The following is a 72089-nucleotide window of genomic DNA, read 5'->3' on the forward strand; positions in this document are numbered from 1 at the left end:
GATGGCTGTAGCTTGGCCAAACCTGATGTGTGAAGTCTTTTTATGTTATATAACCAAACCAGGTCCAGACTGGCAATCTATGGGTTCTGGCAAATGCCAGAGGGGCTGCCATAGAAAGTCACTATTTAGTGGGCTGGTGAGGAGCTGATTGGGCCTCTCTGTATTGGAATGCCAGGGCCTATTTTGACTCCCAATCCAGACCTGAACCAAACCAGGGTATCTCTCATTATTGCTTTATTATCTGTGTGTCTACACTGGTGATCCCCAACCAGTGGCTCAGAGCAACATGTTGTTTACCAAAAACCTTGGAACTCAAAAGCTGGTGTTTATTTGTAAATTCCTGGCTTGGAGGCAAGTATTGGCTGCCAGTCCACACAAGGCCTACTAATTATTAATCACAGTCCTTTTTTTGGCACCCCAAAGAGCATTATTTATGCATGTGTTGCTCCTCAACTCTTTTTACAGTTGAAAGTGGCTCAAGGGTAAAAACAGGTAGGGTCTGTGTCGAAAGGTTTCAAATAGGTAGTGCTAGAAACATGTTTGCAAGTTAATCAGGGTGTTAGTACATTCATGGGCCCAAGGCCTATCTGTAGCCAGTCAACAGCAAAAGTAACAGCAAGACAATGTATGTAAGTGCATAACTTAGTTCTAACATGTCATGTTTGTCTAAAGCTGGGAGCCACATTGCTCTTGCATTGGCTGGTCTCGTCTTCCCTAAATGTAAAACTGAAGGGGAAAAAAAATTGGATTGCCGTTTTGTTTTATAAAAATATCAGAAACCACCTGAAGATATATTGGCTGTGCAATCGGATGCCCTTAGAACCCTTTCAGAATGTGAAGAATCTAACTCCTGCTGCTAGAACTTCATTTTGGTGCATCTCAAGCACCAAAATTAGATTGGAAAGGTTCAAAGGGCAGGGGTTACTAAGTATAAACAACTACTGCTATGCAGACATGATATTGTATTGATGTTTTAATCACTGTAACTAAATACAATATGTGCAAAGAGCTCAATGACAAGAAAGAGCTATCAGCCATGTTTTACCTATATTGCATTTAGAAAAAAAAATCTTCTGCACTCAATGGATTGTTAAAAGACTGCTGTTGCGTGTTGTTAACCTCCACAGCCCTGTCCACTGTCCAATATGACTGGAGAGTAAAGTACTCCATGTTTCAACTGGGTATTAATCCCCTCTATTCATTGCATAGTACTAATATGCAAAAGGTTCATGGCGTGCATCAAAATTGCAAAATCATTCCACTGGCAGATTATATATGATATCAGATACAAGTTGCAGCCAAGTTGATGTGGTCGTACCAATACATGTAGGGGCACATTTACTTAGGGTCGAATATCGAGGGTTAATTAACCCTCGATATTTGACCGGCGAAGTTAAATCCTTCGACTTCGAATATAGAAGTCTAAGGATTTAGCGCTATTCGTTCGATCAAAGGAATAATCATTCGATCAAACAATTAAATCCTTCGAATCGAACGATCCGAAGGATTTTAATCCATCAATCAAACGATTTTCCTTCAATCAGAAATTGGCTAGAAAGCCTATGGGGACCTTCCCCATAGGCTAACATTGATGCTCGGTAGGTTTTAGGTGGGGAAGTAGGTGGTCGAAGTTTTTTTTAAAGAGACAGTACTTCAACTATCGAATGGTCGAACAGTCTAATGATTGTTAGTTCGAATCGTTCGATTCCAAGTCGTAGTCCATTCGATGGTCGAAGTAGCCAAAAAAATACTTTAAAATTCGAAGTATTTTTTATTCTATTCCTTCACTCGAGCTAAGTAAATGTGCCCTGTGGTGTCAATAATGCTACGCACATGTAGTGCAAATGGCACAAGTAGGGGCTCCTGTAGGCTCAGCCTGCAAATTGTAGCCATGCAAATCCTGCCTGTCCAAGGCAGGCAGTCATTTGAGGGATTTTTAGGGCTCACTTGTGCCTCGAGCTTTTGCCGATAGACAAGTTTAAAGGAGTACATACAGGAACAAAAACTAGGGAGCGTATTTTATGTGGGCACCATTTTGTGCACCTCATGATTGTAAATGAGCCCTAGACTCCCAGAACTGGGAACTAAGAATAGTGTTGACATGACCTTCTAATCTTACGCTTGGGACCTTGCAATTTATTTGTGTGGCAGCCGGCCCAGGCCAGGTTCATTGCCCTAATCCCAGAGAGCAGGACTGAATGACATGAATCTTGCACTAAGGAGAACACACCTACCCTTGACATATCAATGATGATTAACAAACCAAATCAACATCTAAATAAAAAAAACATATTAGGAAAGACCTTAATTTACAGTTTAGAAGAGTGAAAAGCGAGGACGACAGAATAGAACATATAAATATATTGAGAGAATAAACACAATTCTGGAAGCAAGTGGAAGATGGCAAGAACCAGGGGGCACAACATGATGCTGAAGAGGGGAAAACTGAGGGAACATAAGGAAGCACTTCGGTATAGGAAGGGTGATAAATACATGGAATATTCTTCCTGCAGCTGCGCAGGGGCTTAATGCAGTTAAAGAGATACTGTCATGGGAAAAAAAAAATTCAAAATGCATCAGCTAATAGTGCAGCTCCATCAGACTTCTGCACTGAAATCAGTTTCTCAAAAAGAGAAAACAGATTTTTTTATATTTAATTTTGAAATCTGACATGGGGCTAGACATATTGTCAGTTTCCCAGCTGCCCCCAGTCATGTGACTTGCAATCTAATTAACTTCAGTCACTCTTTACTGCTATACTGCAAGTTGGAGGGATATCACCTCCTCCCTCCTCCCCAGCAGCCCATCAGCAGAACAATGGGAAGGTAACAAGATAACAGTTCCCTCGTAAGAACAGCGCTTAATAGTAAAATCCAGGTCCCACTGAGACACATTCAGTTGCATTGAGTAGGAGAAACAACAGCCTGCCAGAAAGCAGTTACATCCTAAAGTGCTGGCTCTTTCTGAAAGCACATGACCAGGCAAAATGACCTGAGATGGCGCCTACACACCAATATTACAACTAAAAAAAAAATACAGTTGCTGATTCAGGAAATGTCCTTAACAATTACATTCAAATGAAGTTTTGAGCCGTACAGATGTTCTGTTGGGGATGTATTATTTCTTATATTTTTCTTTATATTTATTTACTATACAGTCTGCCCAGTCCTGTAAGTGACTTGAGTGATAGCAACAAGTAATAATGGTCCATCTACTTTGCCCATTAAATGCTCTTTATTCATCCCTTACTTGTTTAAATTCCTTAAAGGGATTTTGTCATGATTTTTATGATGTCGTTTTTATTTCTAAATTACACTGTTTACACTGCAAATAATTCACTCTACCATATAAAACTGAATTTGCTGCTGATCTGTTGGATAATATCTAAATAGTTCCATAATGTAGTCCAAGCTGCCCATTTGTCCAGGGTTTTAGACATATAGGGCATTCAAAATAACCTCCTAGTTTGTGGGGTCTGAACACAACCCAAAGTGTCTTTTATTTATTTCCCCCTGATTTAAAAATATCTGTCTGAATCGATTTGGTGAAAGAATGGGTTACGCGGGCCCTTGGCAGAATTCTCTGCATATCTTCTGTCTTTCTGCTTATTATGTCTACATTCTTCCAAATAACTGGAATTTCAGAAGATAATCAAACATATTTAATGCCTCCAAAAATGTCTACATATTTGACAGAGCTACAATCAAACATTCATGCAAAGAAAAATATAAAAGAAACTGAAATCATCTTTTAGAATGTAAGTTCTGATGGGCAAGGCCCTTTTGACTCCTATAGGTTATTTGTATAACAAGAGCCATGAATATCAGTTAATGTCGGTGCTTATTGATGTCATTTCTGTCACATAACTCACTGAAACGTGTGTATTATAATAAATAAAGTTGAAATAGGAGGATATTAGAAGTCACCTCGCAGTTCTATGACCTGTATAAAAACACTCATCCTTTGGCCTCGTGCTTTTATATGTTATAGTTTCATGAAACTCCTCTGTAACTTATAATATCCTTATATTTTACAAGAGCCGGTGCTTTATTCACTATATAATCTTTATGTTTGTATTTTAAACACTCCTCTGTGTAATATGTTGGAACACACTTCTTCTCTATGTGTTAATAAAAACATTGTTTTTGCAACCTTACAGGACTTTTTTTTTTTTTAAACCAACTGAACTTGAATTTGCTCCACTTGCTGTAGCCGGATCATCACAATATGGGGATGTTTGGGACTTCCCTTATCCAGAAAGCTCTGTATTAAGTTAACTATTGGGGTTATTTAATGTTTAAAGGGGAAATTAAAATGTAACAATTTAATTAATCGCACTTAAATATGTAGTTTTCTAAGAACATTACTAAGTTAGTCTTCAGCATTTCTCTCTTAGCATCTGTTTGTATGCAAGGAGTCAGGATTTTGACAGATCTAATATATCTCCTCCTAGAACTAACACAAATAACTGATACCAGTCCAACAAAACAACTGACTTCTGCACAAATCCTGCATGTAGAGAGGCTCTCTTTCCATGAAAGAGTGAGCTCTAGTACATCTTCTAGTCAAAAGGAGCTAAATCGAACGGTCAATTAAAATCCGACACCTGAAGAAAGAGAGACATATAGTAAAGAGTAATTGTATTATTGCAGAAATGGTGCATTATTTTTTAAAGTAATTTTTAATCGTATGTTCCCCCATTTAAGTGATTTGTAATGATTCTCTAAATTACTGAAACATTCTTTATCAGGAAAACCTCAGGTCCCAAGCATTCCAGATAATAAAATCTATAGCTGGATATGAATTCTTTTAAATGTTTCAAATGTGGCACAGTTATATGTCCACAGTATCTCAAAGAAAAACAGAAGAAAACCAAAGTGATAGAGAGGTCTCCAAAGCAATAACAATGGTGAAGACCACAATATGTGGGATTATTTAGTACAAGCAGCAGAAGTTTAGCTTGGATAAAAAAAAAATATACTCTGAGGGGCAGATTAACTAAAATCCGTTTTCCAAATATCAAGGTTTCCCTACAGGAAAAACATTTGTTTTTTAAACACTTTAACATTTCTTCCAAAGCAAAAATTATACAAAAATCTCCTAAGGTACAGCAAAAAAAAAATGTGGGCAATTTTTCACAAGAATATATTTTACAGAAAGCTGAAAATCTAGCAACAATCTTGCCAAAGATTATAGGTTATAGATAATTGGTCATGCCATGTTAGAGCACTGTAAATTTTAAAAATTAGTAAAAGTGCATGAGAGTTCACAAGTAAAATTGCATGAAAGTTAGAAAAGCTTGAAATGGCATGTTGTCCCGAACATGAAAAACATATTGAAGACTAATGGCGGTTATACTGATACGACTATAAAAAACATTATAAAAGACATAATGATGAATACAAAGGATACCAGGAAAACTAAATATGCAGTCTGGATCTCACCAGACATTTAATAATCGGCATTTAATAATCAATTGAATAGACTTACAAAGGCTTAAAGGTTATCAAATACAAATACTTTGCTGTTTTTGATTCTTATTGTTTAAGCAAATATTGGCTTTGCTGAAGGGACTGGGTCTCCTAGTGCTCACTAGAGAACCTGGCAACAATGGCTAATGGAATTGTCCTTGACTTGGTCTTGCTAAGGATGGGGATGATCCTCTGGTATTCTGACTGGCAACCCCAAGCCTTTGTTGAGTCAAACAGTTTTTACCAACTGCCAAACTAGCTGCCGGATAATATTGATATTATTTGTAACATTGAGTTGATCACCTCTATCAAATTTACCCCATAAGTGCAACACAAGCATTCCATTATCGAAATGAGAACCCCAGAGGTTGTCGACCCTTGTTTACCCAGCTGTTGCTGAACTACAATTTCCAATATCTCTGGTTTATAATTAAAGGCTTAACCAGCAAAAGCTGGGACACAAATATTCATATTGGAAGCCTTTGTGTCTCAGATAACATGGGTTGGCCAAAACATGGATAGTTTAATAAATGGGAAGAAGAGGCAGCAGGTCTCGTTACTTGTTTAGCTAAATAGTATTTGTGTGCCACTTGATGGAAAGCTCTAGAGGCAAGCCAAAACAGAATTTCCTGCCTACGTTTCTTTGATCAAGATTGGAATCAAAACAGGCCCTGTCATTTCAGGTACATAGAGGTACAAGCAGCCCCCCACCAGCCCAATAAATGGCAACTTACAGCAGTACCTCTGGCATTTGCCAGAACCCACAGATTGCCATTGGGGGGCCTGAAGTGTAGTGTCTGGCAGAGTAGCATGGTGGAGAAAGAGCAGAAATTAGTCTGGCAGCTATATTTATTATGGACTGGACTGCAGTAGTATATCAATCAGCAGAGAGTCAAAGGGGCAAATTCACTAAGGGGCAAATTCACTAAGGGGCAAATTTTCGCCAGTGACTGCTTCATCACACTCCACCAGGCGCAAATTCGTCACCACTACTCTAATTCACTAAAATGCAAAGTTGCGTCTTAGCAGTCGAATGATGGTGAAACTTCACTAGCACTCTTGCATTTAGGTTAATTTAAAAGTCATATGGACATCTTTAATAGTAATGTTGGTGCAAATGCTTGAAGTGGCAAATGTCCAATAAGCCATAATAAAGACAGAAGAGATCCTCTAATGCCCTAGACATGAGCCCATCCTTAAACAAATGTGGCATGCCCCTAAAATTAGTTTTAAAAAATTGTTCACACATAAATCTTTATTAGTTTGGACTTTTGAAGGCAATTCTGCTTTGAAAAAAGAAAAGTCGCCAACGTTAACGCATTTCCAGCATACAGGATAAGTTGTCAGTGACATAAGATTGAGGAAGATGTGGCTTAGTTTTAACAGTTGACCTGGTCTGAAGTGGCGAAGTAAACTCTGGCAAAAGGGGTAACTACCGTCCACCAGAGCGAAAAGTCGCCTGGCGATAGATAGTGTGCGAACAGACACTAGCGACAGTCTCATTTGCTAGCGAATTGTCCTCTACACCTGTTAATGAATTGACGATGTCCCTGCGGATAAGATTTCTGGCGAATTGTCACAAGCGATGGCCACTTTGCCCACTAGTGAACACCTTGACAGAGTTTGCGGTGTGCCAAGTGCTTCTTAGGAAAAGCAAGTTCCTAAGTACTGTATATATTTGCTTTTTAATTAGTAGCGGAGTGAAGCATTACAAATAATGATCATAAATTTATTTCCTACTCAATGTTATCTAGGCTGAGTAATTATTATGCTTAAAGTGATATTTCCTGCTGTATTATGTGCTGGCTGGAAAGTTGTGTATGATGATAAGGGAATAAAATGTTTTTCAACGGCTTAAAGGAGAAGGAAACCTAGGTGGCGCAAAAACCCTCCCCCCCTCCCGTGTGTTGCCCACCCTCCCCCCTGGCCTACTCCTCCCGCTGGGCAAATGCCCCTAACTTGTTACTTACCCTTCTGCGCAGGTCCAGTCCAGGGAGTTCACAGACGACATCTTCTTCCACGCGATCTTCTTCCTGCTGTGAACGGCGCATGCGCAGTAGGAGCATTTCGCCGGTACGATCTACTGCGCATGCGCCAAAAGTACTTTGTGACTTTCGGTGCAAGCAGGAAGAAGATCGCGTGGAAGAAGATGTCGTCTGTGAACTCCCTGGACTGGACCTGCGCAGAAGGGTAAGTAACAAGTTAGGGGCATTTGCCCAGCGGGACGGGTAGGCCAGGGGGGAGGAGGGAGGGTGGGCAACACACGGGAGGGGGGGGAGGGTTTTTGCGCCACCTTGGTTTCCTTCCCTTTAAAACTGAAGAACACATTCTAAAGACATAAGCAATGGGGGAAGTGGGGAAGGGATTACTGAGCAAGATCATTTTTTGACTTTGAAGAGAAGTCATGAAAAGTTTCAGAATGTCAGGAAAGGTTTTACATTTTTTTTTTTTTAAAACCTTTACCTTTGATAAATCGGAAGCAGTCTTTGTACCATTATTAAGAGTGCCTGTGTGGAAGGCAAATGTAACTGGACAAAAGCTCCCCTCTTGAAGAACCCTAAAAATTAATATGGCTAAAAATGCCATATTTTATATAGTGAAATTATTGCACCAGCCTAAAGTTTCAGCTTGTCAATAGCAGCAATGATCCAGGACTTTGTCACAGGGGGTCACCATATTGGAAAGTGTCTGTGACACTCACATGCTCAGTGGGCTCTGAGCAGCTGTTGAGAAGCTAAGCTTAGGGGTCGTCACTAATTATCAAGCAGAAAATGAGGTTGGCCTGTAATATAAGCTGATGCTACAGGGCTGATTATTAAATTCTAAAGCTAATTGCACTGGTTTCTGAGCTGCCATGTAGTAATTATCTGTATTAATTACTAATCAGTCTTCAATTGTGACAAAGTGCAGTCCCAACAAAAAGGGGGGGGGCAGCATTGTATTCATTGGGTCATGAAAAACTTTCCAATCTGTTTCGGAGTGCAAAACCTGTGGCAGTGTTTGAATGTTCAGAGCAGGAGACAAAGTGCAAAAAAACTTTTTTTGCATTTTACAGCTGCACCAGGCCTTGCGCTTAATAAATTAGCCTAGTATGTCATGCAACGTCCTTTTGAGACCCTGTGGCCCACAATTCAATACTTGGACAGTACTTTGTTAGGAAAATTAAATTGCCTTTATTAGTACAAGGGCACAGACTTCAATCCAAGCAGCAGCAATGCAATGTTTATGGCTTCCCTTGGCCTTTCCTCAAGCTACTAATACAGCCCGTAAAATTTAATGTAGATGACTATCACACATCGCCACCTAGTGGTCAGAACATTTATGCACGCCCAACATTGTTTAAATAATTCCAATTTGGGTACAAAAGAAACAAACCTAATAACTTAAATGACAAAGAAACAGTGAAGTATCTACTACCCTAAATGGCAAAATGAACGGATACTTTGGCTGTAAATTTGACTTTGATTCTGCACATTTAGCTTACAGGAACCATGGTTCTTTCTCTTGTTTCCATTAGAAACCTCCCACTGATAGCCTTGCCCCCCCCCCCGACATACCTCATACTACAGGGCATGACTGGTGCTCTAAACAAACTATCCCCAAATACGTTACAATGACATAAAATACAAATTCATCTTTTTTGGCTTTTGTAACCACAAGGCAAGTGTCATTTGCTGAGGGTACCAATTGAACTAAACTAACCTTATACCCCTGGCTGGTGCTCCTCTTTATTGAAAAAGGTCTCTGGTTTGGACATACTGTATATGTCTATCAGCACCACCATCTTCAGCTGGGTCTCAGTGGTCCACTGTGGCTGTTCCATAATGGGCAAATGTGCAGTATAGTATTATTAGACATACAATACAGACCAACATATAGTATTATTAGACATACAATACAGACCAACATATAGTATTATTAGACATACAATACAGACCAACACATAGTATTATCAGACATACAATACAGACCAACAGATCGTATTATTAGACATACAATACAGAACAACATATAGTATTAATTGACATACAATACAGACCAACATATAGTATTACTAGACATACAATACAGACCAACACATTATTATTAGACATACAATACAGACCAACACATTATTATTAGACATACAATACAGACCAACATATAGTATTATTAGACATACAATACAGACCAACATATAGCATTATTAGACATACAATACAGACCAACATATAGCATTATTAGACATACAATACAGACCAACATATAGTATTATTAGACATACAATACAGACCAACATATAGCATTATTAGACATACAATACAGACCAACATATAGTATTATTAGACATACAATACAGACCAACATATAGCATTATTAGACATACAATACAGATCAATATATAGTATTATTAGACATACAATACAGACCAACACATAACATTATTAGACATACAATACAGACCAACACATAGTATTATCAGACATACAATACAGACCAACATATAGCATTATTAGACATACAATACAGATCAATATATAGTATTATTAGACATACAATACAGACCAACACATAACATTATTAGACATACAATACAGACCAACACATAGTATTATCAGACATACAATACAGACCAACAGATCGTATTATTAGACATACAATACAGAACAACATATAGTATTAATTGACATACAATACAGACCAACATATAGTATTACTAGACATACAATACAGACCAACATATAGTATTACTAGACATACAATACAGACCAACACATTATTATTAGACATACAATACAGACCAACACATTATTATTAGACATACAATACAGACCAACATATAGTATTATTAGACATACAATACAGATCAATATATAGTATTATTAGACATACAATACAGACCAACACATAACATTATTAGACATACAATACAGACCAACACATAGTATTATCAGACATACAATACAGACCAACAGATCGTATTATTAGACATACAATACAGAACAACATATAGTATTAATTGACATACAATACAGACCAACATATAGTATTACTAGACATACAATACAGACCAACACATTATTATTAGACATACAATACAGACCAACACATTATTATTAGACATACAATACAGACCAACATATAGTATTATTAGACATACAATACAGACCAACATATAGCATTATTAGACATACAATACAGACCAACATATAGCATTATTAGACATACAATACAGACCAACATAAAGTATTATTAGACATAAAATACAGACCAACATATAGCATTATTAGACATACAATACAGATCAACACATAGGGGCACATTTACTAAGGGTTAATTAACCCTCGATATTTGACCCTCGAAGTAAAATCCTTTGAATTCGAAGGATTTACCGCAAATACTTCGATCAAAGGAAAAATCGAACGAAGGATTTTCCTTTGATCAGAAAAAGCTTAGCAAACTTATGGGGAAGGTCCCCATAGGCTAACATTGAAGCTCGGTAGGTTTAAAGTGGCGAAGTACGTAGTCAAAGTTTTTTTTTTTTTTAAGATACAGTGCTTCAACTATCGAATGGTCGAATAGTCGAACGGTTTTTACTTCGAATCTAAGACTTTCTGGTCACTTTCCAGGGCCCCTTTTTAACACTAGTGTATCAGCCGTACCCCCCATAGAATCTCTCTAATTACAAATATGTGTTCGCCCCTTCTGGTAGGGCTCAGGGGTATCTAATATCCATTACAGTTTGGGAACTACTAATCCCCGAAACAATGATGAGAATCACACAGTAACATCTGGGACAATGCGTCTGGCCAAACATTACAGCCACTGTAGAGTACGAAACAGCCAGTCTGTCGCTTTTAGGGTTAGTTCACACGAGATTTTGTCGCCTGGTGACTAATCGCCTTGTCTTCTAGGCGACAATCTCTATAATGAAAAGTCGCCTGCGCTAAAGCACACACAGCGCTGCGTTTTCCGAAGTCGCCCAAAGTTTCCTCTGTGAGGCAACTTCGGGCATCTATGGAAAAGCCCAGCATGTGCTTTAGCACAGCGACTTTTCATTATAGCCTGGGAAGACACGCCGAGGCAGTTAGGGGAGATTGTCGCCTAGAAGACGAGGCGATTAGTCGCCAGGCGTACACAATCTCCCTGAATCTCCTCGTGTGAACTAACCCTTAGGGCAGAGACACAAGCTCAAATTTGGGGAGATTAGATTCCCAGCGACAAATCTCTTCTTCAGGGTGACTAATCTCCCCAAACTGCCTCCCGTTGGCTAGAATATAAATCGCCGGCGGGGTGGCAATCGGTGCACTTCGTTTGAAAATGAATGGCTCGGAGTGCCATCCCACTGGCATTTTAGATTCTATCCGGCGGGAGGCAGTTCAGGGAGATTAGTCGCCCAGAAGAAGAGATTTGTCGCTGGGCAACTAATCTCCCCAAACCTGAGCGTGTGTCTCGGTTATCTATGAAATTATAGACTGCAGTCATTTGTGTAAAAGGAAGCGACTCTCACACTGGGTGACTACCGGAATTCAGAGGCACAGTGACCCCCCCCCCTCACCCCACATGAGCATCCAGAACAGTGAACCCCCTTCACTCCAGTACAAACATCCAGACACACAGTGAACTACGGTCCCCGAAACTAAGGTAGAGGCCGCAAACTGAACCAAACCTACATTAAAGTTGGCAAACCCAGGGATTAAGGTGCAGGTTCTGTGCAGAGGTGGCAGCCCGCCACTAGAATCCATTACTACTTTCGCGTGTTTGAATTTAGCGCTCAATAATAATCCGCAAATGGAGCGGTCACATGGTAGGATCACATGATCGTGACGTCACGGCGGTCCTTTCTGAGGAGGAAGTTGCCGCTACCGTGGCTTCAGCGCGCAATGGAGATCACGTGACTGTATAGGCTACACAGTGCAGTCTGGGCGTTAGATCCTTTACTGCAAGTCTGCCATGCTGGGGAGGTAAGGTTATCTCTGCTGTCAGTATGTAATTCTTTCTATATTCTGAACTATTTATAAGGAGAGATCTCTGTATATATATTGAATATGAGACGAGGCTGCAAGAGTCTTATTGGTGTCTGACTGTGCTAAAGTGCTGCTGCTCATTCTAATCAAGGGGCTAATTTGCGTCAGTGCAGTAATTTAAAAGTTGCAAATCAGCAGTTACACTTTGTCAGTCTAGTGCAGTGAGAATAATGATAATGCATTGAGTTTAGTTGCTCTGGCTTCCTGCAGTGTGTGTGTGTGTGTGTGTGTGTGTGTGTGTGTGTGTGTGTGTGTGTGTGTGTGTGTGTGTGTGTGTGTGTGTGTGTGTGTGTGGTGTGTGTGTGGTGTGTGTGTGTGTGTGTGTTTTTTAATTATTTACCTTCTACTCACTGACCCCATCTAAAATAAAATTCTTTGTATGGCTACAAATCAATAGTTATTGCTACTTTTTATTACTCCTTTTTCTATTCAGCCCCTCTCCTATTCATATTCCAGGCTCTTATTCAAATTGATGCCTGGTTGCTAGGGGAATTTGGACCCTGGCAACCAGACGGCTAAAACTGCAAACTCGAAAGCTGCTGAATACAAAGCTAAATAACTGAAAAACCACACGTAATAAAAAAAATGAAAACTAATTGCAAGTTGTCTCAGAATATCACTCTCTACATCATAATAAAAGTTAATTCAAAGGTAAACAACACCTTTAAACGAGCCCCGGTATATAATGTAGGTTGTATATGATGGCTTGTTTGCAGAGGATATTGAATTACACATCACAGCAGTTAGGAAACATTTACTTTACATTATGTTGACTAGGTGCATAATGTAGCACTCCGATATGTGATTCAATTGTTTATTCGTGCCATTAGTGAACTGTTTTTCTTTGTTTTTTTATAGGACTAGGGGTCTGCAGTGTGTTGAGAAAACGGAATGGAAGCTTTGTTACAAGGGCTTCAACGACAAGACAGAATGGGGTGAGTCTTATTTCACATGTTTGCAACAGCAGGCCCGGACTGTGGGTTCTGGCAAATGCCAGAGGGGCTACTGTAAGATGCCATAGACAGTCGCTATTTAGTGGCTGGTGGAGGCTGTTTGGGCCTCTGTGTACCTGGAATGCCAGGACATATGTTAAAGGAGAATTCAACCCCTTTAATAAAAAAAACCCGTACCCCCACGTAGACCCTCCTCCCCCCAGTCTAACTGCCCCCCCGAGGTAAATGCCCATACTTTATACTTACCCCTCTGCGCAGATTCAGGCATCGGAGTTCGACGCAGCTATCTTCCGGGTCTTCGGTCAGCTGAGTGGGAGACCGGCATGTTGGCGCATTCGCAGTTGGAGCAATTTTCTGGTCTGCAAAAACTGCGCATTAGCCGAAACTCACGAAAATTGCCGAAGCGCTGGAAGAAGTCAAAAAGTCCTGGAAGATGGCTGCGTGGAACTCCAATGCCAGAATCTGCGCTGAGGGGTGAGTATAAAATATGGGGCATTTCCCGGGGGCTGTTAGACTGGGGGGAGGAGGGAGGGGGTCTACATGGGGTGGGGGGTACGGGGTTTTTTGTTAAAATTTGAATTCTCCTTTAAGTCCTAGTCCATATCGCCAAAGCAGTTAATGGATGGTGAGGCCCAATGTGGACTCGTTGTGGTTTAGATCTGAGGTAACGGTTTATTAATAGTTTTTAATAATTCTCAGACTGTGTCAGAGTGACTGATATGATAACACTTTTATGTATCTGTACTTTGCTTTAAACTAAGGAGCAGTGGTCAGTTCAATGTATAATTGGAAGGGGTTTGAAGCATGCCCGAAAACCAATATATTAAACACATTTATTAACATTTGCTGCTTTTCTTATTACTCGGTTTTCGTCTTCATCAGGGCTTTGCAAGATTCCTGTGAGGCTGAGCTGCAAGAACTCATGAAGCAGATAGACATTATGCTGGATCACAAGAGGTCACAGTGGGAAGCAGAGACAGAGACAATGAAGACTCGTCTAGAGCTGAAAGAGCAGGAGCTGAACTGTGCCCTGGACAGAGAGGAGCGCTTGAACCAGGAGGTAAACCAGTCAGAGTAGGCAGTGGGGCTGAGGCTCACTAAACTGTAGTGGCAATTAATGTTTAAATGTGTGTGTGTGTGTGTGTGTGTGTATATGTATGTGTGTGTATGTATATATATATATATATATATATATATATATATATATATATATATATATATATATATATATATATATATATATATATATATATATATATATATATAATATATATATATATATATAATATAATATATATATATATATATATAAATATATATATATATATATATAAATATATATATATATATATATAAATATATATATATATATATATAAATATATATATATATATATAATATATATATATATAATATATATTATATATAATATCAAAACAGGGGGGTTGTGGGAGCACTCTAAAGGCTTTAAAGTATATATATAAGTATAATAAATGCTATTGCATATGTACCCAAAACAGGGGTTATTTTGTTACAAAGTTATGATCATAAAATTGATAAGCCACCATACCACGTCAGTGAAAAAACAGCGTTCAATGGACATTGATTACAGGTAATGCTAAAATGCACATAAAATATAAAACAAGTTAGGGACCGCCATTCGGGGTTTACCTTGACGTGGTATGGTGGCTTATCAATTTTATGATCATAACTTTGTAACAAAATAACCCCTGTTTTGGGTACATATGCAATAGCATTTATTATACTTATATATATACTTTAAAGCCTTTAGAGTGCTCCCACAACCCCCCTGTTTTGATATTGTATATATATATATATATATATATATATATATATATATATATATATATATATATATATAAAATAAATCTGAGTCACCTTTCATGTAAAATATAGGTATTGGCTTCTCTGCATATAAATCATTACTGGCTATATTGTCATGTGCCGAAGCTGGGATTTATTGCATGCTTTACTGACCTTTAGTGAAAAGAGCCCTAATTGTTGTTTTTATTGCAGTCGGATAACTTTTGAATTATAAATGAATGTTCTCTCTCTGGCTACAGTTTAGTTACACATGGACACCCAGAGCAAGCATGCAATTACTTTACCTGACTCACACTTTCATCCATTTTTATTGCCAGAGATGCCAATGATACTCACAGATGCATGGGTTCCATGATCCTTAATCTTCTTGTAGATTTACAACTGTACAGATAGAATTGTTTACTTAGTAAAAGTTATCCGTTGTTTGTCTTTGTATTATGTGCCTTTGTGCAATTTTTTTTGTGGATAATCTGATTCCTGCAGGTTAGGAGATTGAGACAGCAGCTCATACAGCAGGAAGAAGAGACTCAAAATAAGACGACACAGTATGAGGCTCAGCTATCCGGCTTTAAGGAGGAGGTGAGCGATGCTCTCTAATCCTGTCTTATCTAGCATGTCCTTGTGTGTGGTTGCAGTTGTTTTTATAACATGGCTGATCTATTTGTCTTTTATCACAATATGATCAATGTCCTCAATAAGGCAATATTTTTAGGATCTTATCTTCCACTGTTTTGCTCAGTTAAACCGATTGAAAAAAAGTTACGAGAAAGTACAGAAGAAGCACCTGCGATCAGAGATGAAGGCTAAAGCAGAGGAGGAAAGATCCGAGGTCAGCCGTCTGACTCGCCGGTTAGAGGTAATGGAACTGGAGCTTTGTGAATATGCACTCACTGATTACATACAGTAATAGTAAATGATGATTAATAACAATAATTTATAATTTAAGGAATTGGATCCTTATGTGTTCCAGCTTTTGTGGAACCAAAGTACCCAAATTCACTGTTTTCCTGTCCATTTGAGGGTTGCCTCTGATCCTATGTAGAAACTACTGGATTATTTGTTTGTCTGAGCAGATAGACTGCTGTTATTGTTGGCCAATATAAATAATTCTTGTTTTCAAATGTATTTGAAATGTATTGTGATTCTTTTGCATTTAACTGATAATAAATAGAATTCCTGGTGGGTGTTCCCCTAGGAATTCCGTCAGAGATCTTTGGATTGGGAAAAGCAGCGTTTGTTGTATCAGCAACAACTCTCTGGACTTGAGGCACAACGCAAAACGTTGATTGAGCAGACAGAAATGTACCAGGTATATTGTCAGATGCTAACCATGCTTAATCAAGCAATGCTTGCACAAATTAATTGACTTTAATAGGACAAAAGTGCCATATTGGTAAAACCTCTCTTGTTAGACAATCAGACACTCTACAAAATAATCCTTGGTCCTCTTCCACTAAGCAGTCTAGATCTAGAGACTGCCTTGGCTTTTTTAATCTCATAGGCTCAGGCTAGAGTCCTGCATTGGGTCGGGTACCTGCAGTGCTCGAGTTTCGGGCAAAAAGTCCCAGATTCTAAGGCCGTGCGGGCAGTCTGCGGGTTTGATCCCTCCCACCGCCCACCCTTCTGGTTCTTCCAATACATTTTTTTGCGAAGATTCGGCATAGGAGTAACGTCACTTCCAGGCTAATGTGACATCACTGGTTTCGCGTGTCCCCCGGGTTGGAAGTTTAGTTGGCCTATTGCGGGTCGTGTAGCGGGAACATGCGGGTCAAATTACGGGTTGTGAGTTCAGGTTGCTGGTTTGGGTCGGGTACGGGTTTCAAAAAATGGACATGCGCAGGACTCCAACTCAGACCTGCTCTTGGGGAGCAATTGTTTTTACATTTCCTGATCAGGATAGTTCCTCTCTACCCAAGCTAGACTGGTAAAGCTTTGTTAATAGTCACTGGTTCTACAAAGGTGGGCAATGTCCTCTTAAAGGGGAACTATTTTGAAAATGAAAATTTAATATAAGCATCATCATACCAAAATAAGCCATTTTTTGTTCTATGTATATAATTCATGTGATTTAGTTGTATAATCACATTTACTTTACAGTGCTATATAAATACATGCTAATAATAATAATACATTTTCTAAAAGAATAATCAATTCAATCTTGCCCACTCCCACACCTTGTGTATTACTCCCTTCCCTTTAGAGTGTAAGCTCTTTTGCATAGGGCCTTCCTCACCTTTTGTACTATTGCTATTACTATACCGAATTCACACAGAAAGTACTGCACCAGGGGTGCATCAAATAAAGAAACAGACCGCAAATATACCAGAAGCTTTGAAGAACCTAGTTTAGTGGAGAAAAAGAGAAAAAAAAATGAAGGACTTATTTTTGATCAGCAGCCTCTTAAGTGGGACCTAGTCACCATGTTGTTGACCAGGTATAGGATACCGCAATGTAAATTATTGCCACAGCCAAATACCATGACTTTGATTGGAGGATAATTTTATCAATAATAATAATTTTGCTACTTGCATGGTTGCATTGGCTGATTGGTTTCATGTGCCACCTTAGAGTCAATATATACTTCACGATATTATTTGTTGGTATCTTATTGAGGGTCCTGTCATACAGAGAGCAAAACTCTGGTCTAATAGTTAGCTTTAAAAAGCCCAACAGGGTTTTAGTTTTTTGTTGCTTTATTTTAACTAAGATGTAGTTTCTAGTTGTGCTCTTGTTGTCACAGTGTTCTCTCTTATGAATTTTGATCTCTAAAAGCTGAGGGATTCAGTTTTAGACAGTCTAAAGGGAAAAGTACTTTTCCCTCATTTATAGAAGGGTGTGTGGTGTTCTATATGAAAACCATAGAAAATGATTTTTTTGGTAATATACTACACTTCCCATTTGTCCATACAGCAACAGTCACATAATCGCAAGCAGATGCTGGAGCAGACAAACCTAGTCGGCCGTTCTGAACTTCAGAACCTCAGTGGTCAGTTGCATCGCGCCAATGACAGTCTCTGTGCTAAAGAAGAGGAACTGGAGACCCTGAAAATTCAGCTGCGGTGTGCTGTTGAAGGGCAGAAGCGGGCAGAACACGAAACGGAGCTCTCAAAGCAAGCTGTTCAGGTGTGCACATGGGTGGAGAATAGGTTACATGTTAAAGGGGTTGTTCACCTTCCAAACACTTTTTTCACTTCAGTTCTTTTCAGATTGTTTCCCAGAAATAAAGACTTTTTGTAATTACTTTCCATTATTTATTTTTTACCGTTTTTCCAAAATCCAAAAGTTGAATGTCCCTGTCTGGCAGCTCAGTAATTCAGGTGCAGACTCTAAACTGTCACAATTTTGCAACATTTAGCTGATACATTTCTCAGCAGCATCTCTGGAATATTAGCAACTATTGTATCAATTCTAACAGCTACCTGTAATGAAACCCAGAGATTCTGTTTAGCATGGACAAAGATAAGAAATGTATCAACTAAATGTATCAATTTAAAACAGTTTACAGGGTCGTCGAAAGAATCCTTCTGCCCCGCCGAACCAAACCGGAACCCTAATTTGCATATGCAAATTAGTGGTGGGGAGGGAAATACATGTTTCCCCCTTCCCACCCCTAATTTGCGTGTGCAAATTAGGATTTGGTTCAGTATTCGGCCAAACCTTTTGCAAAGGATTCGGTTGTTCGGCCGAATCCAAAATAGTGGATTTGGTGCATCCCTAATTCTGATACAATTTGCAATTGGTTTTCATTTTTTATGTGGGTTTTTTGTTATTTAACTTTTTATTCAGCAGCTCTCCAGTTTGCATTTTCAATAGTCTAGTTGCTATGATCCAAATTACCCTAGAAACCATGCTTTCATTAGAATAAGAGACTGGAATATGAATAAAGGCCCAAATAGAAAGATGAGTAATAAAAAGTAGCAATAACAATAAATGTGTAGCCTTACAGATGTTTTCAGATGTGGTCAGTGACCCCCATTTGGAAACTGGAAAGGGTCAGATGAAGAAGGCAACTAATTCAAAAACTATAATGAAGACCAATTAAAATGTTTATTAGAATTGGCCATTCTGTAGCACAGTGATCCCCAACCAGTAGCTCGTGAGCAACATGTTGCTCTCCAATCCCTTGGATGTTGCTGTTAGTGCCCTCAAACCAGGTGCTTATTTTTGAATTCCAGGCTTGGAAGTTAGTTTTAATTGCATAAAAACTAAGTATAGTGCCAAGCAGAGCCTCCTATAGGCTGCCAGTCCACATAGGGGCTACCAAATAGACAACCACAGCCCTTATTTTACACCCCCAAGGAACTTTTTCATGCTTGCGTTGCTCCCCAACTCTTTTTACATTTGAATGTGGCTCACGGGTAAAAAAGGTTGGGGACCTCTGCTGTAGCATAATAAAAGGTAACTTAAAGGTGAACCACCCCTTTAACAGGAGTTTCAGTGTTAGATGCAGCTCCTGCTTTAAAATGCTCCTATTTATCAAATTTTTTCTAAGCTTCTTCAAAGCTTCTATATTTGAACAAACCTTTGTGAGCTTCTAGAGAGTCTGTGTGCTCAGATGTGTGATTTATCATGCAGGCACTTAAGGAGGAGAAGGCTGAGCTAAGGGCCACTTTGCAAGCTCACACAGAATTTCTACAGGGCTCCAGAGTACAGAAACATGAGCTTCTGCCAGAAGGGTACAGGGGGAGTGAGGTCCTAAGAGAAAACAACAGCATCAGGTGAGATGGCTGCATGTTGCCATGTCTGTTTTTTTATTTCTATAACCTTTTTTAGTTTGGTGATGCTATAGGAAGGGAACAAGCCACATGACCTCTCTAAAGCAGCAAGTTATGAATGTCACTGAAGCTGAAACTGTGTTCTGCCTAATGATTTAAAAATCTTCTCAACTAATTGATGCTGTTATATTGATATTACACTTCTGCTGGCTGTCAGCAAATTATTTAGGGGGTTATAAGTTTTTATTACCTGCCGCCTTGCAGGTTTTTTTGATCTTCATTTTTTATCTTCTTGACAGGTCTCTGGAGGAGCGATTACAGGAGACGGGGCAAGTAGGAGGCGAGACTGAAGTGGAGGCTATAAGGTCTAAGCTGTCTGTCAGTCGTATGAATGAACAGAGGCTACAGGCTGAGGTGACCTGTTTGGAAGACAGGTATGTGATCCTTTTTCAGAGCTTCTGTTTATATTAGAGCATAACATTACAATGGATTGTGGTGTGTTGATATTTTCTCTTGCTTATCAAAACAGGTACATTTTTATTTAGAAAATATACCTTTTCACTTTATTTCTTGAAATGTTTAAAATAATGCGTAGGCTTATTCTGTAGCGAGAGCTTGGTTTGTCTACATGTTAACTATTTTTATTATTATTAACTATGTCAAGGCAACATGAATCTAAAGACTGTTATTAAATAAATGATAGACGTTGCTTAGCTTTGCCAGGATTTAAACTTCAGTCAAAGCAATTATCATATATAGAGACCCAGCCATTGTTTGGGTTTATTCTGCTTAAATGGGTGGTTTCACCTTTATATTAACTTTTAGTATGATGTATAGAGTGAGACAATTTGCAATTGGTTTTAATGTTTTATTATTTGTGGTTTTCAGTAAGTTCAGCAGTTTGGTTGCTAGGGTCCAAACTACCCCAGCAACCATGCATTAATTTAAATAAGAGACTGGATTATGAATAGGAGAGGCCTGAATAGAAAGAGGAGTAATAAAAAGTAGCAATAACCGTGAATTTGTAGCCTTAATGAGCATTTGTTTTTTAGATGGGGTCAGTGACTCCCATTTGAAAGCTGTAAAGAGAAGAAAAAGTCAAATAACTCAAAAACTATAAAATATAAATAATGAAAACCAGTTGCAAAGTTGCTAAGAATTGGACGTTGTAACATATTAAAAGTTACCTCAAAGGTGAACCACCCCTTTAAATGAATATTAATTTTTTGGGTTTCGTTCTCCTTGTTTGTGGCATCATTGTAGCCAAACAACACTGTAAATTAGAATAATCGTGATTTTTTTCCATATATGTGCCTTTTAGGCAATATTAGGGATGCACCGAATCCAGGATTCGGTTCGGGATTCGGCCAGGACTTTGCCATTTTCAGCAGGATTCAGATTCGGCCGAATCCTTTTGCCAGGCTGAATCCGAATCCTAATTTTTACATGCAAATTAGGGACGGAGAGGGAAATTGTGTGACTTTTTGTCACAAAACAAAGCAGGAAAAACTGTTTTCCCCTTCCCACCCCTAATTTGGATTCGGTTCGGTATTCGGCTGAATCTTTCGCGAAGGATTCGGCGGGTTCGGACAAATCCAAAATAGTGGATTCAGTGCATCCCTAGGCAATATCCAATGATTATCACGTGAAATCCGTTCCTCACGGTGGAGAAAACACCAAGTGTGCCATTGACCTTAGGGGAAATCATTTGCAACAGTGTCTAAACTGTTTTTTGCCAATAGTTTTTGTAATAAAAATTGGAAAGAGCAAATGCAGACTAACTGCCACATAAGACATTTTTTTTTTCTTGTAAATGCCCAGCGATGTCACTTTGCCCTTCACTAATGTTCTCTTTTTCTCTCCTTCAGTGTTGAGTCTGTGACATCCCAGTGTCAACTGCTGGCAAAGGAGCTTAAAGGAAAGGAGGAATATCTCCATGGGGTTAAAGAGGACCATCAAAAATGCTTGTCTGAAAATAAAAAGGTGAGGGAAACCGACCAGTAAAACTTCAATTACACCCTTTGTTAAAATGAACATTGAACCATTGTTATTGATAACTTTGTAGAAAAAAAGTTGTAGTATTTGGACACATCGGTGTATTCGCAAGGTTACATTTAATTTGCACATAAAGGAAGAGCTGGTGAGTTTGCCACTGCTGCAGTCCTGCACGGCTGGAATGTATTGTGATACAACTATAAGCTGTGTAGAATACAAAAGGACATTTCTGTTATTTACTATATAACTGTTTCAGACTGAATGGCTGCCCCCATGACTAAACGGCAGCTTATTTATATAAACTGTGGTAGCCTTGCTGAAGACTGTATGACAACCGAACATTGTGTTTTAATTATTTGAAAATACTTTTATTTTGTGGTGTTATTGCTCCTTGTCATCTTTATTGATTTATCTTGAGTCTACTGATATGAGGCATCCACCTCCAGAATACGCCCAGACTCTGTAGCTCAGTGCACTCTACTGAAGCATTCAACCACAGTGCAAAATTTATGGGGGCTATTTATCAAAGGTCACGTTTTTTTTTTCCCCCACAAGTTTTTGAGGTTATTTATTTTTTAGTCAATTGAAATTTCGGGTTAAAAACTAACATTTTTTAAAAGAGATTTTGAGATTGATTATACGTCCACACAAATCCAAAAATAGACCAGTGGCAGAGGTCCCTTGAACCATCTGAAGAAGTTAATAGCCTTTATGATGTTTGAGGTTTTTTTTGGTGCATTTCACTTGAAAACTCATCAATTCAAGTGATATGAGGGTTTTTTTTTCGTCAAAAACGCGATCAATTCAAGTGTTTGAGTTTTTCACCCCAACTACACTGATTCGAGTTTTTTTTACATTCAAGTTTTTTCTTAAATTAGAAACGAGTCAAGTTGCTCACATTCAAAAGGTCACAAAGTTCTACAATTCGACCTTTGATAAATAACCCCCTAAAGGTGACAATCCACTGAGAGATTCGCTCGTTTGGCGATGTCTCCAAACGAGCGGATCTCTCCCCGATATGTCCACCTTGAAGTGGGAGATATCAGGCTGATCCAATCGTGGGCCCTAGGGCCCAACAATCGGATCATAACGAAGGGTAATGGGCAGTCGGATCACTGGACTGCATCAACGAACAGATGTGGCCGCGATGCAACGGGATTTTTAGTCCTTCGACATCTGGCCGACTTTTGGCCAGTTATGGATCGGGGAAGCCCATCGGAGGGACCCATAAGTGTTTGAGGATGTTTTAGGAAGTCCACTTTACACATAGTGATGAATGGTTGTAGGGAACTATGGGAGCTCTGTGTCATTACTTTCTATAGGAAAGCTGTTTGTTGCTGACAGGTTATTAAATGATACCCAAGTCCACTGTTCTATCTTGCTCTTGTTTGATTTTCAGATTTTGGGACTATTTGCCCACCACCCATTTAGCCATGTAAAGGTTTTTGACTCTCTTTTATGTAGGGACGTATTGAATGCATCATTTATTGATTCAGCCAAGTACTGAATCCTCCAGAAAAGATTTTGACTGCATACCAAATCAGAAGCATAATTTGAGAAAAAAATGATTAACCCATTTTCACTTAAAGGGATACTGTCATGGGAAAAAAATTTTTTTCCAAAATGAATCAGTTAATAGTGCTGTTCCAGCAGAATTCTGCACTGAAATCCATTTCTCAAAAGAGCAAACAGATTTTTTTATATTCAATTTTAAAATCTGACATGGGGCTAGACAGTTTGTCAATTTCCCAGCTGCCCCAAGTCATGTGACTTGTGCCTTCACGTTAGGAGAGAAATGCTTTCTGGCAGGCTGCTGTTTTTCCTTCTCAATGTAACTGAATGTGTCTCAGTGGGACATGGGTTTTTACTATTGAGTGTTGTTCTTAGATCTACCAGGCAGCTGTTATCTTGTGTTAGGGAGCTGTTACCTTCCCATTGTTCTTTTGTTCGGCTGCTGGGGGGAAAAGGGGAGGGGGGTGATATCACTCCAACTTGCAGTACAGCAGTAAAGAGTGATTGAAGTTTATCAGAGCACAAGTCACATGACTTGGGGCAGCTGGGAAATTGACAATATGTCTAGCCCCATGTCAGATTTCAAAATTGAATATAAAAAAATCGGTTTGCTCTTTTGAGAAATGGATTTCAGTGCAGAATTCTGCTGGAGCAGCACTATTAACTGATTCATTTTGAAAAAATTTTTTTTTTCCCATGACAGTATCCCTTTAAAACTTCATTTGAGTGGACTGATTTGGTTTCAGCCAGGCAGTCCATATTCAGGTACATCTGAAGTGCTGGGGTTTGGCCGAAACCTGAAGCAAAATTTGGATTCTGTGCATACTTTTATGTTTGTTTTTTCTACTAGTCAGAATTGAGCATGGGTGATGTTACCCTGCAGTGGGGTTAAAGCCAAAGGACAGAATCTGTGGGTGAATTGTTTTGTCCTTATGTCTGCGATTAGATAGCAGATAAGCATGATACAATAAAATAGTACTACATTTTTATAAATGCTTAATAGGAAGAACTGGTAAATCAATGCCAATACATATGTGTATATAACGGTTAACATGGCACCACCCAAGGTGACTGGCAAGTAGTGCTGGGACAGGATTATTTTACAGTATCTTAATATTTAATTCCAGTGCTGCATAAGGACAGATGAGCTTCAATGGCAACTTGATATAGTTAATTTTTCTCTATTCTGTGGAGCAAGAGCAGTGACCTTCGAAGGTCTTTTGGAGGCGTGCAAAAAATGATCTTAACGTTTGTGTTCTGCCAGCTGAAAGGCCAGCTCTCACAGGCTGAGCTGACCCACAAGAGTGTGCTGGATGGGATGAGGAAGGAGATCTCACAGCTCACTCAGGAGTTACACCAGAGAGATATCAGAATGGCTTCCAGTGCAGGCATCGACTGGGAGAGGAAAATTAAAGCTGAACGGCAGAGGGCAGAGAGAGAGGCTGCAGAACACAGGGTGAGCTCCAAGCTGCCAAATATTTGTACATTGTTCCTATATCCTACTCTCTGCCTTTTCCCTTAGTGTCGCTCTACATGTTGTCTTACAACTATCTCATGCCCATTAAGCTTCCATTCACATTATCCTACTTACTTATTCTGCCTATTCAGATGTCTCTAAATGCTCTGGAAAACTTGAGGCAGGAGAATTGCCGGTTATCGGAACTCCTTCAGACGCAAGAGCCGGATGTGGCGCAGGTGAGTCTTCCTAATTCGGGTTTGAAATTAAAGCCAAATACTTATTAGGGATCGTAATGAATTTGCATATGTAGAGCTAAATGACTAGAAGCCTTTATTCTGCCGTAAGGTATGCTGTCTTATTAGGTATAGAACACTTTCAGTTGATAAGGTTTTTCTTGGGGTAGGCTACGAATAGAAGGATTTTCCATTGGAGAACATATATAAAAGTTATTGGGGAGGCTGAGCCTTCCTAAATCTTTATTATTTATAGTCTATGATCATGATATATACACTCATTTTTCCCCATTCTTCCCGTCTTGAAACCTAGAATGCTGTTATCTCTTTACACATTTAATTTTTCTCTCCTATCTGTTAAATATTGTAGGCACTGGTTAATTTGGAGCAGGCAAATCAGAGGCTGCAGAGGGAGCTGCTACAGACACAGGAGAAACTGGAGCTGATAGCGCAGAGAAGGGAGTCTGAAATCCAGAATGCAGTGGATAAGTAAGCCATGTTGGAAGGGGGTGGCTGTTCCCACTAACAGGCAGTAACACTCATCTCCTGGTTTATACGTTAAGTTAAAAAACAATAATCCATCTCATCTTGAGCCCCAATTAGTTTTTAAAGAAAGAGGATACATTTGCATGCAGTTTCTCATATTTCCTTTGTTAGAGCAGTGCAGGGTGTATTTTTTTTTTGTTTGATATAGTAATAAGCTATATTTGTATCATTAGTTGTAGCAGTAGATCCATCGTTTGTTCTGTAGCACTGTTTTATATTCCTGTTGTGTTTGGGCATTCGATAAAAGCAAGTCTGAAATTCACAAGCAGTAGTGATGTGCGACCTGCACCTGATCCTAACCCGCCCTCCCTTGGCCCGCATCCGGGTTGCTTTTATAGACCCGTGCCGACCTGCCCATGACAGCACAAAACGTGAGACGGCACATCATCTATAAAAGACAAAGTCGAAAGCCGGCATTTGACGGTGTCGGTCAGGGAGAGCACCCACCTGCCACCAGCGAAGAATAGTGTGAGGTCGGCTCGAACCCGCATGACCCGCGGGTCGGCCCGCACATCACTAACAAGTGGCTATTTTGCTTTATTAATAAATATGTGGCAACTTTTCTTATATTCATTTATAACAGTATGAAAACCTATGTACATGAGCATTTCTGAGCCAAAATCCACCCTGTGTGTGAAGGAACATGACAATGTGTTTCCTGTCATTGCTAAGAGACATGGGACCTGCATTGGGTGGATAAAGTGTTTTGTCCTTCTGCAGAGAAAATGCTGCTTCTGACATGAGCTTAATGGAACTGCTTGTGGAATCACCTTGTGGACCGACGAGACAAAAGTTGAACTTTTTGGAAGGTGCGCGTCCCGTTACATCTGGCGTAAAAGTAACACTGCATTTCAGAAAAAGAACATCATACCAACAGTAAAATATGGTGGTGGTAGTGTGATGGTCTGGGGTTGTTTTGCTGCTTCAGGACCTGGAAGACTTGCTGTGATAGATGGAACCATGAATTCTACTGTCTACCAAAAATCCTGAAGGAGAATGTCCGGCCATCTGTTCGTCAACTCAAGCTGAAGCGATCTTGGGTGCTGCAGCAGGACAATGACCCAAAACACACCAGCAAATCCACCTCTGAATGGCTGAAGAAAAACAAAATGAAGACTTTGGAGTGGCCTAGTCAAAGTCCTGACCTGAATCCTATTGAGATGTTGTGGCATGACCTTAAAAAGGCGGTTCATGCTAGAAAACCCTCAAATAAAGCTGAATTACAACAATTCTGCAAAGATGAGTGGCCAAAATTCCTCCAGAGCGCTGTAAAAGACTCGTTGCAAGTTATCGCAAACGCTTGATTGCAGTTATTGCTGCTAAGGGGGGCCCAACCAGTTATTAGGTTCAGGGGGCAATTACTTTTTCACACAGGTTTGGATTTCTTTTCTCCCTAAATAATAAAAACCCATTTAAAACACTCATTTAAAAACTGCATTTTGTGTTTACTTGTGTTATCTTTGACTAATAGTTAAATGTGTTTGATGATCAGAAACATTTTGTGTGACAAAAATCAGGAAGGGGGCAAATAGTTTTTCACACCACTGTATACTTCCCAATCAAACCAAGTGACCCTCCAGGACTGCAGAGTTTTCGCTTTACACTTAAAAATAAACTGTGATCTTTCGTTAACTGTTTTCCTCTGTCTTTTGTACAGTATATCTCAAGAGCTGTTGAATAAACAGGAGCAGGAGCTGAGAATAATGCAGGAGAGGCTGAAGGTTTATGAGCAGGAGATGCAGACTTTTAGGTCCCAACAAGATGCAGCTTCAAGTGGAAGCTCACTGGAGTCTATATTCTCTGAGGTTTGGAAAGAACAAGCTACGGGTTCACCAATATCTGCAGCAAGCGTGGATTCCGCTATTGAGCCAGTGGAGGACCTTGCCTCTTCTGTAAGGAGCATCCTTTTATTTTAATATGTGCAATTTGAAAGCCTGTACTACATATCCATTCTTTAAAGGAGAAGGAAAGCTACGGAGGCATTTTATTGGAAATAGATTAGCTGCAATAGTGCATACTAGAATGCTATGTTTATTCTGTAGAATGTTTTACCATACCTGAGTAAAAAGCTCTCGAATATCTCTGTCTGGATACGATATAGGTGTCATATTAGCTTGGTGGGACATCACTTCCTGCCTGAGTCTCTCCCTGCTCACTAATAGCTCTGGGCTCAGATTACAGCAGAGAAGGGAGGGAGGGAAGAGGAGCAAACTGAGCATGCTCATGCCTGGGGCAAGGAGGTTTAAGCTGAAAGAAGGAAGTCTGATATAGAAGCTCATGTGTACACAATAGAAGGAAAGAAATGCTGTGTTTCTTTTGACAGAGGACTCAGAGCAGCATTACTTTGAGGGTTCACTGGTGTATTTATATAGACCTTTCTGATAAAGCTTACTTAGTTTTAGCCTTTCCTTCTCCTTTAAAAGGGATTGTCAATGAATGCAAAATAATAACTTAGAGCTTTCTGTCATTTTATTATGAACTCTTATCAGCTATAGTAGCCACTTCAAACTCGGGCATCATTCTTTTGTATTATAAAGGCTACGCCTTGTGAAGCTTATTGCAGTGATTTTCTAAGGAAGCACTAGGATATATTATGGACTACCTCATGTTGTAAATGGGCATTGCATTGAGAAAGGCATGTGTTGTTATTATCACCCATAAACCCACCCAGATTTCCTGACAGCATTCATGCTATGCTATGCTACATATGTACTGAAAAGTCTTGTCTGCTATCTCAACTTTTCTTTGCAGCTGCCCGTTCCACCCACCTCCCCAGCAAATGCCGTAGCCTCACGCTTCCTCCAGGAAGAGGAGCAGCGATCACATGAACTTTTGCAGCGACTGAATGCTCACATAGAAGAGCTGAAGCAGGAAAGTCAGCGCACCGTCGAGCATTTCACCCAAGCCAGGTAACTCCGAGCAGGACTTCACAACGAGCCCCACTTAGGATGGTGGTGAATTTCACTGATGTTATAGCAAAGATGTGCCTGTTGGATATTTCTTCCACATTCCTCTTAATAAAATTTCTCCAAGCTACCTCTAAATGTTGCAGTGCGGCCAAAAGAAGAAATGTTCTGCACATTTGACCTAAACTCCACTTAGTATAGGAATAGCATTGGATGCAATAAAACCTCTGAAACTCTGTACAATTCAGATCAATGCATGTTCCAAGCTTTGTTGCAGTTTTCGTGCTCCATAAGCTAACACTGGTTCCCAAACAGTGGTACTATCTGCATAACAACCCAACTCCTGTATTTATGTAGTCTCTTTAGTCTCATTACTTACCATTGTGGTCGGTAAAACTCTTTCAAAATTTTCGTGGTCTTCTTAGTAATCTTTATCTAGCTCTTGCTCACCGAAGATCTTTAAACGTTACTTCATCTTTAACGTTTATCCTGATATTCTCTGCAATTTTATATTTGTTTTGCCTGTCCTGATCTCAAGATCAAGGTCTCCATATATTTAAAATATTTTTTTTATTATGAATAAATTATTTTATTGCATTGAGTTGGCTTCATTTAATTTCTATCCAGATTTATTGCAAGGTTTCTGAATGGATCCAGGTGTGCCTTATCTGTAATAAGCAGTTTGTAAGCACATCCAATCCAATTTACCAGTTTGCTCTAATCCTACTTCAGACTTCATTTCTTAAACCTTTTCTCAGTTATATAATTTCCTTGTTTCTGATTCACATTGTTTCTGAAAATAACACTGATTACAGTCACTTTAATATTCAGGGATAATGTTGAACTCGCCTAAGGACTGAGAGCATGAAAGAGAGATTTTTGTACTCAACGTTAAATCTTTTTCTCTTGTCCTATATTGGGGGACACAGGCACCGTGGGGATGAAGATCCTGCAGCTGGAGATTGGACACTAAGTTGTTAAAATTTGACTCCTCCTGCTCTGGGCTTCATCCCCTGTCTCCTCCTAACACCCTCAGTTTCGACCGAAGAAGGAGCATGACCCAAAACAGAAGAGGAATTTGACAACCCCCTTAAAACTAGAGAACTATAAGAAAATATATCTAATATATATTTAGAACAAACTTAATATTCATCATGTGTGAACACAGGGAGGGAAGGCCTGTGTCCCCCAATATAGGACAAGAGAAAAAGATTTAACAGTGAGTACAAAAATCTCTCTTTCTGTTGCCTAATTGGGGGACACAGGCACCGTGGGGATGTCCCAAAGCAACCCATGAGGGCGGGACACTGAGCACCCCAAAAGGTGTTCAACCGATTACGGCCTGCTTCGGCTGAAGCTTGTGTGTGTGGACTGTAGAAGCGTGTGAAAGTGTGAAGGGACGCCCAGGTGGCCGCTTTGCAAACTTGTTCCGCTGAAGCTTGGTGTCGGACCGGCCAGGACGTGCTAAGAGCGCGTGTGGAGTGAGCTCTCACCTTGAGTGGAGGTGGTTTCCCCTTCACAGCATAGGCCCTAATGATCGTAGCACGGATCCACTTAGCTATCGTTGTCTTGGCTGCTCTAGAACCGCATTTTTGCCCATTAGGAATGATAAAGAGCGCATCTGTCTTCCTGATATCCTTGGTGGCCTGCAAGTACAAAGTGATTGTAAACTGCACAATCTGGATGTTGTTCGTGCACTCAATAGGATTCTTGACGATCCAGACACAAGGAGGGAACTTCCATATCTTGGTTTAAGTGGAATTCCGAAACCACCTTTGGTAGAAAGCCGGAGCACAACCTGTCCTTGTGGATGATGGTGAACGACGATTGGCATGAAAGTGCCGCCAATTCAGATACTCTCCGAGCAGATGTGATGGGCAGGAGGAACACCACCTTTTCAGTCAGTGTAGACGGAGGAATCGATTCAATAGGTTTGTATGGGTCCTCCTGTAGAACAGAGAGTACTAGGTTAAGGTCCCATGGTGGCACTGGACAACGATACGGTGGCACCAACCGAGTTGCTCCTTGAAGAAAAGTTCTAAAATTACTCCTGAGTGCCAGCCGTTCCTGGAGTAGAATGGACAATGCGGAGACTTGAACCTTCAGTGAACTGACAGCCAGACCCTTCATCATTCCTTCCTGCAGAAAGGATAGAACTTCCTTTTCTTTTGCCTTCTGAGGATCTGAGCCTCTGCGTTCACACCAAGTAATGAATGTCTTCCACACTCTGTGATATGCTTTGGCTGAAACTGGTTTGCGAGCCCTTAGCATGGTAAGTAGCGTCTCAGCCGGGGCTCCTGCCCTTTTGAGAACTAGGGCCTCGAGCCATGCTGTTAAAGCCCACTGATGAGAACTCGGGATCTGAGTCAGCAGATCTCTCTGAGGGAGATGAAATGGTTCGTCCGACGCTAACTGCACCAAGTCCGCGAACCACGCTTTCCTGGGCCAGTATGGTGCCACCAGAATTGTCTGTGTTCCTTCTCGTTTTATCTTCTTGATGACCTTTGGTAGTAGCGCCAGGGGTGGGAATATGTATGCCATGGAGAATGGCCATGGAATCACCAGGGCGTCTACCGCGTGTGCCAATGGATCTAAGCTTCTTACCACAAACTTTTGGACCTTTAGATTGCTCCAGGATGCCATCAGATTGATTTCTGGCAATCCCCATCTTTCCACTAGGAGTTGGAAGACTTCCTGATGTAGACTCCACTCTCACTGATCTATCGTTTCTGTGCTCAGGTAGTCCGCTATCCAATTGTTGACCCCCGGTATGTGGACAGCCGATAGCGCAGGAACGTTCTTTTCTGCCCATTCTAGAATGCCACTTGCTTCCGGAAGGGCTGCTTGGCTTCTGGTGCCGCTCTGGTGGTTTATGTACGCTACCGCTGTTACATTGTCGGACTGTATCCGCACTGCTTGACCCTGGAGCAAGTAAGTCAGGTTTTCTAGAGAATATCGAATCACCCTCAGTTCCAGGAGATTGATGGGAAGCCTTCTCTCTTCCTGATCCCAAAGGCCTTGGATCGTTGTGTGTTCTAGTACACCTCCCCACCCCCGTAGACTGGCGTCTATTGTGAGAATTGTCCAGTGGTGTGGGGAAATGGTTTTCCGCCTGCTGTGCGATGGGGCTGTTACCACCATTCGAGGGAGAGTTTTACCCTTTGCGGAAGGACTATATGGTGATCTAGATCCTTCCGATGCTTTCGTTGTTGCAGCAGAATGGCGTGTTGAAGTGGTGTGGAATTGTGCATAGGGAATTGCCAGGAAGGATGCTACCATCTTCCCAAGGGCTTGCATTGCTATTCGAAGAGGTACACTGGTAGTACTCCTGATGGTCCGAACTCTGTCCTGTAGGGTGTTGGTCTTGTCCCGTGGGAGACTCTCCCTTTCCTGGAATCCATTATCAGGCCTAGATATTCTATTGTCTGTGTCGGAACTAGGATGGACTTGTTGAAGTTGATCATCCACCCAAAGTCTGTCAGGGTCTGTAGGACCTGGGTTGTATGGTGGTGAGCCATGGCTGCGGAGGGGCCCTTTACTAGAAGATTGTCCAAATAGGCGATGACGGGTATTCCCTTGAGTCTTAGCGCCTCTAGTGCTGCCGCCATCACCTTGGTGAATGTACGAGGGGCTGATGACAGTCCGAATGGAAGTGCTACGAACTGCCAGTGTCGACCGTTGACAAAGAATGCTGACTTGCAGAACCCTTCCAGTCATTTGTCTATAGGGTCTTTGAATGCTGCCACGTCTGCCACAGGTATGGTCCTTGAGACTGGGGGGGGTCTACCGCTGGTGGAGATGCCCAGAGTTCAGTGCACTCTTGAGGAAAGGGATATGTCTGTGAGAACCGCCTAGAAATCTGTACCCTGTGATCCGGGTGTTTCCACTGGGCCTTGATTAATTCGTCAAACTGTTCATATGCTGGAAATATATGTGAATTCTTCTTATGTCTTGAAGATGTTCTTAGCTGGTTCAACCACAGTGATGGAGTCTTCGATATTCCGTGTACTGAGAACCGCTTGTATGAGGCCTTCTACCTCTTTTTGAGTTCTAGGAGTCTGGGTCCAGGTGCTCCTGGTCAGAGTCTTCCTCAGATAAGACTTGGCCTTCCTCATCTGAGGGAGTGAATTGATCCCTTGGGGAATCTGGAGGGGAAAGTGCATGCCGTTTGGCCCTTGTAGGGCTGTCGTCCAGCCCGGAATGATGGGAAAGGCGCTCAAGAACCTTGTCTAAGGTCTCGGCAATGCAGTCCATGTTTTGTATGCCTGCAAGTGAGAGGGATAGAGCCCTAACTAACTCAGAGTCAGACGTGCTGGCCAGGGGTGGTGGCGAGGGTTCTGATTGTCTGCATGCTATACACACTGAATCAGCCGAAGCAGCAGTACATTTTGTCTTGCATTGTGTGCAAGCTAGGAAAGAAATCTGAGTATGGGAGCGTGTAAGAGCTAAGGACTTGGAGGTCCTGGGCTCTTCTGTTTTGTCTGCCATAATGCTCCTTGCAGTCGTGACAAAAGAAAAATTGTTTTTTTTTTTTTTTTTTTTTTGAGACAGGGGTCCCCAATCTAATGTGGTATATGGCAGAGTGGTTTCCCTGGCGTGAAAGGCCTGCGGAGACATAGAATAGGCACGTGGGGTAAGAGGCACTGACACCTAAAGCCTAAGACATATAAGCAGAGAGGTACTTGCCTGTCAGTGATAAAGGCTGTGTAATGCTCCGTTCCAGTCCCTGATCAGGTCACTGTGAAGAGAGAGACTGGAGTGCCTACAGGAAGGGCCGGAGACGTGCTGCGCAGAAGGGGTCCAGGCCGTTCCGTGTGCTGAGAAGTTTCCCCAAGTGTAGCGCAGGAGAAGAGTGCCCGACTAGCAATGGAGAGGCGGAAGCGCGTTCCAGCGTGACGCTCAAGTAACAACGCGAAGACCTGAGGGTGGGAGGAGCCGGATACAAGTGAGGGGAAGGTATGAGACCTAAACGGAACACCATAGAGGGTAAGAGAAGGGCCTGGGGACAGTATGCGCAAAAGATTTTTTGGCCACAATATCTAAAGCCTCAGCCTAGAAGAGGTGTAAAGGGGGTTAAGTACTGAATCATACTCACGAGGGATGCCAGCTCGTCCGTGTCCTTTTGTGAGATCTCCCTTTTGAAGTACAAATAAAAATATATATGACAAAAATCCACATATATCTATATTTGCAACATCCAAAACACCAAAGGTGGGTCTAAGGCGCTGCTGCAGTCCTCCAAAGAGCGGGAAGCAGCGCAGGCAAGGAGATAGGAGCAAGCCTGCAGACCTCCGTAGAGTGGGAAGCAGCGCAGGCAAGGAGATAGGAGCAAGCCTTCAGACTCCTGTAGAGCGGGAAGCAGCGCAGGGAGATAGGAGCAAGCCTGCAGACCTCCGTAGAGCGGGAAGGCTGTAGGGCATAATAGGCAATAGCTGGAGAGGCTCTTGAAAGGATCAATGGCCCCTTAGTGGCGTGATCATAACAAGGAGTCTTGATCAGGTGCTCCAGGCACAGAGGTATGTGTCTTCTCCTTCTAAGGACACTAAACGAAACTGAGGGTGTTAGGAGGAGACAAGGGATGAAGCCCAGAGGAGGAGGAGTCAAATTTTAACAACTTAGTGTCCAATCTCCAGCTGCAGGATCTTCATCCCCACGGTGCCTGTGTCCCCCAGTTAGGCAAGAGAAACATGGCTGGTACTTGTGGCAGGATATAGCATTGCCTCTTGTGTCTCAGTTCTACCTCCTGCCTGTTAGAACTGAGCATTACCCACAGTCAATAAACAGGTGGAAGTCTGGTCCCTGCAAATATAATTTGTGTGCCTATATGGGTGAAAATATTAGAGTAAAAAAAAATATATATATATATTTTTTTTTTAATACTCTAACCATAAAACCGTGAATTACTAAAAAATTACTAAAAAAATAAAAAAAGGTATTAAAAGTTTGCACCAGCCTAGTAACCCATAGCAATGGCTCAGCAGTTAGCTTTTAGCTGGATAATGCCTGTTCAGAAATGATTGGGCCAGATGGTGGTTGGATAGAACTTTCTTACCGTACAAACAAAATCAAACCTTTTTAGAATACTTTTTTATTATTCTGTTGTGGAAGTAAAAAAATAAGTCGGCTGGATGTGATTTACTTATAAAAGACAATGTGACTTTGCAGACTTTTCAGTATTTATAGTTAAGTGGCATTTAGAATTTTGCAGAAAAGATCAATGCTACCTTGATTTTCTTATTTTATTCTTTTTTTGTGCTTCCAGAGAAGCCCAAATCCACATCACTGATGTTTAGCAACAGTAGCATGGATGACAGCACTGCATACCAGACAAAAATGTGTTCAACAGGTTTTGGAACAAAATTTGTAATATAGTGATTGCTGCATGCGGCACCCAAGTGACTTTGGTTTGGAGACCACCATTGTGTGTGTGTGTGTGTGTGTGTGTGTGTGTGTGTGTGTGTGTGTGTGTGTGTGTGTGTGTGTGTGTGTGTAGGAATAGTTATGTTATAAAGCAAATGTATTTATACAAAATACATTTACAAATATTGGAAACCACCTAACGCTTCTGCTTAATGGGAATGGAAGGTTCTCACTACATAGGAGATGCCTTTCCTCCCTCTAAAGTTTCAGTACAAGTCTGAGGGATGTGCTACTGACTTTTTTTTCTTGAAGTGTCAGTCAAGATCCTTTCTATATAACATGGAAGTAAGCTGGCTCTTCAATATAAAACCGACATCACATCAGACCTGTTCAGGGATATGGCTGAGCGCCACTTAACTATTTGAGCCTACCCCTGCCCCCCCCCCCATATTATGATTTTGAAGGAGATTTCTGTTTGTGTACAAATTTTGTGGCTTGAAGACACATCAGAAGTTCTATTAGATGACACCCAGTAAGGCTGGCTTTGATGCTTGTCTTCAGACTTGGGTTGAATTAGAATTTGTTTGGGATCTGTAGGTTATCTGGATGCCCACAGTTTACTCATGCCTGGTATATTTTATTACCCTCTTTAAAGAGAGAATTACAATGTCAGGATATATAAAACTATATATACAAAGTGGCAGTGAAAGAGCTCTCATAATTATTATTTCTAGCATGTGAGAGCAGATGCGCCTATAAAGAGAGTCCGAGTTACAGTTCTAACTTCCCTGAGAATCTGTATTATTCACCTTGTAACTAAGTACCAATGCGTAGTTCTTGTTCAGATTATTTGTCAACATGACGTGAATGTCTTGGCATCCTTGCGTATTGCAAGTCCCCTCCCAGCATCCATCTGAATTTAGAGTCAAAGGACAGAGGTTTAAACCTTTGACCAGCACGGCTGCTAGTCCTCTGGCCTTGATTTTGAATTGCACTGGGCTATTGGCTGGCAGAATTCCATTCAGTGGCTCTAAGAGTTCATAAGTACAATCCCAAGCGTTGTATCTCATTGGGAAGAATGGCCACCTGACATTGGGATTGGAGCAGCACAAGAGATAATTGCAGGTGTAATCGTACATATTTCCCGGGTCTGACTTTGTCTTGGTGCAGATTTTAAGCACATAGGTACCAGCTTTTGGCAGGCGCGTGAGGAATTCCACATAGCCGTCTTTTATTACTTGGAAAACATGCCGTCTTCTAACTTCCTCTGATGTGATGTCATCGGCATGGAGTGTGGCAACAACATCAATACTGTCATTCAGACCAAAACTAACCGAACAGCATCCATCATCAGTGTAAATTACTGGCTCAAGAACGGAAGGACGAACTAGGCCTTTCTTCTCAGAAAAGCTGCTAGGTCCAACGGGATTACTAAGTTCCACCGGGAGCAGAGGCCAAGTTACTTTTGTGTTAGTGCAGTTTATCAGATAATTACATGCAAATTTGTAGCTGCCCTGCTCCGACTCTGTGTAAATCTTCAGTACATACATGCCACATTGCGGCAGTTGTACTTGAAATTCTACTTTGTTCTGTCTCTGAACCTGCAACACGTGTCTTCTCTCTGCCTCCTCTGTTAAATTCACATCGTCTGACTGAAGTCTCGCAAAAATGCCCATTTCTTTCTTAAGTGTGAAGCTGAAGGAACAACGTCCTTCAGTAGAATCGATGATGGGATTGGTATGTGAAGGCTGCAATAGACCTTTTTTCTCAGAAAGAGCAGTTGGACCAACTGGATTTTGAAGTTTGTTTGGAAATGGAGGCCAAGCGACATCAGGGTTATTACAAGTGATAAGGTATCCGCTCACAAACTCATAGCTTCCAGGCTGGGATCTGTTGTCCACATAAATTCTAAGCTCATAAGATCCAGATTTAGGAAGCTGTATGTAAAACTCGACGTGACGGTGCTTCTGAGTGTACATTATGTATCTCCTCTCCATTTGCTTATTCCATTTGCTATCATCGCAGTGTAATGTAGCCAAACAGCTCTCTTCTCTGTCAAGAGAGAAACTTAAAGAACAGCGCCCATCTGGACTTTCAATGACCTGACCTTGCTGTGAAGGCCTCATGAAGCCATTCTTGTCCACAGTGTTTGCAGAGTTCAATGTGCTTTGTGCTGTAACAAGGCCCTCTGGACTTTCAGCCTCTTTATTTGAACAACAAATTAGGTAATTGCACACATACTCAAAACTAGTTGGAGATGTCTTGCTGTTAGCAAAAATCTGTAGAATATAAGCCCCGGCCTGGGGCAGATGTATCTGTATCTCAACATGATTGCCTTTTTGAGCTTGTATTACCAACCTCTTTCCTCCATGATCAGTCAGGGGGGTTTCATCAAAGAGCAGTGAGGTTAGAATCTTGATATCTTCCTTTAACGTGAAGGAGAGAGAGCAGTGGGAACTTGAAGTGTAAATAATAGGATCCCTCTGTGAAGGCTGGAGAAGGCCTCTCTTCTCCATTAATGCAGTTGGGCCTACAGGGTTCTGCAACTGTCTTGGGAAAGGTGGCCAAGCCACCTCTGGATTTGTACATACAACTAGGTAATTGCAGAAACATTCAAATGTCAAAGGGCCACATGAGCTGTGTATTTTTAAGGCATAGAACCCTTTCTGTGGGAGGTGGACCTTGAATTCAACTCTGTTTCCACGTAAGGTCTGCAGCACATACCTATTTTCATCTCCAGGTTTGATATTATCTGAATGTAATGTTGCTAAGACTGTGGCTTTCTTCACTAGTGTGAATCCAACACTGCAGCATCCATCCTGTGTGCTGATTATAGGATTGGAACAAAGGTTCTGAAGAAACCCTTTTATCTCTGTTAGCCAGCTTGGGCCAACTATAGGTTCTAACTCTTTGGGAATCCTGAACCCAGTGTCCACTGATCCACAGTGTAGGATATACTCAACAACTTTGTCATAACTTTCCTTCCCAGGGTTGAAAGGCTTTGTGTACAACTCAAGCTTGTGTCGGCCAGTGACTGTAGGATACACATCTAGCTGCATCCCGTTCTTTGTTAGAGTCATAATGCCAGGCTTCTCTGTTTTATTGAGCGTGAAGGAAAACAGGGCTGGAGAATGACCTTCAATAGAAAAGGTGGCCTTTCCATTTACTGTAAGAGAATAGTACAAAGCTGAGTTGTTTTACTGTATTCAGCAATAGGGCGCATATATCATTTTGTAGACTGGTGTAAAATCAAGGTATAATGTGCTTCTGCCTCCTTTGCCTGAGATTATAGGGTTTATTTATGAATAGGAGTACAAAAGCATTATGTAATGAGAGATTATGGGGCCAGATTTATCAATGCTTGGTATTTCTAAGCCATAGCAGTGTAAACCGCTTGAAAAAATTTTTACCAAGCATTTAAAACTTTTTCTGCATCCCTCAGTTATCGATGCTTGATTATTATCCAGTGGTAATGATAACTGCTTAGAAAAATACTACCAAGCAAATAAGATTTTCAAATCTTTTTCCGCTTCACCAGACAAAAGATTTGGTATGTTCCCTAAAAAATTGCACTATTGTACCGCTGTTACATACAGTATCCCAACACCATTGTAGTACAATAATCCTCCAAACTGCAGGATTTATAATCTCTGATCTGTTTCTATTACCATACCTGTTTCAACCATAAGTGTCTCTGGATAGGAGGTGGTCAGCCCTGCATTATAGAAGTTACTGTTACGACACAAGTTCCCTTCAAATTGTTTCATCGACAGGGGCACTTGGAGGAGCTGCCAGTTCTGGTTATCTGGGAAATGTTCCGCTATGAACAGGGCCGGGTGTGTTAAGAAATAGAATTCATTGTACCTACAAAGAGAAAAAAAAATGGGGTCGGCTATTTAAACTGGAGGAATTTGTCCATAAAAAGGGAAATCTGTTTTTTTGCTTACCGAAATTTGAAGGAGTTAGTACTGCTGTTGGCAAATCCAGCTCCCCACGTGGTATCCACTAGATGCCACCTCTTGTTGAGATAGACAGCATTCCAGGCATGGTTTGGCTCTTCAGAGAACGTGTGCCCAGTTTTATAACAGAAGCCTTTAGAGTAGCCTCCAATTTTCAGACACTGAATACCTGCACGACTGGAGGACAGAAGAAGTATAAGATGCTAAACTATGCCATAAACCAGACTACATCTAAGAAACTAGAAGAGTAACAAAACAAGTTGTGCCAATGAGCAAGTATGCTTCATCAAGTAACCCATAGGAACAAAGCAGTTGTTTGCTTTTATTATTCTAACTGCAATAGGTCATAAGTGATGATGGTTTACTAGACCCAAGGAAGCCTTGTCCCTGTTGCATGAGGCATTTTGATGCAAGAGATATCATGAACCTATAACAGTGATCCCCAACCAGTGGCTCATGAGCAACATGTTCACCAATCCCCTCAAAGCAGGTGCTTATTTTTGAATTCCAGGCTTGAAGGCAACTTTTAATTGCATACAAACCAGATGTACTGCCCGTAGGCTGTAAGTCCACATAGGGACTACAAAAACCCCATATTTGGACTTTTTTCATGCTTGTGTTGCTCCCCAACTCCTTTTTTACATTTGAAAGTGACTCACCGTTAAAAAAAAGGTTGGGGACCCCTGACCTATAAGATATTTATATTCAAAAGGGACATGGATGAACAGCCCCTTTAGCAAATACCTTTGTGCCCCCATACCTGCACATGTTCTCAAACAAACCAGCATATCCTTCACAGGCTCCCTTCCCAGTGAGCAGCGTTTGATTAGGATCCCCGGACCTCTTGGACTTGTCCTCCATGCCATCTAAATCATATTCTAAAAAAAAAATTAAAAAGGAGAGTATTTTTTACCGTCTTTATAAAGGCACATCACTAGGGAGCCAAACGTGGCTAAGTAAAAATCACTGATCATGAGCAATAGTGAGTGATCAGTTATAGGAAAATACCCAATTTATAATCTCTCGCTTATCTAGTTTATGTATTTCCACTGAATTTAACTTCTCTGACATTTCTTGGTGGGCTAAAGCTGGTCACTCAGTAGACTTCTCTGTCTCCTGCTCTTGGAGAGCCTTCACGGATTAGAACAATTGCATGCTTTCTATTGCACTTGCAAGTCTGTATTTCATGCTGTAGTTAAATCTGTAGTATAAATGTTACTGCTCTATGAACGTAGCAGGGGGCACCACTGGGCAAGTTTGCTCAGAAATAGCTTTTATGCCATATGGTTGCTATACACATGGGTAGATAAAGAGTATAGAAAGAGTAAGGGCCATCATACTTTAGTGCAATAGGCTCGATATAGTGTATTAAGCCCATGTTGAACACCACTGGCATAAGTGGATGGGGGTGATAGAGTGATGGAAGCATTCTGTTGTGGTCTCTAGAGATTTGGCAGCTCCATTCACATGTATGAATTGAGATAATACATAAGGACTAGAAGACTCTATGTACACAGTAACCTGTGTCTTTTTCCCCTTTAAGGAAAAACATGAAACTCAAATTCTGATTTTAAGCAGGGTATATTCCTTATTTAAAAGTGGACTCCATGGCCTATCCCCAACTACTACCCTACAGCAGCTTGCAATTGGTTGTAGCAGTAGAAATGTAACCATGTGTCCTGTCCAGAAGATGGCAGTGGTTTGTTTACCTTTCTCATGCAATCTGATCTATATTTTCCATGCATGTGTTGACAAAGTCTTGTGTTTGTCTTCTGAATTGTGGAAAGTGCTCTTCAAATTGGCTCCTCACCTATGTGGTGACAGATCCATGTCCAGATTGCCCGGACCTTCTCCAAGTCTGTGCGTGCCATCTTTAACAAGGAGCTTACCAGCTGTTCTACTGTACTTGGTTTCCCCACCTGCAACCAGAAAGACTTTGTTGTAAGCACAGCACCAGTGATGGTCGTAATAATAATGGTGGCCACTAAAATGTTTTGGGTGTGGGAAGTGGTTTTAGACAATGTTTGATCTCCTGAGATCATTTTCTCACTCTGTAAGTTCTGAGAAGTATGAGGGGGCTCTGTGTTTGTCCTACATTTGAGTAGCGACTGCTACTTTCTCATGGGATCTTTCTAACATTCTGCTCTTTGTCTGCAGTGAAATATCCCATGACTCTTTTATTCTAGGCTGGGGAAAACATTGTATCCCTGTTCTAGTTCAAATGTTTTCTATGGAGATGATGTTGTTGTTTAACAGTCATGTTTGCAAATGCCTGAAATACTACTTTTTTATTTTGGTAATGATGTTGAGTGAGGCCGGGCGTTGGCTAGTATTATTATGAAAGGCTGAGAACGGGGAACTGCACTCTCTAGGGTAGAGTTAATTTGCTGAACCAACTTTCAAGGGAAAAGTGGAATTAAGCGGCTCCTTAAAGATGTCAAAACACCTGTATATAGTTTAATGTCTGTTCATGTTTGTGAGGAGCTTCCCTCTTATCAGGCCTGGACTGGCAATCTATGGGTTCTGGTAAATGCTGCCCTAGAAATTGGCTATTTAGTGGGTCTGGTGAGGGCTGTTTGAACCTCTGTATACAGGTATGGGACTTGTTATCCAGAAAACTCGGGTCCTGGGGTTTTCTGGATAATGGATCTTTCTGTCATTTAGATCTTGATACCTTAAGTCTACTAGAAAATCATGTAAACATTAAATAAACCCAATAGGCTGGTTTTGTCTCCAATAAGAATTAATTATATCTTATTTTGGATAAAGGACAAATTACAGTTTTATTATTACAGAGAAAAAGGAAATCGCTTTTAAAAATGGGAGACGGCCTTTCCGTAATTCTGAGCTTTCTGGATAATGGGTTTCCGGATAACAGATCCCATACCTGTACTTGGAATGCCAGGGCTTGTTTTGAGTCCCAGACCTGCCCTCTATGTTGTAGTTCTGCATATAGTCAAGATGCCGACTCCCAAGAAGGTGTATTAAGGGGTTGGTAAATCAAATTAGAGGCTCCTGGATATACAAGAGGGATTTACCTTCACAGAATAGGCATCCAGTTTCTCAAAATTCTTCAGATTCATTGCCAATGATTTCAAGTTTGATTTATCCCAAGGGTAGGCTAATAGACGACAAGACAAAAATAATAAGCAACTGTTCATCACAGTTTTATTTTCAAATATTTCCTGTTATTGTAGACACATTTATCTTATACAGTTCCTCAGCAATCCTTGTCTTCTGTTGGGACGTGATTACTCTGTACAAATACTTTAGAGGACATAAAAGACAGATAGTGGGGGATCTTTTTCTTCCATAGAAAAGAACAAAGAAAAGGCCCCTTCCTTAGAACCGAGGAACAGAACAGCCTTTACGAGGGGCTTGGATGAGTTGAACAAACATAATATCAAAGGCTATTGTATTGTGAGATGTACAGTTAGTTTAGCATAGCCATCAGTATATACAGTATATTTATACACAGGTATGGGGCCTGTGATCTAGAATGCTTGGGACCTAGGGATTTTCTGGATAACAGATCTTTCCATATTTTGGATTTTCAAACAACTAATTGTTTTCAGATAGATCACCAGAATTAAAAACTACTTTCTATTCTCTACGTGTCACTGTTTTTATAATATTGAAGTATAAAATGTCATTTTTCACCTTCTAAAGCAGCTTGGGGGAGCGTTCGCCAACCCTTTAAACTGTTCTAAATTTAGTTGATACATTTCTTATCGTTGTCCCTGCTGAGCAGAATCCCTGAGTTTCATTACAGGCAGCTGTTAGAATTGATACAATAGTTGCTAATATTCCAGAGATGCTGCTGAGAAATGTATCAACTCAATGTTGCAAAATTGTGACAGTTTAAAGTCTGCACCTGAATTACTGAGCTGCCAGACTCAGACAACAGGGACAGGGACTTTAAAAAAGATTTTGGAAAAACAGTTAAAAATAAATAATGGAAGTAATTTAAAAAAGTCTTTATTTCTGGGGAACAATATTATGATTAGATGAAGGAGGGGGTGTCTCCATACATCTAATCATACATACAGTTTTTTACTCACCACATTAGGGAGGTGCACCGCCCTGAGCCCTCAGAATTGGGATCGGACAACCATAAAAGAATCTGGAGCAGGCACTCAAATAAAGGCAATCTTCCATCAAATAGTTGAGATCAAGTAGAACAGATTAATTGTGTCCTCTGCCTTACGCGTTTCGTGTTACAAACACTTAATCACAGCCTATGATTAAGTGTTTGTAACACGAAACGCGTACGGCAGAGGACACAATAAATCTTTTCTACTTGATCTCAAATGTTTGATGGAAGATTGCCTTTATTTGAGTGCCTGCTCCAGATTCTTTTATTATTTCTGGGGAACAATCTGAAAACAAATGAACTGAAAAAAGTGTATGGAAGCTGAACAACCCCTTTAAGTCTATTAGAAAATCATGTAAACATAATAGGCTGGTTTTGCTTCCAATAAGGATTCATTATATCTTATTTTTTTTTATGAAGTACAGGGTACTGTTTTATTATTACAGAAAAAAAAAGGAAATCATTTTTTAAAAATCCAAGACCTTTCTGGATAACTGGTTTTCAGATAACGGATCCCATACCTGTATGTATGAGTGATCGGAACAATGCACAGTACAGCTGTGGCAAAGCAATCTTCTAGAATAATATTTTACTGTGTCATAGACTGTGGAACATGTCATTGTTCAAATAAAATAGTATATTTCAGGCTTAAACATTATATTCTGGAAGACCTAACCCACTCTTGATACAAATGAACTATGGAACATCATGGTTTCAAAATAAAAAGCATTGTCTTTCTCATATTAAATAAACCAAACAAACAAAAAATGTCAAAAATGTTGGCAGAATGTGGTGCATGATAAGATACTAAAAAGCACCTTACCATAAAAATCTTTAGCGCTGGGCTGTGGAGTTGGATCCCAACTGTTTCCATTGTTAGTAGAAAGCGGAGCACCTACAAGATACAGATCCTTCATTACTAGTCAATCCCATGTAACAGTGGAATGGAAACTATGTCCCGTCCCTGCAGTCATGGGATTAGCTTGTATGTCACTATTTTAATGGATCCTCACCTAAGGGAAATTATAATAATACTTAGAAATAACAATCCCTGCAACAAACAAAATCTTACCTGTGACAGTTGGTCTGTTTAAGAGCTGAGGCTTGCTGGTTTTCGGGTGAATTTCCAGCCGGACATGGCTTTCTAATGCAAAAGGGGAAACCGGATGAAGGTTGAATTTCCTACTGAGATTTGCTCTACATTATTGCTACAGTTATCTGACTCTTTATTTGGCTTCCCAGTTTCTGCAAGACTCTGAAAACCAGGTTACTGAGGGGCCTGCAAATCTCTTCCAGGCTCAAAGCCTCAAATTGTGACACATTTAGGAGTCAGTTGCACCCACCCTCTTTTCCCTGTAAGTTAAAGGAACAGTAACGTCAAAAAATAAAAGTGTTTTAACGTAATGAAAATATAATGCAGTGTTGCCCTGCACTGGTAAAACTGCTGTGTTTGCTTAAGAAACACTACTATTGTTTATATAAATAAGCTGCTGTGTAGCAATGGGGGCAGCCATTCAAAGGAGAAAAGGCTCAGGTTACACAGCAGATAGCAAATAAGCTCTGTGTGTCTAATGGTGTTATCCATTACTTAACCTGTGCCATATAGCCTTTTTTCAATTTTCCGCCATTGCTCTACAGCAGCTTGTTTATATAAACTATAGTAGTGTTTCTGAAGCAAACAGATCAGTTTTACCAGTGCATGGCAACATTACATGATATTTTCATTACATTTTTTGGTGTTACTGTTCCTTTAACTTTTAGTATGTGATAGAATGGCTAATTCAAAGCAACTTTTCAATTGGCCTTCATTTTTTTTCGATTATCTTCTTTTGACTTTTTCCAGCTTTCAAATGGGGGTCACTGACCCCATCTAAAAAAAACAAATGCTCTGTAAGGCAACAAATTTACTGTTATTGCTATTTTTATTATTCAGCTTTCTATTCAGGCCCTCTCCTATTCATATTCCAGTCTCTTATACAAATAAATGCACGGTTGCTATTTGGACCCTAGCAACCAGATTGCCAAACTTGCAAACTAGAGAGCTGCTAAATAACTCAAAACCATAAATAGGAAAATATTAAAACCAATTGCAAATTGTCTCGGAATATCATGCTTTACATCACACTAAAGGGGTTATTTATCAAAATCCAAATTTATCTCATTATTTTCTGAAATATACTCTGACCAAACATACATTTTCCCAAAAATTCCAGTTCGGGAAAAAACTTCAAGAAAATCGTGATAATCGTACGAAAATTTGCTTCCGAATTTTCCCTCCCAAAAAATGTGTTTTTTCAGATTTTGACTGAAATCCACAAAATCTTCGGATTTTTGCACTAAACCCAGGGCAGATCAGGATGTCTTTCGGACTTCTCCAATTGACTTATACACAACCTCAGCAGGTCTGAGATGCGACATTTTCAGATAGAGACTTTTTCCTTCCTCAGGGTATAATAAATCCTGAAAATGTGAGGTTTTTTTTTTCATTAAAAATTTGCATTTTATAGTAAAAAAATTCGAATTTTTGGCAGTCGGACTTAAATAAATAACCCCCTAAAAGCTAACTGAAAGGACCCATTTAATGCTGAAACTCCTTCCAGCAGATCAGTCATTGTTATACAAAGGTCCTTTTATTAAAAAAAATAAAATATGACCTCAATAGTTTTAGTGCGTTTGTGGGAACAGTGTAATTATTGCTAGAAAACCTGTTGGAGAACCCCCAACTGCCTGCTGTTTACTCCAAGTGTCGTCAATGCCGGAACAGATCTCCCACCTCCCACCTTATTGCATTCTCTTAGGGCATCAATGTTTCAAGCTTGATAAAAGGCCATATGGCCTGAAACGTTGCTGTAATGCCCTAAGAGAGTACAATAAAGGCATTTTAATTAAGTTAATTTTGTGGTGCTGTTCCACACTGTTTGCATATGAGATATTTTTTTGGCAGCCTTGCAGTATAACTATTTTTGTGTCCATGTCTAACAACAACCTCTGCTTCAAAATAGGGAGACTTTCCTAAAGTAATTCTGTTGTTTCCCACAAGATGGCAGTGTCTTCACTATTATTATATTCAATCTGGTGAAATATATATATTCCTTTGCAGTTAATCTCATGACATGGTGATCCTGGGGTCCTGTACCTATTTTGTTCTTAAAACACAAGTCTAGTTGCCAGAATGAAGAACTATGTATTCCTGCTTTATCTGCCCAGATTGTCTCCTCACACACACACAGTTATACATTATGTATTCTTGGCACAACATATAGAGGCAAATTCACTAACCTGCGGAGTTGCGCTAGCGCAGCCTTTGTCTGACGAATTTTCGCCAGGCCGCCACTAATTCACTAAAAACCAAAGTTGCGCTAGGGTTAATTCGTCAGGCTAAGCGAAGTTGCGCTAGCGAAGGCTAATTTGCATACAGCGCCAAATTTAAATTTGAATGGACGTGTATGCTGCAGCGCATACAGAACACTACACAAGCCCAGGGAAACGTAATAAAAGTTTATATAGATGTGCCCACAGTATATGTAAGGTGCCATATGTTACATTTTGGGGGGAAGGTGGGCACCCTCAAAAAAAATTCGCTCTTTTTCAGCCCATCACCCAAAAAACGCCAGTGTTTCAAAATTTTTGGGACTTTTCAACTTTTTTTTTAAAAACTCCTATCTACTCTATTGAACTTCACCTGCTCTGACCTGGCGAAGTGAACTCTGGCAAAGGAGGTAACGTTCACAAAAAAAAATTTTTAGTAAATTTGCGTAGTTTCGGCCCCTTCGCCAGAGTGCAACTTTGCCAGTGTTAGGGTGCGAAGTAGCGCTAGGCTATCCACTTGACTGGCGAATTTTCGCCAGGGTCACTGATAGTACATTTGCAAACTGACGTCACGCTGGTGAATTTTCGCCAGCGTTAGCCACTTCACATTTTAGTAAATTTGCCCCATAACGTTTAGGATTGTGGGACATCCAAGATCTCATGCTTAAGCAAGTTTGGATAACTGAGCCCTATTCAGGGGCATAACAACAGAAGTGAATAGTCTGTGCTGTGCTGGGGCAGACGAATACAGAGCTTGGTGTTGTTGATTGTTAATGCAATGTAGGTGTTTGAAACAGATCACCATACTCCATCACCATGTAGCTCCACTGACAGGCACAGCGCTGGCCTTAGTGCAAAAAAAAAAAAATTGACCTGAAAATGCATGCTTTCACATATTTGGGCTGATCTCTGCTCCGTATAGCTGCATTTCTCTCCTAAAATCTTGGACATATTCAGAGCCAGATCTTTGGCAAAACTGGCTCCCTATGGGTCATGCAGAGGAAATCGCTGCTTAATCTAAACTTCATTTTCGGTTAGTGGAGGGGTAGTGGAGGGGCCCAGTGAACATTTTACACCTAACAAGAACTTTTGTTACATTGATGTGCCAGACCAGGAAACTCAGCACCAAGGCAGATGTTGCAGGTGAATCCTCGGGTGTAGTACATGCAGGTAGTGATGTGCAGGCACATAGTCTGCGGGTAGCGGTGGATTTGGGTTGAGCTCTTCCTTCATCTCACCCACCTGTGCCCTTCCTGTGCCAGCTTCTTCTTCCTGCAGCTTCTATTTATAGGCATTCGCTTGCCCCATCCCACCCACTTTCATGACGTCAGAGATGGGCGGATCGGGCGCCATCCAATAAATAGAAGTGCCAGGAAGGTTCGGGTGCGAATTGGGAGCGGGTGGTTTAGGATTTTTTGTTGAACCACACATAATTACATTTGGGACATAAATGCAGTGCAATCCATTTTATGAACGCTTGGCACTGTAATTGAGATTTCATTGCATTTGGGCAATAAAATAGCTATAACGCAATAAAGAGTTCTTGAAATGCACCCCTTACTTTTCCCAAGCTTATGGTACCTTAGGCATTATCATTGTATATTTTATATTCTTTTCCCGTTGAGCTGAAGAGATTTAGGCAATCCTATAGCAAGGAAAGAGGAGAATAATAGCTGCACTTTACCTTGACTCTCATAGCTGCTAATAATCTGTCCGCTGGTATGCGGCTTCCTTGGAGCGGGTTTCACTGCTGAGGAGAGAGAGTGTAACAGAATGCATTGAGGGCTGGACCATGTATCCCACAGGCAGGAGTAGTACACATTGTATGAACAGAAAGGGCTTTATATATACATACACACAAATACTCATGTTGTACTATGGCCACTGTTTGGTTTGTAGCTGTATTAATTGGCAATACCATAGCTATGAGAGCCAATGGAGCATTGTTCTCTACTTGCTCTGCATTGTTATGCTCCTGCTTTGGCCAGGGATTTGCCACACTGGAACCTATTGGCTTGAATCCGAACATACAAAATGGGACCTGTACCTTGTCTTGTTTGTTGCAGTTTTCCTTGCATTCCTCGTCAGTATGCATCTGTATTTGTGTAAAATAGATTAAAAACTACTGACAATGGGGCATATTTATCAAAAAGTTAAGGTGAACATAGACGCAAAGATCCTATCGCCCGAATCAAGGATTCGTACGATTTTCGGATCGTGTGTGGGGAGAGTGCCGACATTTTTGTCCGGCGGAGATCGGTCGTTTGGTCGATCGGACAGGTTTGATTTTGTCCCGACTGATCCCGCCGGAGCCCATTGCGCATCGTAATCGGATCGTTCAGCCGATACAAGCTGATCTTTGCGTCTATGGCCACCTTAAGGTTAGAGGTTCTGCCACTTTCACCCATAGATAAATTTTCTTTTAAAAATTCCATAGAAATTAATGGAGACTGGTGGAATTTCACTCTAGCGGACTCTGGTGATCTCTTACTTCACTCTTATAGATAAATATACCCTAATATGTGGTAATCAACCTGCAGAACACCTTTATTGTGTGGATCTCAACATGTTTTTGGATACCTCCCTTTATCAAGTGAACCACTGAACCATTAAACTATTTGCTTGAAACCCTCTTGCTGCAGACTGCACTGTATGTAATCACACCTAACACCACAAGTAACACCTCTCATCCTTGTTCCCCATAATATATATTTGCACATACACTTTTTAGCCCCAAGGTAACATGCTAAAACCTTTCCATGAGTGGAGTTACTGTGCCAGTTGCCCACTGCAGGCTCAGTATCTGATTATAGGGGCACCAATCTGCCATTCACCCTTTACTAGACACTCAGCAGCCTGGCATGAACCAGTGAGCACAGGCATCACCCACCATATCACACGACTGTACCTTGTCTTGGTGGCACTGGTTCCTCACTCTTGTCCCCTCCAGTCTGTTTGTCCTGTGAGTGGACAATAAGGAGCAGGTCAATGCGTAAGGAGCTGGAGTCCTGCCTTATGTCCATAGCTGACAGTCAGTGCTCCCGGGATGAGATGAACAGGGAGCTGGTGTAGTGTCAGAGCAGCTCACTGCAGGATGACAAGCAACGCCAGCTTTTACTTCCCAATTCCCTCTCCCCTCCCCACAGAACCAACACTAACGAAATGCAGCTGCACCGTCCAGATTTCCATTAGCACCCGGCAGAAATGGGACCCAGAAAACCTGGTGCTGAATTACTCCGACAAGTGAGACCCCCTGCGGATGGGGTTTCCTCTCATTTTCCCTGGGACATGGTTTAGCTGCAGTTTGCACACCTGTCCAGCTTCATGTGCCAGGAGGCTTTTGGCCGGGTGAGCGGTTGTTGGAGTGAACCCTTGGGAAATGTGCCAGCCTGAAACCTTATTTCAACTTTCAGCTCTTCCCAAGGCGAGGGGCCCCTGGTATAATATATCCAGAAACTGTGACTGGGGCAACAGAGGGGCAGAGACACCAGCTGTGATTCCCTAACAGACACTAAAACAGATCTGGTCCATATGCTGAGAGGGTTCATACTAAAGTCTAAATGTCAGAATGTGATGTACAGATGTTCTTGTGTAACAGGTGGGCTGAATATAGGGAAGGGCAGAAAGGGCACAGTCTAGGGTTGCCAGCTCACACCCTTTACACTGCTTTGGTTTCATATACAATCCTCATGTTGAAAGGCTAGTAAGCTGTTAATGCTGATGCATAATTCATGGCTGCACAGAAATCAGTGCAGTCTGCAGTATACACCTGAATTAACTGCTTCTTGGAAGGGTTAGTTTTCCTTTAGGTTAAAGGGATTCTGTCATGATTTTTATGGTGTTGTTTTTATTTCTAAATTACACAGTTTACACTGCAAATAATTCACTCTACCATTTAAAATTTCATTCCTGAACCAACAAGTGTATTTTTTTAAGTCGTAATATTGGTGTGTAGGTGCCATCTCAGGTCATTTTGCCTGGTCATGTGCTTTCAGAAAGAGCCAGAAATGCTTTCTGGCAAGCTGTTGTTTCTCCTACTCAATGTAACTGAATGTGTCGCATTGGGACCTGGGTTTTACTATTGAGTGCTGTTCTTAGATCTACCAGGCAGCTGTTATCTTGTGTTAGGCAGCTGTTATCTTGTGTTAGGGAGCTGCTTCCCATTGTTCTGTTGTTTGGCCTTCGGGGGGGGGGAGGGGTGATATAACTCCAACTTTCAGTACAGCAGAAAAGTGTGACTGAAGTTTATCAGAGCACAAGTCACATGACTGGGGCAGCTGGGAAATTGATAATTTGTCTAGCCCCATGTCAGATTTCAAAATTGAATATAAAAAAATCTGTTTGCTCTTTTGAGAAATGGATTTCAGTGCAAAATTCTACTGGAGAAGCACTATTAACTGATGTGTTTTCTAAAGAAAATGTTTTCCCATGACAGTATCCCTTTAACTTTAAGTATGACAAAGGCAGTGATAATCTGAGACAATTTGAAACTGGTCTTCAATTTTTAGCTTTTTCTTGAGCAGCTCTTCAATTTGGAATGTATGCTTGCTAGGCTCAATTCACCCTAGCAACCAGGCAGTCATTTGAAAGTTAGGCTGGAGGTGGATAAGGAATACAAGTAACAATGACAGTTTAGAACAACAAAGTATTTATTTGCCCTTTTGAAAGCTGGAAAGAGGAAATCATTTTAAAAAATATAAAAAATGACATGATTATGACTCGAACAGTTAATTTAATGGTAAATTGCACCTCTAAATTTCAGGTTGTAGATTAGAGTCCTGTCTGGGTTTCAAAACCGTATAGGTGGCAACCTTAGCTTTAGTAGCCCGGCCAGTAAGAAAATGTTGCTAACTTTTGAATAGAGAAGACAAATAAGAGAGGTTTTCGAGTCCAAATAATGATTTTATCTGGTACAAGTACGAGTATAGTGACTGGTGCAGTTAATGACTAGTCACTAGGGATTGCGCCATAAGTAATTTCTCATAATCTTGGATATTTAAACAGGGGAGGATAATGGGCTAGGACTGAACTCAGGGCCTACCTGTCCAGTTGTGCAATTCTGACACTCAATTGCAGAGCAACTCACAGTCTCTGGGGTTGTTTTCTATGACCTTTAGCCTCTATCATAAATTCTGAACTGTAGAGACAAAGACATGAGATTCTACTTGCCCTGAGAAGTGGGGCACTTTGTTATTATATGTTATCACATATAGGTTTATTTTTTTTTATAACAGAGCTGAGTTTATTCGCTTACGTCATTTCATTTCATTAAGAGTAATTGAGGAGGTTTCAAGTGTTTTGACCCCCCCCCCCCCACCATTTTCATGCTCTGTCAGAGCTAAAAAAAACATCCCATTCAAAGTGAAAAGGAATCGCTACTATGTGCCGGGTGCCTTTACAGGGCATGTAAAGTCTAAAATAGAATAAGGCTAGAAATTCTGTATTTTGTATACTAAATATAAACATGAACTTACTGCACCACAAGCCTAATCAAACAAATAATTTATGCTTTCAAAGTTGGCTACAGGGGGTCACCATCTTGTAACTTTGTTATACATCTTTGCAAGACTAAGACTGTGCACATGCTCAGTGTGGTCTAGGCTGCTTAGGGATCGTCATAAACAAAGCTGCTTGAGTTCTGTATGGCTGGGAAGTAAGGCGGGGGCTCCCCCTGCTGTACATAAGTATGATTGTTTCCCTGCTCAGCAGTTAGGGACCGTCTGACAATTCCTATCCACAGCAGTAAATGAAGGGAGAATTTCACTGCATACAGTCAGGTTTCTTATAAAAACACACACATTTTTTAAGTAAAGTATATTGGAGAGAGGTTTCTTTTTCATTAAAGAAAGTAAAAATGAGATTTTATTTCTTTGCCTTTACATGCCCTTTAATTGTCGTGGTTCTCTCAAAAGTCTGTGAGCCATATACAGTATGTCATTTGTACATATGAACACTTGCCCTTAAAATGGATGCCAACAGTTGGTTATATGAGTTTATCCATTGTGCATAACCTGCCCCATTCTTCTATTAAGACTTGTGATCCATTTCTGATCCATTCTTACTGTTGCTTTCTGCCTGCCCCAACCTCTATCTGCCTTGACCCAAAGCTATTTGACTTTGCTTCTGCCTGACCAAAAATGCTCAACAGCCTCTTTGCCCTGTTCTGTCTGTCTGTCTCACCCTTGGACTAGATTTGAACCAATGTAAGGCGCTACCACTACGCTTATTAACTAATATGCGAAGTTGCGCCCAGGGTGCCGAATGCTGGCGACTTTTTGCTAGCATTACCTCTGCAGTGCGAGCATTTTATAGCGAAGATGCACTAGCGTCTGTTTGTGCCTAGCGAAACTTCACTAGTGATCTTGCACTTAGGTCAATTTGCATACGACGGTAATTTAAAGTTGTATGGACGTCTTTATTATAAATATTGGTGCAAATGCTTGAAGTTACCACTTTGTATTACACATGTCCAGGGAATCTTATTAAAGACAAGAGTTAATATAATGCCCTACACATGAGTGAATGTTCCATAAGTTATGAAATGTCTGGAGTAAACCGGTTACCCAAAAAAAGTTTAAGTCAGGACTTTTGCAGGCAATTCCGTTCAAAAAAAGAAAAAGTCGCCAGCCTATTTGGAACTTTAATGCAATTTCGGCACATAGGATATGATTAGGGTTGCCACCTTTTTTAAACTGCTTTACCGGCTGGTGGGGGGCACAAAGGGGCGGACCGTCACGTCAAAATGGGCGGGTCATGATGGCAAAGGGGGCGTGGCCATGGGGTGGAGCCACACAACGGACGCTAGAAGAGGCAAAGGAAAAGGTAAGTTCCAGGGGATTGGGGGCAGGCCGAGGGCTCCTTTTAATCGTATTACATTGCCGGTAAATTTGTAATACCGGCCTGGCCTTGGCAGGTATTTACCGGGTGGCAACCCTAGATATGATGTAAGTGACAGAAGATTGAGGAAGATCTACCTTCTTTTTAGCTCTTCACCTGGTCTGAGGTGGAGAAGTCAACTCTGGCAAAAGAGGGAACGTTCAGTAAAAGTCGTCAGAGTGAAAAGTCGCCTGGCGATAGAGTGTGAACGAATGCTAGCGACAGTCTCTTTTGCTAGTGAATTAGCGCCTGCGCCTGTTAGTGAATTGCCAATGTCACTGTGGATGGTAACGCTAGCGAAAAGTCGCTAGCGTTAGCCACTTCGCCCTTACTCGAAACTTAGAGGACATTGCATCAAAGGGGCAGATTCACTAAAGGGCGACGTGGCTAACGCTAGCGACTTTTCTCCAGCGTTAGCCACTTAGTGAATCTGCCCCTTTCACGCAATGTCCTCTAAGTTTCGAGTAAGCAGGCCATTGGAAACATTTGTTGGTGCTGCTGAGTAAAGCAATAATAACGATACCTACAGGAGATTTGAAGGGTGTGAAACAAGGAACTGAAGGATTTGAAATGAGCTTGGCGATGGTATCCCAGCCATTTTAGGAGTTTAGAAAGAGAGGTCAGGCCAAGAGATTATCAGCAGCAAATATGTGACAAGAGAATGTCTGATGATGGATTCTTTACTCTAAACAAGAGCACAGCTATGGGTCCTGTGAGTTATTATATGAAATGATATAACAGCGGTGCATGCATTGTGTCGTATCAATACATCTAGAGACAGGGAGAAATATTACTGGGAACAGCAAGTAACATACTGATTCAACAATACACATAGCTTCATAAAGAACAGTGGTTTTAGCCATTTGGGGTTCTTGCATGCACCCCTAAGTGGTCCAACATGAATAAACATCGGATAATTTTCACAGAAGAGAGCTCCAGTTTTACTCTTTGGTAAATATACCCCAATATGACACTACAGGAGCCATGCATTTATTACTAATGCTTAAAAGTGAATGAAAACTCCAATATAAGGGGGGTGTCAAGTGTTCGGGCAACCCCGAAGGATTGTAATGACTTACCTGATGATCCTGGTCCATCCTTCTCCTGAGGCAGCAGCAGTTGCTGCCGCCGCCCCCCTACCCCGTGCGCTTACCTTTTTGCGCCTGAGGGGGTCCAGGGGGGTCCATGAGGCGGCAGAGAGGGCCAGGACGCTAGCGCAGAGAGCCTAACTGCGCTCTCTGCGCTAGAAGCAGTGCCGGGCCACGCTGGGCAGGCGTCTGTATAGTGTGCGCGTGTGAGTATTTGCGCTCTCGTGCGCATGCGCGAATTTGCGCTCTCGTGCCGCGCATTTGCGCATGCGTAGAAGCGCACAAAGCACGAAAAGTCGGCAAGAGAAGGGAACCGGACTTAGGGTAGGCGACAGAGGAGGTGCCTACTCTGCCTACCCCTAGTTCCGGCCCTGGCTAGAAGAGCCGAATTTCCGGTTTGAAAACCGGAAATTCAGCTCTTAAAATACCAGGAGCGGCACTTGTACCTAGAGGGGCGATGCCGTCTAAGGCGAGAGCGTCAACTCGCCTCATTGGCGAAGTACCCCTGCAGGTGTACATACGCAGCAGAGACGGATTTTACCAAAAAAATCAGCTTTTTCACTCTACTACACAAGCGTCGGCTGCTGGATTTTGAAGAAAGAAGAATGTGTCCAGGGTATCAGGTAAGTGTCCTAACACTTGGCACCGCCCTCATAGATTGGAGCTTTCTTTCTCCTTTAATATAAATATACGGCAGGCCTAATTTTTGTTTGCTGAAATTAACTTTTAGTATGATGTAGAGAATGATATTCTGGGACAATTTGCAACTGGTTTTCATTTTTTATTATTTGTGGTTTTTGAGTTATTTTGCTCTTTATTCAGAAGCTCTCCAGTTTGCAATTTCAGCTCTCTGGTTGCTAGGATCCAAGTAATCCTAGCAACCATGCATTGATTTAAATGAGAGACTGGAATATGAATAGGAGGGGACCTAATCAGAAAGATGAAAAGTAAAAGTAACAATATATTTGTAATAGCCTTTCAGAGTTTTGTTTTTAGAGATTTTGTTTCAGAGATTTGTAGTTTAAATGGGGTCAGTGACCCCTATTTGAAAGCTAGAGGGAGTAAAAAAATAAATAAATAATGAAGACGAATTTGAAAATTGCTTAGAATTAGCCATTCTATAACATACTTAAAGTTAACTTCAAAGTGAACCACCCCTTTAAAGCAATACTGTCAGCCCATAATTACTTCTTTTTTTATAATTTATAGTTTAAATTATAAAATTTACACACACATATATAATATCAGTATAATAGTGTAGAGATTCTAATAGTGTAGAGATTCACACCGCGACTTCACAATAAAGGGCAAACTCATAATGTATTTGTCAATGTCTCCTTATGAGAGCTTTCTCAAGACAGAATGTTATGACTGTTAATCATAATGAAAGCACCTATGCAAAGATCTCAAATTTGGGAATTCCCAGGTGGCAAACATTCTGGATAATAGATCCCATACCTGTACTGAAATACCAAATATTTTAATTACTTGTGATGCATGAGACCAATCTGTGTTGGATTCACCTTCTGCCCCAAGCACAGGGGGGGGGGGATATTTTCTCTCCGGTATTTCAAATTCCAGTGGCCACAACTGAAAGCAGAATTATATAACTTGGGAACTGTTTGTGTTCTGCAAGTTTTAGTGGCAATAGAAATGATATCAGTTCCGACAATACAAGGTCCTTATAGGTATATCATTTCCTGGCAGCTAATATGATGATTGTAGTGTTTATCCGATGAACTGAACCTCGACACTTAGATAATCTTTATTATAGAAAGTATTACACACAGTTTTTGTCATTCAGCTTATTTGCATGTCTTATTTCTTTATTCACCTAGCATCTTGCAAGTACAATACTTGGCTGTGTTAAAATCTATAGGACAAAGCTGCCATCAAAAGTGTTGTCGTATTTTCAGATGTAGGGGAGTAGGATGTGACCCCTTCTTTCCTAAAAGGTTTAAGACAGGCTCACAAAGGCCTGAAACATTGCTATTTCTATGTTTCTATCCACCATTTTCAGTGTTCTGAAGTACAACTAATTGTTCACAGGGTCGAGCTGGGCCAGCACCGGGAAAAAACCTGGTGGGCCCCCAGCTCTCGTGGGCCCCGCTGGCCCAGTCCTGTTCCTTGCGCTGCTCCTCATGATGCAAGTCGCGGCAAATACAAGGTGCACATATGTGCATGCCCTTGTGCGCCGGCGGGGGGCAACTTAGCATGGGAACCTGGTGGAATACAAGGTATGCGATTGTGCGTCGGCGGGGGTGCGACTCAGCGTGGGGCCCCAGGCTCCCCAGTCCGAGCCTGGTTGTTCATCTTTAAATTACCTTTAAGTATGGTGTAGAGACTGAAATTCTGGTTGCTAGGGTCCAACTTAGCCTAGTAACCATGCACTGATTTGAATAAGAGACTGGAATATGATTAGGAGAGGGCCTGAATAGAAAGATGGGTAATAAAAAGTAGCAATACATGTCTAGCCTTACAGATTATTTGTTTTTTAGATGGGGTCACTGACCACCATTTGAAAACTGGAAAAGGTCCCAAGAAGAAGGCAAATAGTTCCCAAATGATAAAAAAAAAAATGAAGACCAATTGAAACATTACTTAGAATTAGCCATTCTATAACATACTAAAAGTTAACTTACAGGTGAACCACCCCTTTTACTCCAGTCATGGGCTGAATATGGGGAAATTTGGGGGGGGTAGTCCCCCATCCATTGGTTAAAAATGGTTTAAGTTTTTTAGTCTGTAATAGAAAAGAAAAGCCCAATTTCTCCCTCCCCAGCCCCCATTTGCTAGGGGATACATGGTTCTAAGGACCATTAGGCAGAAGGCCTCTGTAGATGGGCCAAAGTTAATTACACCTAGGAGAAGATTACTCAGTGAGTAACCAGCCCACCGTCATAAATATTGTCTAAGATAGGAAGATTACTTTGCAAAGTTAGCTTGATGATATTATATTTATTTAAACTGCAGGTGCTTTAGGCATTTAATGGCTCCAGTGATAATCTTGGTGCAAGGAGTCAGCCTCTGAGAAGGCAGGAGACTTATAGGAGGACCCCTTTGTGTTAAGTCTCTAATGCTGTTTGGCTTTGAAGTCCGTGGTGGAAATACTACCGTTTTTCCGGCTCCCAATAAAACAACCAATGAATTTCAACTGCTTAAAGCATGCAACCTTGTCAAACAGTGCTCTCTGTAAATCTGTCAATTCTCTCGATATATATGGGCTGTTGAGCTGCCACCCTCCACTGGTTAACCTTTCATGAAAGCAATAACTTTACCCACTTAAACCCATTGCAGTAAATCAACCAGTTATGATTGGTTTTCATTGCCAAACTCAGCTCAGTTCAGTTGTTATGTACTGTAGTTAGGGTTGTCTCCTTCTGTGGAACAATAAACAGGCCTATGGATAGATGTGATCTTACTTTCTGATGTGACTCCTATAACCTTGATACCTAGATATTGCCATTGTATAGAATCATTTGCTCCTTGCTCCAATACACAGGGTGAGAAGGAGTTTTTCCATTGGCTATCCTTATGTTGGGAGAGGGTAACAGGGGGCTCATGCTGATTTTACAAGTAATTATAGATACAGTCCTGCTAATGTCAGCACCCGTTTCTAAAATATAAAATTTCCCTAGAGACCTACTCACATAAGGATATTCAATCCAGCAATATCCAGTTTACATGTGTTGGCTAATAGAAGAACGACTGCAGAAGAAAGACAGTCCAGCCCCAGGGAATATACAATTGACTATTATATATACAGCCCAACACTTGTAAATTGGATATTGCTTTATTGAATGAGATTATGTAGTTACTAACAATTTATGGGTTTAGAAGTATCTCCCGCAGGATTATTATTTTTTTTGGCCTTTAAATTAACTTTTAGTATGATGTAGAGGGCGATATTCTGAGACGATTTGCAATTGGTTTTCATTTTTTATTATTTGTGGTTTTTGCGTTATTTAGCTTTTTATTCAGCAGCTCTCCAGTTTCAGCAATTTCAGCAATCTGGTTGCCAGGGTCCAAGCTACCCTAGCAGCCATGCATTGATTTGACTAAGAGGCTTGAAAATGAATAGGTGAGGCCCGATTATAAAGATGAGTAGTAAAAAGTAGCAATAACAATACATTTGAAGCCTTACAGAGCGTTTGTTATTACAGATGGGGTCAGTGGACCCCCCCATTGAAAAAAAGGAAAGAGTCATAAATAGAATGGAAATAATTCAAAATCTATAAAATCTAAAATCTATAAAAAAAAGAAATAATGAAGACCAATTGAAAGGTGGCTTAGAATTAGCCATTACATACTAAAAGTTAATTTTTTAAAAGTTATCATATGCAATTTAATTAATACTGAACTTATTTTGCCAGCTACTTGGTAGTGAATCCTGGGGAGGACAGCATGTTACTCTGAATGATTTTCCCTATTGCATGTCATGTGGGCATGGGTTAACATGAGCCTGCTTGGTGAAATGCCCAGTGAAATGTTTGCCCTGAACTGACTGCTGGGTAAATCTCAGGTAAGAACGTTGGGGAGAAGCCAGACTGGATGGGGTTTCAGTTAAGTGCATGCTTTTAATAAATCTTCGTTTCGCTGATTTCCATGTTTGTTGCTGGGCCATGTGTCATTTGTAGGGATGGATTATTTAGACTGAAGCCTTGTTTATTTACAAACATAACATGAAACCATGATTTTTGGGTAGGGCAAAGGGGGCACTTGACATGGGATCCCAACCATAAAAGGGGTCCTTGGAAAGAAGACGTCCGTGGTAACTTCGTTGTGCAATTACTGATTATTATTTCAGTTGCTGTATTGCAACAGTTGCAGTTTCACAAGAGCTATGGAGCCAATCCCGTAATCAAGCATTTTCTCTCAAGTTGGCTTCCTCCTTTTTGCATTGCCCTCCTTTAACTATGGAACTGGAAATCCATCATTGCAAATTAAGCTTCAATGTGATAGCAGTTATCCTCTTGATAGAGTGTAGGGGATATTATCAATCACTGCCCTTGCCACTAAGATGAATCCAGCATTGCTATGAACACTCACCGATGGATAATCAGCTTTCTGCAGGTTGAAAGAGAAAACAGCAGCTATAAAAGCTATTCTAAAATTACTCTATGCATTCATTTGGCACAGGGATCTGTCCATGCCGCTGCTCTTGGCTAGGAACCAGGCACAATGCTAACAACCTCATGTTGAAAAACCTGTCATGTCACACTAGAGTGGCCATATTAATATCCATTGTTTGTGGTCCTGTTTATGATCTGTTGTAAAGCAAACAAGGCATTTGCTCCATTTAAGTTTTACTTTGGTAATTATCATTATTATATATTATTTATACAGTGCCAACATAGTTACGCAGCAATTTACAGAGCTTTTACATCATTGACATCAGTCCCTGCCCCAGTAGAGCTTACAGTCTAAGCAGGGCCGGATTTACATTGCCCACTGTTTAAAAAACTATTGTATCTCCTGTGCATCCCCAGTGTTTTTGAACCAATGTGGGTGTGGTTTGGCACCATTCCGCCACCTAAAATCCTGCCACCCTAGGCCCGGGCCTCGATGGCCTCTCCACAAATCCGGGCCTGAATTACTGTCAACAATGTCCCATTACTTCCAGTCTTCCAAGGCACGTGCCTTTGTGTCACATTAGACCCATCCCTGACCTTCTAATCTCACATTGGATCCCTGATCTGGTCCTGTCCTTTCTTTCATGCAAAAGTATGCACCTTCCAAAACTCAGGCCTTTATGCTCTCCAAGATAGGCTACTGCTACTGGCATCTAAACCCCATCATCACCATCATCGATCATTTACATCTATATGAGTGGGGCGGCCATATTACTTTCCTAGGCTAAACCTTTAAAGATAGACATCAACAGTGCAGAGCCCATTAATCCAGAAGACATACCCTTTCAATTGGAAGCAATTGAAGTGCTGAAAGACGTGATTTTGGAGCAACATTGGCTGTCTTGAGGAAATGTTTTATACACAAGTACTCATTCTTATTACATACAAGTGCTTTCAGAAATCTGTTATATGTGTTGTATTTTTCTGCTGATTAGAATAAATATTGTAATATACTTATCCTGGTGCACTGTCGTTATTCCTGTTATGATATGCTTGTTCTTTTTAAAGATTCTTTTTTCCGGACACAGCAGTAACTAAGTAGGACTGTGATTTAATATTTCCCTACCCTTACTATCCATGCTATCAAATTCTACCTCAGTTTTAGCCTGGCAACAACAACAAGCAGAAGAGACATGAAAATGAGGCATAAAACAGAATTACACTCTACATTTGGAGTATTATGTCTCACTTTTAAGTTCTCTTCTGCTTGTTGTTCTTGTAGTAGTTGTAGTTGTTGCTGGCAGCATACAAACCTTCCTTTACCAACGAGCTGATTCATCTTGTAAATTCCACCTTCCTTAAGTTTTCCATTGTTCACTGGTCCCTCTGTAAGTGATAAACCAGAAATGGCCTGGCATCCTATAAGACACAATCTATTATGACTGGCATATGACAGAACCTGCCATCACAATCACCCGGCAGTGCATTCCACAACCACACTGTCCTCACTGAGAAGAAAAAACACCTTCCCTAATTCTGATGGAAATTCAGTTCCTCAAATCTAAAGAGGGGGGCTCGGGATCTTTGATATTTTCTTTGTGAAAAACATTGCTATCTTAAAAAAAAAATTAAAGGAATCCCAAAGTAAACTTCCTGAAGTTGACCATCTCAGCACTTTTTTCAGATCATTAATATCCTTCTTTTTTGTAATTTAAAATTGTATAGATTTAATATCCTTCTTAAAGACTGGGGCCCAAAACTGTACTGGATACTGAAAGTGAGGCCTTACCAGGAACCTACAAAGATGCAAAACTTTTCACCCCTCGAGTTAACGTCCTTTTTTGCGCAAAACATTACTTTATTTGCTTTAGTAGTCGCTAAATGACACTGCCTAGCATTACACAGTTTGTCATCCCCAAAAATCCTCAAATTCTTTTCAATTAAGGAGCCCCCCAACACACTACAATTTAGGGTATAACTAGCATTTATGTTATTTGTAAGTGCATAACCTTGCACTTATCAACATTGAACCTCATTCTGCCTAGTCCTCCAATTAGTCAAGTTGCAAAGTGGCAGCATCCTTCACAGGACTTATTGTTTTGCACAATTTAGTAGCATCAGCAAAAACAAAGACAGTACTTACAATACCAACCTCAAAGACATTAATAAACAAGAAGCAAGGCACAGGCCCCTGCCACACTCTACTTACAGCACTTTTAAAGAAATTTTTGGATTTACCACCACACTTTGCAGTCTATCCTTCAGCCAGCTCTCTATACAAACACTGTACAAATATTATTTTCCAGGCCAATTTATCTTAATCAGTAACCTTCTGTGTGCAAATACTTAGCAAAATCTGAGTAGATCACATCCACTGCCACCCTAATATCTAGGCTTCTGCTCATCTCCTTATAGACGGTTATTGCATTTGTCTGGCAACAACTAGTACACATAAAACCATGCTGGCATAAACCTAATAGTATTGTGATTTACAAGTATCTTATCCCTTATTAACCCTTCTAAAAGCTTTCCTGTTACTGATGTCAAACTAACAGGTCTATAGTTTTCAGGCTGAGAATGACACCACATTAGCAATTTGCCAATCTCTCTGCACCATACCAGACTTCACATATAGTGATGGGCGAATAAATTTGGCAGGTGCGAATTAGCAGTGAATTTCCGTGTTTTGCCACCAGTGAATAAATTTGCAAAACTGCAATAAAAATTCTCTGGTGAAAAATCCGCAGCGTCAAAAAAATGGTCACGCGCATTAAAAATTGTCGTGCGTCAAAATTATTTGGACGCCTATTGACTTTAATGCATTTGGACAAAACAGGCATGCTTGTAAAAATTGTCACAGGCGTCGAAATTGATGCACATCAAAATAATTTTGATGCCCATTGACTTCAATTCAATTTTGCAGCGAAACAACATACTGTAGTCTCAAAGGAGGCCATGTTATAACCACTGTTCTGTAAAAATGCTCACCATGCAAATGCAAGAGATAAATTTGTTTTTGAGAAAGGGCAGGAGTTTGGGTTCACATGGGCATTCCATGGCTTTCCCCTAGCTTGTGCCTCATATAGAGTAGAATATAGCTTTTGCATATGGTTCTAAGGCCTGAAATTTACAGCTCTTAGTCATCCTTGCATCTAGTCCTTCTTAAGTAAGGTTTTTATTGTTGTGACTTTACATTGTCAAACCAAAATGTATGTGCACCTCTTTCTAAAATGCGATGCTGCAGGTCATGCATTAACCAAACTCTTTCCATTACTGAGTGCCCAGCTATATATACAGCAAGGTTCTGTGGCCACAGATAGCTTACATATTATTTGGTGGAGAGCTGGCATGTGTCCATTGGAGGTCTTAACAGATCCACACCCCTACCAATATTTGCAAACATTCACCCACGTCTAAACACAAAGTCAGTTAGCTAACACAGGATGGAGAATGACCTCTTCCCTAGCTCAGTAATGGATCTGATCTCCCAGCCAAAACGCTTCCCAAAGAAGAGCCAAACTTCCAAATAGAGAAATTTGTGGAGGAGGAGGTTGGAATGAGTTTGTAACTGAATCTCAGGAACGTTAAGTAAATGGATTCCTCTTTATAGCCACTGAGCAGATAGACATGAGGTTTATCTATTCCTCTCTATATATACACCTCCCTAGCACTTGTAAATCCACTGTAAGACCATGTAGATATTAAAAAGTACAGGGGTTAGTTAGGCAAACAAGTTACTGTTTACATACTGCATGTCTAACTTTATTGTGAACAGTGGGAAAATCTGGGTGTCAGATGGACATGAAGAGTGATATACCTTATATGTTCTACTGTTTGGAAAATATATTGCAATTTTCTTTCCAAAAATTACATATCATCCATAAATCTATGTCTACGGATTTCTTCCTAGGGAAAGGGATGGTTTTATGACAGACATAAATACAACTTATGATAGAAAACACTTGGGTGTATGTGTGCTGAAATCGATATGGTTTACTTTGACTTTGCAAATGTTTTTTTTAATAAATGCAGTGTGTAAACTAAAGTCCATCATCCTTACAAACCCTTCATATACTGTACATCAAAATAGAGAATAAGGTAAATGCTCATGTGCAGCTGTTAATTGGTCCCCTTGGTCATTACCTAATTGGACTAAATTTTGCAAGACCTGTGTCTCAGCAGGGTGACATGCACTGATCACACATTGATACAATACATTACATTGATTTCATGATGTAAATCCTTTCACTTAATAATATAACAATGAACAAGCCCATGATTTTGGAATTCAACCCTATATAAATATAATACAATATATTAGAAAATTTAGGGCAACTGACACACAACTGACAGCATTTTTTACATTCTGTTTAATTCAATGTGGGATTGCGAGTTGCCTGGTAACTTGCAATTCTGTGTATAGTGACATTTTAAGGGAAAAGGAAAGCGCCAATACAAAGGGAGTGCCAAATTTTAGGGCACCCCCCAATGGCTTGGATTGGAACTTTCCTTCTCCTTTAAAATAGAAAAAAAACTTTTTGGCCAAAAAGAGGACATTTTTACAGCTCTCCATAATTGATAATGTTAAAGGGGAACTATTGCGAAAATTAAAATTGAATACAAGCTTTAGCATACTGAAATAAGAAACTTTCTAAATACGATCAATTAGAAATTCTGTACCGTTTCTGAAATAATCAAGTTTATCTTCACTATCCCTCTCTTAGCATCTGTTTCTCCTCATTCTGTCTTCATTCAGGAGTTGGGTGTCAGATGAATGATCCAATATATCTTATAGGGGGGGGGCTCCTTTTGTCTAGAAGATGTATTAGAGCTCACTCTATTAAAATTACCTGTCTCTCTACATGCAGAATTTGTGCAAACTGCAGTTATTTTGTTCGATTTTGTTTGCACTGGAATCAGTTATTTGATTGAGCTCTAATAAATCTGCTAGGAATGGAAGCCCCTCTATAATATATATTGGATCTAACTGTCAATGAATATCTGACACCCAACTGCTACACAAAGACAGAATGAAGAGAAACAGATGCTGAGAGAGGAATAGTGACGATAAACTTGATTATTTCAGAAACGATGCAGAATTATTAATTGATTGTAATTAGAAAGTTTCTTTTTTCATGATGAAGCTTATATTACATTTTCATTTTCGCTAAAGATTCCCTATAAGTGAAAACCTTCCATAACATATAATTTAGAACACACCATACTTTAAAAACAAGGAATTCTCCCAAATATAGAAAGTCTTTTTTTAGCCGCAATGTGTCCTCACAGGTCTGGAAAGTAGTTACCTGAAACTTTTTTAAAGGAATGAGGTTTTTAACAAGATAGTTGCTCCATAGCAAATCGGACCAATCACCGTTGACTAAACTTTAAGGTGCTTTCACTCACATTTGCTCCCCATTTGGCACCATCCATCAGTTCATTTTTCAAACCAGGGGACCTGCAGGTACCACATTCAGTACTTTGCCATCAGTGCTCATTTCTGGTCTCCACGAATACTTCCTTACTTCTCTGTATTAAATGCAGCTAGAGGCATTACCCCTTCCAGAACATGGCACTTTTGCTTAAGAACCATTTACAGTTTATGTTCTGCACTTCTAAGGCTTAGAATTACAGTTGCTATCAGTAGAAACATCTTGGAAGTCAGAATGGAAGATGAATATGAAAAGGTCTCAACAGAAAGACAAGACAAAATAAGGATGACAAAACTGAACCCTCACAGTATGTGTTTTGGGTGCCCTGTGTCCTTGACCCCAGATCTCCTTTTCACCTGGAAATAGGCAGAATAGGAACACCAATAACTCAAAAAGCACACAAATGAAATTGAATAGTAACTGAACAGTTGTTTACAACATCTTTATTTAAAGGCCAACTTTGACTTTGAGCCCTATTTAAAAGGCATGTAAAGGCAAAAAAATAAATTCCCATTTTTACTTTCTTTAATGAAAAAGAAACCTATCACCAATATACTTTAATTAAAAAATGTGTACAGTTTTTATAAGAAACCTGACTGTATGCAGTGAAATTCTCCCTTCATTTACTGCTGTGGATAGAAATTGTCATACGGTCCCTAACTGCTGAGCAGGGAAACAATCATACTTATGAACAGCAGGGGGAGCCCCCGCCTTACTTCCCAGCCATGCAGAACTCAAGCAGCTTTGTTTATGATGATCCCTAAGCAGCCCAGACCACACTGAGCATGTGCACAGTCTTAGTCTTGCAAAGATGTTTAACAAAGTTACAAGATGGTGACCCCCTGTAGCCAACTTTGAAAGCATACATTATTTGTTTGATTAGGCTTGTGGTGCAGTAAGTTCATGTTTATATTTAGGATACAAAATACAGGATTTCTAGCCTTATTCTATTTTAGACTTTACATGCCCTTTAAAATTCCTGTCAATATATCATTTATTGGCCATTAAACTCTGACTCTACAACACTAATTCTACGATAAATACAGCCTGGTTCAAGCAGAACAAGTTTATTATGTTCTGCTCTGGTATCTTATTTTAAAAGGGACAGTATGCCCCTTCTTCAACATGAGTTCAACGAATAAGGCTTGTGCAAGACATAGTTGAAGCCTATTAGTTATATCTTGATCTAAACAGGAAAATTGAAGCTACTCCATGTTTGGTCCTTGCAAGGTAGATCAAACATGGAGTAGCAATTTCCCTGCTACTTTCACCATTTTGTATGATTAAAACAACTGTCAAAAAGTATGTTCAGCACAAGCCCTATTTACAGTATTTCCCTCATGTTGATCAATGGGGAATACTATAAATAAATAAATTGCAGCAGCTATGAATACTGGCATTTTATCTATTTGATTTAACTAAAATGGACATGCTGCTCTGACCTTGCTATAGACTTGGTCAATTTGCATTTTTGCGCTAATATTTCCGCTTGCATTTAAAAAAAAAAAATACAGTCACAGACAAAGAACCTGAAATAGTTTAACTATAATTTCACAATTTTATTGCTCCGTCTACAAAAGTGCTGAAACTGGTTTCCTTATCAGCAACTCAACCAAGAACCTTGTAATGATCTACTACTTGCATGGTCATTATCCCTGCTTTGCGTAACATTTCTCAGGTGCTGGTGTGTGTTTCGTAATGTGAATTAAGACATCAATTTAATCTACAGAGTCAGGAATGAGGGGGATAATCTCAGAATATAGCACCCATTGTGATGCTTATAAGAAATGTATTCTGCTGGTCTGCTTTTAAATCTATGCAACCCCCAAACTTGTGTACTGTATGTACTGTAGGGGACCCAATATGTAAGCTTTATCAGAAAGACCTATATAAATACACCAGTAAACCCTCAAAGTAATGCTGCTCTAAGTCCTCTGTCAAAAGAAACACAGCATTTCTGTCCTTCTATTGTGTACACATGGGCTTCTGTATCAGACTTCCTGTTTTCAGCATAACCTCCAGGGCTAGGGCTTGAGCATGCTCAGTTTGCCCCTCTTTCCCCTCCCTTCTCCCCTCCCTACTGTAATCTGAGCCCAGAGCTATGAGAAAGGTGAGGGTTCTGGGCAGGCAAGGGAACTGGAATATGTTGAACATATTGACGGGAGGAACAGGGGAAAAGAAAACGTAGTCGTTGAACAGGCCAGTATCAATAACCAAATAGACAGCACAATACAAAATCAGGATCCAGAATAATAGTCAGTAATCAGGCAAGGTCTCATGCAGCAAAACAGCAAAGGTCAAGGACAGGCAACAGTCAAGAACAATAAATCAGATCAAGAGTGCACCCAGGAACTATTTCAGAATAGAACTACATTGGGCAATTAGTCAGTGCAGAGCAGGGCTTCATATAGCTAGCCTAATGGCTTACACTGAATGGCTTACACTGAAGGCATGCCACCCAGCTGCACTTCAATTCCAGTCCAGAGCACTAGGGACTACACTCCCTGTCCCTGTGCTCCGGCTGTAGATAAAAAGGATGCTCATGAGCACAATCCGAGTGGAGGGGGCAACGGCGGACGCATCAGCTTATATTATAGGCCATATTATAGGCCAACCTCATTTTCTGCGACAACCCCTAAAATTAGCTTCACAACACCTGCTCAAAGCCTGCTGAGCATGAGTGTCATCTTTTCCAAGATGGTGACCCCCTGTGACGAGTTTGAAGTCCTGAATCATTGCTGCTATTGAGAAGCTGAAACTGTAGGCTGGTGCAGTAAGTTCAGTGTATAAAATGTGGCATTTTAGCCATATTCATTTTTAGGGTTTAGTTCTCCTTTAATCTTTTTTTTTTTTTTTTATATTATTTGGGTGAAAAACAGATAATCTTCCTTGTTTAAAACTGGAGATTAGGAAACAGACTACTGCCTACTTTTCAAATAATTTTTTTTTTGACTCATGTAATCTCCCATAGACTCCAGTTTAATCAAATAATTAAACATTTTTAAATGATTTCCTTTTTCTCTGTAATAATAAACAGTACCTTGTAGTTCATCCCAACTAAAATATAAATAATCCTTATGCAAAGCAAAACAATCCTATTAAGGTATCTAGATCCAAATGATGGAAAGACCCCATATCTGGAAAACCACAGGTTCCGAATATTCTGGATAGGAGGTCCCATACCTGTATATTAAAAGGATTCTGTCATGATTTTTATGGTGTAGTTTTTATTTCTAAATTACACTGTGTACATTGCTAGTTATTCATTCTACTATGTAAAATGTTGTTCTTGAACCAATAATTTATTTATTTTTTGCTGTAATATTGGTGTGTAGGCAGCCGTCTCAGATCATTGTGCCGGATCACAGTGCTACGCAATATGTTGGCGCTATATAAATACATGTTAATAATAATAATCATTTGCTTTCAGAAAGTGTCAGCACTGCAAAAATGGAACTGCTTTCAGGCACCTATAATTTCTCCTACTCTATGGGGCAGATTCACTAAGCGCCGAATTTGCGCTAGTGACCGCTTCGCTCACATCGACAAACTTCACCAGGCGTAGACTCACCAGGACAATGCTAATTCACTAAAATCCGAAGTTGCGTCCAGGGCGCCGAACGCTGGCAAATTTGCGCTAGGGTTACTGCGGCAAGCAAAGTGAAGTTGTGCTAGCGCTGTCTAATTTGCATACGACGGGAAGTTAAATTTCAATGGACGTATATGTTGCAGCAAATACATTACAATACACAAGCCCAGGGAACCTTAATAAAATAAAATAAAGTTGTTATTTTGCCCTACACATGAGCCCAGTGTATAGTTTATGTGCCATATGTTAGGAAATGTAGGGGGGAAGCCGGGTATCCCAGAAAAAATTTACAATCTTTTGCAGCCTATCACCCTGAAAAATGAAAAGTCGCCAGTTTTTTTTGGGACTATTTTTTGAGGAACTCCTATCTACTCTATTGCACTTCGCCTGGTCTGAGGTGGCGAAGGCAAGTCTGGCGCAAGAGGTAACATTTATGTAAAATCCGCATCTTAGTAAATTTGTGTAGTTATGTCCCTTCCCCAAATCTCAACTTCGCCTGCCGTAAAGGAACGAATTACCGCTACAGTCTCTCTCTTTCACTAGCGAAGTTACGCCAGCGTCCGTTAGTAAATTAGTGAAGTAACGAAATGACGCCACACTGGCGAATTTTCGCTCACTTGGCTACCAGAACGTAACATTTTTAGCAATGCAAACAATTTCTGACTTTATTTTGATCTCGTCTTCAGGTAACCTGATTTTTATATAAGAGGTTGTGTAGTTTTAGGAACCATTTTCTTAAATGTATTTGTAGCTCCCACTGCTTCTCATTGTATATGATATATTTGGTTCCCATTGCCTCACCCTGTATTTATCTGGCAGAGATACAGCTGAAAACCACCCATGCCACTTCCTATTGTCCTGCTGAAACTTCTTCCCCTTCTTCTACAAGTGCCAGGCCAAAATGCAATAGTCCTTGCCAAACAGGGGCTTTAATCCCCCAGCCCCGAGTGTTGTTACACAACACGTGGCTCAGAATAGATCAAAGAGCAATAACAGTTGAGAGCAAATCAAGGCAGGAAACATTCAACCATTTAACAACCACCTTACATGGACTGGCACATCTGAAATATTTAACAAGCATTTGTTTGCATTATCTAACTGCAGATGGTAACCAGGCCCCTGTGTAGGCCTCAGCCTGATTTACCCTATGGGAAATCATGGGGATTCCTCCTCAGTAGCAGCTACATGATTCTCTCTGAGGTTTATCTGCAAAGCACATTGGTTGGATGCCAGTATTGGGCTGCTATTTTTGTACCAGTGATTAGTGTCTGGCCTTAGTAGCAGATTACTGAGATAATCAGCTGGTAGAAGCTCTGAGGAAGGCGTTATTAGGGGTATAAGTCACAAATATGATAGCAGATATAAGAGACATTCACTCCAGTTCTTAACTCAGAACAGGCAGTGATTACCAGGCTGGGTGAGGGCTGTGGTTGGAATAGCCTTGCCTTTGTCACCCTCCTCGCCTTGCCCTATTTATGTCAGAGTGCTTAAATCTCTCGGATTCAGTGTTGGGAATATATACTGTGCTGATAAATCTCTAGAAAGAGTGAAATATCCAGTTACTGGGTTATTAAGAGGACACTTCCTTTTGGCAGGAGAGTTTTCATTGTACAAGCACTTGAGAGCATCTACTGTCAGTTTATACAACAATGACATTTCATGTATACTGTCTTAATATTAGCAGCTTTTATCTAATAAGTTAGATGGATTTAATATGCGCAGATGAGTCTACATGAGTCTGCAATAAAGATGGTTGGATGGAGTTGCAGCATGAATTATAGAGAACCACCAGATGGGTCACCAAGACTGGTACATCGTGTGAGGATCATATTTACACCTCATTATTTATAGGAAGTAGGGCTGTCATTATTCTTTAACTTTGGTTGAACTGCATCTAATGGGCTGCACGATGGGCAACAACAATATGAGGAGTAACCACCTTACTGATATTAGTCACCAACTATCCTCAAACACTTCCTATACGCTGATCTGAAGTGAGCAAAGCCCAGAGCAGATGCCTAAGCTGCTGTCCTCTCTTGCCAATGACAGCTCCATCCAATTTCCTTTCTGTTAATTGAAACTCATTTAACATTTGCCATTTCACAGAGATATGTCATCCCCTCTGAACTTGAAGCTCTGCTTCTAAAAAAAGGACCATGCAATTAGTCCGAGACCACCTGATTGAGATATCAGCAGCTTTGCCTGTTGCTGGGCGCTGTCACATTACAGTCTCTAGTTGTACTGAGGGGGTCTTTATTTGTGGCCAGGAGGTTGGATATTGTTTTAGACCCAAGTCTAGAATGGGTAACTGAAAGTGGACATGACTTAGTCCCAACCAGAAGTGATTTGGTGCTGGCCGAAAAACAGTCACATGTTATAGCAGCTACACTAAGAAGGGTAATGTATAAAGTAATTAATGGAATTCATTTTTTTACATTTCTTTTTTCTTAGCACATGCAGCGCTTAACTTATCCTGAACAGTCAACATTTTTAGTCCTAAATTTGTACATTTTTATTCCATTTACAACTCTTATAACATTCCTCCATCTGTTTCTTCCAAAAAAAGACTTGTTGTTTCCTTATTTGTTTTGCCTCCACCCAAACCCTCAAATATTTTCATCTACAGGATGAGTTTTCTTAACACTAGTGCCCAATCCCAAAAGAAATGGCAGCAGTACTGGAGGATTAAGGCTGGCAGAAGTCAGCCTGTTAACTTGGCAAAACTTCAAAGGTCTGCTTTGAACCCCCAAGTCAGCTCTAAGGTGGGGTTCCTGATGCTGTCTCTGATAAAAAACAAGGCCATGGGATGTGCACGCATGAGATATGACCAAAACGGGGAAGACAAGTAAGGCAGATCACTGTAAAGTGAACTTTATCCATTCATCCAGATGCAGATACAGTTCCCAGCATATTCCTACATTTTAAATGCAATGCTATTCCATGAATGTTTATCCAACTCTCCAGGGGCAGATGCTTTCTACATACCACTCAGGTTTGAAAATCCAGTCGATTGAGCAATGCATTGGAGAGTTAGTGGTAAATTAAAGGTCACTTTAAGCCCCAGTTATAATGTGATCTGTCTCAAGAGCTGAATGATTGGATTATCCCAATTGGGCCCAACCTATTGGTGGCCAAATTGGGTTAAGATCTGCTTGTTTGGCAAAAGCTTGCATCTATTAAAGTGTATGCTCTGTTTTAGGCAAGATGGTTTCATAGTACTTTATGTTAGGGGTGTCCAACCTACAGACTTTGTCTGCTGTTAATCTACAACTCCCACCATCCCCTGAATGGTGCTATTGGGGCATGGGAGAAGTTGCAGTTGATCAAAATCTGGAGCGGTGCCTTTTTGAATAATGGAATCCCAGAGAATAATCTGTGCTTACTAGCACTAAAGCTGGCCATACACTATAAAATCAGATCTCTCCCCGATATGCCCATCTAAGATTGGGCTAACCCGGATTACAACATCAGGAATACTAGCTGATGGAGCGAGGACCGCATTCATGTGGTTTTTAGGGATGGGCGAATTTGACCCGTTTCGTTTTGGCAAAAATTCGCCACCGGCGAAATGTCGCCAACGCCCATTAAAGTCTACGGGCGTCAAAAAATTTTTGACGCGCGTCTTTTTTTTTGTCGCACAACGGCATACAAGTTTATGGGCATCAATTT

At 40.5% G+C, this 72089-nt stretch overlaps 2 protein-coding genes across 2 annotated transcripts; one reads left to right on the top strand and one right to left on the bottom strand.

Annotated features, from left to right (window-relative positions):
- Positions 1 to 12386: 12386 nt before the first annotated feature.
- cep63.L (centrosomal protein 63kDa L homeolog) lies at positions 12387 to 28820 on the top strand. Its single transcript, NM_001095518.2, is given in 15 exon segments — positions 12387 to 12415; positions 13337 to 13413; positions 14314 to 14491; positions 15760 to 15855; positions 16016 to 16132; positions 16472 to 16585; positions 18187 to 18399; positions 19852 to 19994; positions 20291 to 20425; positions 21860 to 21974; positions 24763 to 24954; positions 25107 to 25193; positions 25561 to 25679; positions 27394 to 27628; positions 28488 to 28820. Coding segments are annotated over 14 exon segments (1950 nt in total). The 5' UTR covers positions 12387 to 12415; positions 13337 to 13369; the 3' UTR covers positions 28650 to 28820.
- Positions 28821 to 35623: 6803 nt separating this feature from the next.
- ky.L (kyphoscoliosis peptidase L homeolog) lies at positions 35624 to 49530 on the bottom strand. Its single transcript, XM_018263964.2, has 10 exons — positions 49272 to 49530; positions 48048 to 48113; positions 44127 to 44198; positions 43878 to 43949; positions 42000 to 42082; positions 40772 to 40880; positions 39722 to 39839; positions 38950 to 39138; positions 38676 to 38866; positions 35624 to 38168 (listed from the first exon to the last, which is right to left on the bottom strand). Exons 1-10 carry the CDS (start codon positions 49384 to 49386, stop codon positions 35782 to 35784), a joined length of 3402 nt encoding a protein of 1133 aa, XP_018119453.2. The 5' UTR covers positions 49387 to 49530; the 3' UTR covers positions 35624 to 35781.
- Between the last annotated feature and the right edge of the window lie 22559 nt (positions 49531 to 72089).

This window comes from Xenopus laevis, chromosome 5L (assembly GCF_017654675.1).
Source record: "Xenopus laevis strain J_2021 chromosome 5L, Xenopus_laevis_v10.1, whole genome shotgun sequence".
Lineage (NCBI taxonomy): Eukaryota > Metazoa > Chordata > Amphibia > Anura > Pipidae > Xenopus > Xenopus laevis.

What these genes read in the sequence shown, in the direction of transcription:
- ky.L (XM_018263964.2), bottom strand. Translation starts at nt 49,386, where the DNA reads ATGGACATAAGGCAGGACTCCAGCTCCTTACGCATTGACCTGCTCCTT. An exon ending in TTGTTTGAGAACATGTGCAG is followed by an intron (nt 39,139 to 39,721) that starts GTATGGGGGCAC and finishes TCTGTCCTCCAG; the next exon opens with TCGTGCAGGTATTCAGTGTC. An exon ending in GACACTTATGGTTGAAACAG is followed by an intron (nt 38,169 to 38,675) that starts GTATGGTAATAG and finishes ATTCTCTTACAG; the next exon opens with TAAATGGAAAGGCCACCTTT.